The 60,948-nt window shown below is 43.5% G+C and overlaps 4 protein-coding genes across 6 annotated transcripts; 3 read left to right on the top strand and 1 right to left on the bottom strand.

Annotated features, from left to right (window-relative positions):
- The first annotated feature begins 273 nt into the window (after window positions 1–273).
- Window positions 274–5,172, top strand: gpr17 (G protein-coupled receptor 17). The gene is made up of 2 exons (XM_018757119.2): window positions 274–484; window positions 3,796–5,172. The coding sequence occupies exon 2, from the start codon at window positions 3,804–3,806 to the stop codon at window positions 4,818–4,820; it is 1,017 nt and encodes a 338-aa protein (XP_018612635.1). The 5' UTR covers window positions 274–484; window positions 3,796–3,803; the 3' UTR covers window positions 4,821–5,172.
- Window positions 5,173–7,899: 2,727 nt separating this feature from the next.
- Window positions 7,900–29,783, top strand: inpp5d (inositol polyphosphate-5-phosphatase D). Of its 3 annotated transcripts, none has more exons than XM_018757383.2 (27): window positions 7,900–8,220; window positions 10,337–10,400; window positions 14,198–14,333; window positions 14,772–14,937; window positions 15,647–15,787; window positions 17,365–17,455; window positions 17,763–17,840; window positions 18,121–18,198; window positions 19,088–19,211; window positions 19,307–19,413; window positions 19,499–19,601; window positions 19,921–20,117; window positions 20,290–20,407; window positions 21,033–21,129; window positions 21,268–21,406; window positions 23,723–23,831; window positions 24,370–24,458; window positions 25,060–25,141; window positions 25,416–25,505; window positions 25,887–25,997; window positions 26,525–26,604; window positions 26,715–26,802; window positions 27,425–27,571; window positions 27,919–27,985; window positions 28,130–28,321; window positions 28,591–29,027; window positions 29,349–29,783. In XM_018757383.2, exons 1-27 carry the CDS (start codon window positions 8,081–8,083, stop codon window positions 29,396–29,398), a joined length of 3,321 nt encoding a protein of 1,106 aa, XP_018612899.1. In that variant the 5' UTR covers window positions 7,900–8,080; the 3' UTR covers window positions 29,399–29,783. The 3 variants fall into 3 exon arrangements, with proteins under 3 accessions (XP_018612899.1, XP_018612898.1, XP_018612900.1); XM_018757382.2 differs by having other exon boundaries at window positions 28,127–28,321; XM_018757384.2 differs by lacking the exon at window positions 7,900–8,220 and adding an exon at window positions 9,913–9,951 and having other exon boundaries at window positions 28,127–28,321.
- A 1,462-nt stretch (window positions 29,784–31,245) lies between these two features.
- Window positions 31,246–36,696, top strand: smx5. The gene is made up of 5 exons (XM_018757237.1): window positions 31,246–31,303; window positions 31,764–31,831; window positions 33,042–33,072; window positions 33,175–33,234; window positions 35,462–36,696. Exons 1-5 carry the CDS (start codon window positions 31,301–31,303, stop codon window positions 35,585–35,587), a joined length of 288 nt encoding a protein of 95 aa, XP_018612753.1. The 5' UTR covers window positions 31,246–31,300; the 3' UTR covers window positions 35,588–36,696.
- A 2,463-nt stretch (window positions 36,697–39,159) lies between these two features.
- On the bottom strand, window positions 39,160–45,879 carry bcl6aa (BCL6A transcription repressor a). Its single transcript, XM_018757236.2, has 9 exons — window positions 45,838–45,879; window positions 43,002–43,173; window positions 42,584–42,805; window positions 41,503–42,474; window positions 41,079–41,254; window positions 40,495–40,662; window positions 40,265–40,395; window positions 40,002–40,139; window positions 39,160–39,787 (listed from the first exon to the last, which is right to left on the bottom strand). The coding sequence occupies exons 1-9, from the start codon at window positions 45,866–45,868 to the stop codon at window positions 39,644–39,646; spliced, it is 2,154 nt and encodes a 717-aa protein (XP_018612752.1). The 5' UTR covers window positions 45,869–45,879; the 3' UTR covers window positions 39,160–39,643.
- Between the last annotated feature and the right edge of the window lie 15,069 nt (window positions 45,880–60,948).

The raw sequence follows: 60,948 nt of genomic DNA, 5'->3' as shown, positions 1-60,948 counted from the left end.
GGAGTGCGGCCGGGCCTCGTTGCCATGGCGGTACGACTGGCAGCTCATTGCCACCGAGGCACGCCATTCTTCTTCCCAAACTGAAACGAGACCCTTCTCTTGACTCGGCCCATTGTCGGGCGCACAAGCGGTCCTCAGAGTAAAAGAGATGGCCGAAGAATGGGTGGGGTCAGGGTTCAAACAAAAGGCCCCAATTGGAACGTTGTAATCAAATTTGCGCACAGACAAAACGTTCATATCTCCGCAGTTTTTCCCATCACCGTTCGCTCGCAGGGCCGGGGTAAGCAGGGAACGCCTCCTGCCGCCGGGCCGCTGCGACGCACAGCCGCCGTCTGCCCGGCGTTCACTTTGCTCCGCATTCACCCTCGAAGCAACAGCGTAACCCGCTGCTCCGGCACCAGCTGTTGCGAGGTGCGCGCCAGCAGCTGAGGACCTCTCTCCGGCGCCTCCTCCGGCTCCGCACAGCGAGGAGGACTCGAGCCGAGTAAGTCACCTTCCGGGGCCGCTCTCGCACGTGGGCGGTTTGCGACCGTGAATTCTTTCCTCGACCAAGTCATAACCGTTAACTTTCTAACAGCAGTGCTCAGGCGCTTGATTTTTATTTTTCTGCTTCGGTTTCATTTTCTGACCCAATAAGAGTAATTTTGCAAGGGGGGGGGGGGGCGGTTCAGGAGCTGACGACACCGAAGTCAGATTCGATTACAGAATTTCCGTGCGATAATTCAGGGTCGTCGCTGCTTTTTCTTTTGATTATTTTAACTTCAAAACTTATTCGCTGGTTTTCTCTCTGCAAAATTTGTTTGCACTTTGCGGCGACTTTGTAGCAGTTATTTTTAAACTGAACGCGTAAGCAGGAGAAGTGCTCGTATAGCGGGAAGTTAAATGGTGCTGAATAACATTATTTTTTCTTACAGTGCTGGTGCTGTTTTAGATTGTCTGATGGGTCTTATAAAGCAAGAGGATAAGCAAAGTACTGCAAAGAGCTGCAGAGGCAGGAGTTGTAGCTGATGGGACTGTATTGTCACGACTTGCACTGTGGTCTTAATTAACAATGGTTAATATTTAATGTGGAGTGCCAAGAACGGCAGGTTCTCCTTTGTCCGCAGGCATCTTTTAGTTTTCGACGTTTGCATCATTAGTCGCACGTGACGGTGCGTGAACACCTTTTTTCCCAAGGATCGTAATGTGTTACTGTCCACTTCATGTCACACAGGTTCGCGCATCCTTTCGCAAAGGGAATAATTAGAAAACATTCTCCTGCGAAAGACAGGAGGTCCACGCTGCTCAAGGCTGACTTGGGCCAAAAATGTGATCCTAACATCCAAACAACGCAATGGAAAATTGCTCTAACGCTGACTGGACGTCACGAATTTTCCCTCGTCTGCCAGTAAATGTAGCTATCAAATATTTAAAGTAAAATACCTACATTATTTTTTTGAAAATTTTACTGATGCATATATGATGCTGCACGGTGAATCCCAAGCAGGGGTGGCAGAAAGAGGAGGCGAAAAAATCTTGTCGTCGTTGCTTTCGAAATTGTGTGCAGCACTGGAAATATATACGTACCTCCGCAGTATTTTCTTCAAAAGCACCTCTTATATCAGACAGCAACGGACTTTGTTTCACGCCTGAATGGGGTGTTTGTCGAACTGCTCCGCAGGTCTTCGAGAGCATCTCACAGCAAGACATGGTCACAACCCAAGAAGGGTGTACCTCTAATGTAAGGAACAGCGTAGTGGTTAGAGCTACCGCCTCTTAGAGCTGAAGGTCACAGGTTTGATTCCCCAATCTGCAATCAAGTACCCTTGAGCAAAGTACTTACTCTAAATTGCTCCGGTAGAATTCCCCAGCTGGATAAATAACTAGAAGTTGCTTTGGAAGAAAAAGTGTCCTGAATGTAAGATGCTTCTATGTGAGACGGATCCTCATTGCTGAGTTGCGGTACTAACTGCTGTAAAACACTGGTGTCAGACATGCTGCTGTGTCTGACTCTCCCGTTGCGGCGTTAAACAGGCACCCGATACAGCATCAGATGACTGACGTTGTGCTCAACGATTTAAATTTCGCACTTAGTGTTTTGGCAAACTGTCCACCCACTGTGCGGATCCCACTTGTGCCATTTTTATGTAGGAAAATTAATCAAGTATCCTGCCCTGTGTGGTTGGGTTGTTATTCCAATGTAAGTAAGTGCCAAACTCGACTCTAGGGTCAGCCCAAGGATGCATTATGGGATGTCTTAGGCATGCCCCTGCTATGGGGGTAGATTCCGAGAGCCCTTCACTTTACGCAGTATGGGAAATATCACTTGAGTGTAATTAAAGTTGATGATGGGGAATTGAACAGCGGACTGTTTACGGTAGAGCAGGGATTGCGCTAACCGGGACGCTCACATGCGTTTCTTTAAAAGCCGCATCCCTGGCCACTTAATAAAGACATGTGTTCAAGCAGATTATTTATAAAGCGACTGTTATTGGACGAGAGGGATGGAGCTAGCGCCACTTCCAGATACGCCGCGCTGTTCGCCCATCTCAAGCAAGTGGGAAACGCCATCAATTACATGACAAACCAGAGGTCAGTGGACAGCTGAACCGCCTCAATTTATTTAATATTAAAAAAAAAAAAAAAAAAAAGTTTGGAGGGGTATATCCTAACGGGGTGTGGCGGCCCCACACAGTAGCACCACTGACCAATCCGGGGACATGTGCACATTCCCCAGGGACACAGCAATCTCCTGTTACACAGCCCTTTCCGCCGTGCCAACAACACACCCCCTGCAGCAATGCTGGAATCCACAGTATCTGCTGCTGAGGACACTCCCACCTCCACAACGCGGCTACTATCCCAGTCTGTCACAGTGCAGGGTGCAGAACAGTGTGCGGCTCCCCGCCCCCCGAAAAAAACATAAATACACATTTTTACGGTGAAATCAGTGGCCTTTGGAAAGTGCAGCTGGGGAACCGGAGCACAAACAAGATAAATAGTGTCCTCTCTCCGTGCCGAATGTGTGCGCAAGTCTTCGGGGACACATTGAGCTTCTCTTCAGAGAAGGGCGGACTGGTAAACTTTGTGAAGTTATTGAGGGATGAGACCCTTGAGCTCCTCACTCCCATTTCAGGAATTCAAATCCCATCCCCACCCACTATATATTATGAAACACAATGCAGAGTGGTAGCGTTCACTTCGTAGTACAATTATTGTGTGCATAATGAGGGAAGTCAAGAATGCTCTCCCCTTTTCCTGTTTTTTTACCCCATGGATATGTGAGCAAATTCTGCAATTCATATTTTTGAATCAATTTAGATTGACTAATTTAGACTTTTTTTTAATAAAAAAGGCAACCATCCCAATAAGTTGGCTCGGTGGCTTTAGCGTTTAACAAAGAACGATACAAATAAGAGCCATGCAGTGAAAAACAAGTGTGGGATGGAAAGTGGAAGGAGATGGAGGAGAGGAGGAAGTAAAGCTCTTAAGGCTGCAAATTGGGGGACAAAAAAATCACCACACTGCCCGCTTCTCCTGGGCCTGCGGACACCGCACAGTTTAAAAAAAACAAAGAAAATTGTATTCCACGAGGAGATTTTGAGCGTTCGGGTGCACATTGGGACCCGGTCCTATCGGGGTAACAGATAATGTGAAGTAGTGCAGCAAATGATTCCATCCCAACCTCTAACACCAATAAGAAAGTTATTTTTTCTTATCTCTTGTCCTCAATCTTGTCATGATTAATATCCACATATGGATATTGTATCCCTCCTATTACCTCAGTAAATTTCCTTACTTCCTTTCCCTCCGTAGACCTTACAATGGACACCCCAACGATGGAAGTCACCGCTCTCTTTCCCAACCAGTCGTCGGAGAGCTGCGGAGGGGAAAGCAGCACTGAGAACGTGATCTTTGGTGTGTATTACATCCTGGTGTTTCTCTTGGCTTTGAATGGAAACAGCCTTGCCTTGTGGATCTTCTCGCGCCAGCGCGGGATCTCATCCCCGGCGAACGTTTTCCTGTTACACCTAGCTATTGCCGACCTGTCCTATATCATCATCCTGCCGCTGCGAGCCACATACCACCTGACAGGGGGTCACTGGCCTTTCGGGGAAGTGCCGTGCAGAGTGGCAGGGTTCCTCTTCTATGTCAACATGTATGCCAGTATATACTTTCTGGCTTGCGTAGCTGGTGACCGGTACCTTGCTGTGGTCCATGCCGTGAGGTCGCTGAAGGTCCGCCGTCCCCTCTACGCCCACATCGCGAGTTTTTCGCTGTGGGCTTTGGTCACCGTGTCCATGGCACCCCTGTTGGTCAGCCAGCAGACCTCGGAGGTGGACGGGATGACAGTGTGCCGGCAGCTCTACCGTGAGAAGGCCTCCCGCAGCGCTCTTATCTCCTTGGCCGTAGCCTTCACGCCCCCTTTCGTGGCCACCCTGTCCTTCTACCTCTTCATCATCCGCAGCCTTCGCAGAGGCACCCGGCTGGAGCCGGCGCTCAAGCTCAAGGCCCTCTGCACTATTGGCCTGGTGCTCTTCATCTACGTCGTGTGCTTCCTGCCGTACCACGCGAGCCGTGCCACCTACATCTTGGCCTACAGCCACCCAGGCATCTCCTGTCAGAGCAGGCGGCGCCTAATGCTGGCCAACCGTCTCACTTCTTCGCTCACTTGCATGAACGGCGCCCTGGATCCGCTCGTCTACCTGTTTGGGGCGGAAAAGTTTCGGGGCAGCCTGAAGAAGCTCTTCTGCAGGGATAAGGCGGGGGTCTCTGGCGCCACCAGCGGGGAACTGAAGGGAACACACGAGAGCTCTTTGAGCGCCAAGTCTGAGTTCTGAGCAGAAATGCTAAAGCTCGTCCGCTCAGCAGTTTGCTTATGCAGTTTTGCAGTCATTGTCGAGTGTGTGTGTGTGTGTGTGTGTGTGTGTGTGTGTGTGTGCGTGCACGGCCTTCGGTAAAAGACGCTTGTGTTTACCTCGAGCTATTGTGATCAGTAAAACAAACGGACGCGATTCTGTCTTGACGATGCTAGGCAAAAGTTATACTGGCGTTATATTGCAGCTTTGTAGCGACGCATGTTATTATCCTTATGTTTGTGGAAGTGGGGTGATTCTCTAAGACGAGAGGCTTAGCATTTTCTCCTAATAAAATACTTAGGAACGCTTTAGCTACTTTTTATTTATCTCACGTAACAGCTGCTCGGCTATGTCTCTTCTTGTTTATTCGTTGTTTCTTAGAAATTCTTGTTAAAAAAGAAATCTTGGAAGTAGATACCATTTCTTGTATTAGTAATATCAATCATGCACTTAACTCCAGAGTATTTTTTTTTTGTATTTTGCCCCCTTTTCCTCGTAGTTTTGCGCTCAATGATCGCAATGCTGGTATAGGAGGGATATACGCTTTCGGCTGCCCTCTGCATCCCATGCGCTGATGGATGCACACCTTCAGGACGGAGCTCTCCCTCCAGTTACACACACAGCTGCAGGCACCCATCTGACAGTAGATGTCACTGTAGGCAGCAAAGGGGTTCTACCCATCTTACCGTGTTTTCTTTGTGTTACCTAGACTGCCTCACCACAGGTTTCTAGTGGGACACAGGAAGGGCCTGAACCCTAACACAGGTTTGCAGTGATTTACTGAAGGCCCTTTGTGGTCCTGATTTGGCCCTTAGACTCAAAAAATCAGTAGTAAAGAGTGTGATTATTGGTTCACAATTATATCTCATATATATCTATATATATACACACACACATACATATAGATTTTTCAACATTCCCTAAAATATACATATAGATCATAATAAACAATTTGGTGTGACGGTAGTTATGATTTCCTGTTTGTTGTCAGTGTGAAAATAAAGCTTATAGAATATACCAGGTTTCAAATGGCATTCAAATAAAAAAAAAATTGAATGGAAAGACATTTTTTAAAAATTTTGAGTCATTCTGTAGTTTTTGTCGGAGAGACATTATTTGACAGTTCGTAACAACGCAATCAGGTGCTAAGACTCACTTTTAGCAATTGCCATTTTCGTCCCAATTTAATGTTAAAACGTTGCCTTTTTGTACTATTTATTTCACTTTTGTATTTTTGCTTATATACACCAATAAATGCCATTTAATGCTCTGTTTTATCAATAAACGCTGCAAAATGTTTTCTTTCCTGTGGGTTATTTATGTTGCACAATCATAAATATTAATGCAGAAGCTCTTCAGACTGAAGAAATAAGCTTCACTCGAATGGGAACCTCAAATATTTGAGAAATCACACACACACACACACACACCACACACACACACACACACACACACACACACACACACACACACACTCATACACTGTACGTCCCAAGCGGGGTGGCGGCGAACCGGAGCCTAACCTGGCAACACAGGAATGATGGGAGAAAAAAGAAATTACACGAGTTTCAGCACAGTAATGCGAGGCTTAACCTGAGAGATATTGCGGGGAAGATGTGGACCAAAGATAAACCTGCACCGAACACAAAGATATATTGAATAAAGCTGGTGAATATGTGTCTTACAGGTTGAGTATGTATGTGATTTTATATATATATATATATAAATAATGTATGTGTCTGTATGTAGAACAGGGGGGTGTGGTGGCGCAGTGGGTTGGACCACAGTCCTGCTCTCCGGTGGGTCTGGGGTTCAAGTCCCGCTTGGGGTGCCTTGTGACGGACTGGCGTCCTGTCCTGGGTGTGTCCCCTTCCCCCTCCGGCCTTACGCCCTGTGTTACCGGGTAGGCTCCGTGACCCCGTATGGGGCAAGCGGTTCTGAGAATGTGTGTGTGTCTGTATATACTGTACATGTACGTACAATGTATGTGTGCATTATTCTGGTAAAACGGTACCCTGAGCTGTGGCCAGGGATGGAAATCCCCAGGCTCCAGAGTATGTTTCTGAGCTCGGCTTTTCGCTCGAGGTCATGTGACTTGCGTGTGGTTTGTCAGCAGATCTTTTCTTTTTTTTTTTCCCTTCTTTTTTTTTTGCAAGACTTCCTGTCCACTGCCTGAGAGTGGGGCATCCTCTAGTAGTTTCCTCTGCACGCAGCAGGGAGGAGCGAAGAGAGGTCTTCTGTCGTACGGGGGACTCTCGCCTCATTGGGCACGATCTCATATTAACTTACCGTACCCTAATCGACTAGCGGACGTAAAGACGGGCAAACTTTGCACCCGCACGTCCGACAACTCGAAGCACATCCACTCGCGATCGTCGCGTGACATTTTCAAAGCCACGTTCGCACACTTTATCATTATTTTTCGGACAACGCCAGTTGCGGAGCTAGCGCAGAGTTAAAAATCCCAACATCTGCAATTGAAAGCCGACTTGGAAGACGCGCGAGTCAGCCGCCGTGCCTGGGAGGTTCGCGCGGCGGCCTCGCGCCGCATTGTCCGCTCTCGACTCCGAGCTGCACTGCCCACGAGCTTTTATGCGTTCGGAGGTGCAGCGTGACACATCAAAATGTGGAGCCTTTCAACATGTGACTTCCCTTCTGCGCTCGAGCTGTCTGGGAGATTCAAAGATAAAGTGGCCCACTAGACCTATCCCGCCACTTAACGTGTGCTGCGAACGCACTGCCCGTCTCACTTTCTACAGGAAGGGTTATAATGGAAAATTGCAAGATTGTTGATTGTTCTCCCCCCCCCCCCCCACCCTGGCCTTCATTAATTTGCCGTATTTATTAAAGCAGGCCGCTGGGCAGCCGTCTAAAGACAGCCAGCATCCATGCGCTCCAGGATCTTGTCCAGCAGGCGCCTCGCGTCCGTGCAGGCGCTGCACTCCGAACTTTGCCGTTCCCAGGTGGCCCTTTTGCGAGCTTCTTGCTGCAAAATGAGAATGAGGAAGTTGAGAGTTGTGCTCGAGCTGCTTCCTCCTCTTTACAGCTTTCGCCTCTGTAACAGGAAGAGAGCAGAAGGGTGCGCGATAGGGAGTGAGAGAGTGCACACCAATATGAATCTAACCAGCAAGCCGACTTAAATTTCCATTGACGTGCTTCCGTGTGTTTTTGACAGCAGGTTTTCGCTTTAAAAAATTCAGCAGGATTGCGAGAAAGAGCCGTAAGAAGACCCAGTGGCCGGAATGGCAACGTATCAGCCTTGGTACCATGGTAATATCACCCGTTCCAAAGCTGAGGACCTGCTTTCAAAGGCTGCAAAGGATGGAAGTTTCCTTATCCGTGACAGCGAGTCCATACAGGGAGCCTATGCCCTTTGTGTGCTGTAAGTAGCCCGACGCTTTTCCTACTTTTGCTCGGCCACATCGTGGAAGCGCAGAGCACGCTGCACGGAGGCAAAGACGTTTTTCAGCCGAGAGGCTCTTTGCATGTAATCCTTGGCCAGAACCTTCAAGGTGACTCAGAACACCTGCTGCAGGTAAAGGCGGGCAGCGTAGCCAGTCCTGCCCGGTGCCACTTCAACTCGCGTAACGCATTTATTGCAAAAACTGAGCATGCGATGTGACCATGTAGCCTGAACTGCGCAGAATTTTTCCGCAACGTGTTTGGAATATGCAGATTTTAGGCAAAAGTAACAGCTTGCTTTGTAGACATATTCAAATGCAGGTTAGCCGTCGCTAAGCTCACGTCAGACTGCCTTGATGTCAAACGGACACAGTTTTCCGTCAAGTTAGCGCCAGTCCTCCTGGAAGTGCTTTTATACGCTGTCAGCAACCGTCTTCGAATGAGGGAAACGAGCGTGCGATGTGATTTGGCCTCGGAAAGACGGCCATAAACTCAAAGGCGCTACATTCTTTCTGTACATTAGAAATGGGGGGCCGTGCAGCTAAGCTGTAACCAAATGTCATTAACCAAATGAGAGCCCTGTGGTTAGATCTGCAGAGATATGACGGAGCAGCGGTGGCCGTTGTACTTCTGGTCAGCCTTTCGCTGATGGAACAGAGTAGCTGGTAGCTGTAGACGAATTCTGTCTTTGTTGTCGTCTGCTGCGTTGCTCATAATTGGAATCGTGACCGAATCACACGTCCCTACCCACCCACCTTCCTACCTGTCTACTTCTAAAAATTAATATTAACTCCCGTATCATGACGATGCTATCCTGCCATTAATGAAATTAATGAAGTTCAATAATGTGGACAGCATGGTGGCGCAGCAGGTAGTCCCGGCGTCTTACAGCACCCGGGATGTGCAATGTGGAGTTTGGTTTCAAATCTGGTTCAGTTGCTGCGGAGTTTAGATGTTACCTCTGTCTGAGTTCCCTCCGGGTGCTCTGGCGTCCTCCCGCAGTCCAAAGACGTGCTTCGGGTGGACTCGAGGCTCTAAATGGCCGGTGGTCTACGTGTGTGCGATTGAGTGCGTGCGGACGAGGGTATTATGTTGGTCTGCCGTGTACGTGGGTGAATGACTGTAGGGAGATCGGTGTCATGAACGTAGATAGATGATGTGTCACGTTATGTCTAACACTTAAGTCACCTTGGATGAAGGTGTCAGCTAAATACCAGAAAATACTCACCGGACGTCTCGTTGAAGAAAGGCATATGCTAAATGGATAATTTAATTTAATAGCAGTAAATATTTCCAGAAAAATTGTTAAATGCTATTATGTGTGTGTGTATAAAGCTTCTTTCCATAAGTCATCTTTTTCATATTATTAACCATCTTCCCATCGCGACAAATGTAAGAGTTCAAATATGAATGGAAATTTTCTGTGATGCTGTTATCGCAACATATTCTTATTTGAATCATCTTTCTCCCTTCACTTTACAAATGAAACGAAAGGCAGATTAGAGATAATGGTGGTTCAAGGGTCGGACTGGTCTAAACTTGTTTTTAGCCATTCTTAAAAGTACGTGTTGGATGCATGATAACTAACATTGTCTCCTACCGTCATCTTTTTTCTAGGGCTTTCAGAGAGTGAAAAAGTGGCCTATTTCATGTTTTTTGCAGGAAGCGTCACTGGAAATATGGAAATGACAGAGGAAATAGGATGGCAAAGGTTGTTAAAGCACTCTGTGATAAAATATATTTGCCAGGTGATGAAAGTAGGATTTGTGAACCATCCAGAAGGAAGATAAACTTTGCGATCGCAGTGCATAGGTCCGGTAGCCAGAGAAACGCGTGCAGTCATTGTTACGGACATTTTCTTTCTTCCCTTATTTAAAAATTTAATCAGGTATTAAAATATAACCAGATTTTTGGGTAAATGGGTCATTTTGGCGACCCCAGAAGCGTATTTATTTTTTTCCCTCCAAATTTGTTTCGTATTCACATATTCAAATTTCTCGAAATTGTGTTACAATGATGCAAATGTAACATTATGTACTGTTTTTAGCATTATCAAACTGGATATTGTTAATTTTTGGAATATACCTTTTTTCTAGGTATCAGAACTGTGTATATACCTACAGAATTTTGCCAAACGAAGAGAGGAAACTTTCTGTCCAGGTATGGTACGACAGTTACATAGTAATTATTTTGCGATTACCTGAATGCAAAGGAAACACTTTGGTCATTATTTTCTGGACAAATCATGCATCCTCCTTATGGGTGTTGACACTGTAAGGGCACCTCTTGGTTCGACTGTGTCAGCAACATCGTTTAACCTTTGTGTTTAGACCCATGAACAGGTATTTTCAGCTAAACCTTCTGTTCGAAATTAAAACAAAGTTAATTTTCATATTTTATTTTTTGAATATTGGTTTTGGTCACCAAAAATTTGTCTGTACATTCATCGTGTTCCCCCAAGGTTTAAAATAAACTATTGCACCATACCATCTTTATGGTAGACATGTTTTCCTATACCTTTACTCATCACCTTTATTCTATACAACTTAGCGCTCACTTTCGCATTAAAACATAATAAATAAAAGGCACGAACAGAAGCGAACTATAACGTCGTTTATCAAATGAAGTGAATTTATTTTAGCATCTTTGACTTGTATTAATGGCACACTTATCTGATGTAGGCTCCGTATTCGATCCGTTCCCCTTTGTGGCCCTGACTAGAGTTGAGATGTTGTGAAGTTTCGCCGGTTGTTCAAATGGAGTTTTGGCCACGTTCGATGTTCCGTACTTGAGCAGAGCATGTTTTGACCTTCTCAGGCAGCATATTGGTGCCAGTCGTACTGGAAACCCAGTACTTATTCCTTTCTTAATTTCTCAATGTATGCAAAGGTGCATGGATGACCGCCAAATGGGAAATCCTTGTGTTGCAAATACTCTATTTCAATATTTTGAGGCTCTTGAATGGGAAAGGCTCTCTCGGCCCCCATGAGGCACCACGTCTCAGCTAGTGTTAGCGCTGTCAGCTTGGACTTGGGAATCCCAGCTGCGTTGCCAGTTGTAAACCAGCAGTAAAACCCAGTATTTTGCTATGTAAACTTACTCCCTGGACTCGATCCCTTGCAGTTGCACTGGGTCCCACAGTGGGTACAGAATCTTGATTTTCAAGTAGATACAACAAATTTACACTTACATTCATTCATTTAGCTGATGCTTTTCTCCAAAGCGGCGTAGATCTCATAGAATGGTATTATTTCATATATCCCCTAACACTTGATAAAACATTTTTGGGTTTCTTTTACCCAGCCATTTTAAAATGCACAAGATCCCTTTAATTCATTTGCAAACAATCTGCAGGATTTGCAAAATATCTGCTTTTGTGGTTTAGCCTTTGAGGGTTAAATGTCCCCACAATGTTAGAAAAACACACATTTTCCTAACATCACTGCATGTTAACCAACCATTTGCCAAATTAGGGCCGCAGTGGTCAGGAGTCTGTGCCAAGCACATCGCAAATGTGGCAAAATCAATAAACGAATAAAAAGTAATCAGAAACAGGTTAAATGTAACGTCTACACGTAATTAGAATGCAATTACCGTCGTAATTTTTTTGTGATGCAATATTTAAATGTTACTTCCTTTGTTCGTGTTGTATTACTTAAAGAAAATGAACTGCTGGTGACTTCACTGCAGTTGTTTCAGTTCGTGTTGGGAAGCGCCAGTATTATATTCAATATATTAAATACATTTAGGAAAATATCTGGAATGTATAGTTCAGACCACTAACATAAAGAAGAAAACGTCCATTTACTGCGTTTTTATGTTTTTAATTAAATAACGTTAGCTGTGCATTTTTAACTTTGCCGATGGAACCAGATGATTATTTAAGGAGTTCCATGGTGTGTGAGAACCTGCAGTGTTTGCGTGCTTGTAGATCTGCAAAAACTTGTCTCTTCATTATAGAATTTTCATTATAACAGTAGATTAGAGTTTCGCCGTTTGTATATATAGCGGTCATAGTGAGGTAGCTAACTTGGGAGTCCTTTTTCAGTCGGAGTTACTTGATTTCCAAAATTGTGCATGAATCCATTTTACTGAATGTGCCAGAAATGCTCCTGAGGTGCACTTCTCTAGACGAGAAGATCATCCTTCCTCTTGTCGCTGTTGCAGGTCTGCAGTTTTAATTTATCCCTCTGTGTGGGCGTTGAGAGCCACACAGTTCCTCTTATGCTCTGCATTAAATGGAAAGTAACTTTGGTAATACACTTTCATCTCTCGATCATAACTACACTGTTACTGACTATGCTACTACAGTTACTATTATTACAGGCACAAAGATTCCATTGTTGCCCAATACCCAACAAAAGACTATAGTAAAGATGCACAAATTCACACTGAGACAATAATGCATTAAAAAATAAAGTCGCAAATGCTTTATTCCGTTTCCTTTTGAGGTGCTCTTAGGTCGTCGTTCATTTACACCTTCAGTGAACCGCTTCGGTAATGATCTGCACAATAAGTTATCCATTATAGGACTTATAATAAATAAAAATATTCTGAATCACAAAGCGTTCCTATTCTCATATTCTGTCCTGGTGCGATAACTAGCCTTTCCTCTAGAAGTTACAACTGAAACTCATACTGCAGATGTTCATATCTCTTAAGTCATTGCTCTGCAACTTGTCGTTGCAACTGGGTTCCCAGAAGGAGACTCTTCTTCAGCACATTTGATGTTGTCGGCCATTTACCGTGCAGTAGCTGCGATTTGAGGGTGATGATTGTATGCGACGCACGTGTACGAATCATTTACATTTACACTTACATTTATTCATTTAGCAGACGCTTTTGTCCAAAGCGACGTACAACTCGGTAAAAGTACAACTTATCAACCAGCCTCCTTGAACTCCTTTCCCTGTCTGTATTTTGTCCTGAGGAACAGAAGATATCTGCATGAATTCCCATGCGTCTTGGCCATAATGCAGCTGATATGATCTTAGAATTTCCACCGTGCGCACGCTGTCTCGATCGGTCACGTTAGTCCCTCATGTCCATTTACCGTTGTTTTGAGTCCACAACTCACGTTAACTACTTCATGCTGCCTGAATACTTGTTTCATTCGCTTTGAGGTTGTGCTGAATGGAGTAAGTGCTGGAGTGAGAGTATTTTTTTGTCTTGTTTTATGAATAGGTCATTGGATATTTTTTTCTCTTCAAAAACGGTCACTTTTTGTTTAGAAAAGACTGAAATGTTGACATTTACTTTACAATGCAGCGTGGGGCTTTTAAATGTCCTTCATTGTTCGTATTGTGGCTGGGTTCCCTTTAACCCTTTGCCCCCTGTGTTGCTGACAATAGTTAGAAGCAGGCAATGGATGTGTGATAGTGTTAGGATCAGCAGTATGTATATTTACATTTATTCATTAAGCTCATTTATAGAGCTGGTAAATTTTTACTAGAGTAATTCAGGGTAAGTGCCCTGCTCAAGGGTGCTACAACAGCCGTCTGGATTCGAACCTGCGTCCTGCGAGCTAAAAGGCGGCGCCGTTAACCACTACATCGCCTGTTGCCCTAGCCGTACTCAACACAGTTAGAAAAAGACAAATAGAAATAATATATTCATTCTAGTTCATTTTTATGTGATTCTTGCGGAAAAACGCAGAATGCTGAGCACTGCGTGGCATGAATAATAGCAACCGAATAAATAAATGAAGACAGAATGACTTCAGAAGGAGGAATCATGCATGTTTTTCACAAGTTCTGCATAGTTTTTTTTCTTTTTTGTTGAGATGTTTGCACCACTAGATCTTTTCCCCACTTAAATGAGCAATATTGGGTGCTCTCATGAGATCATGTGAACATCAAGCCTGCCAAGAGATGCTGGGCATTTACAAGAATTGTAGACTGTGCTTATCTGTTCCTTACCTCATATGAGGAAGTGTGCGTCTTCTGGTCCCTGTCAAGGCTTCGGAGGGTGTGCCCATACGTTTCTTCTCAGTGCTGAGTGACCTGGTGGACGAGTACTACAAAGAGAACATGGGGCTGGTCACACACCTGCAGTTTCCAGTGCAGAAGGAAGAGGAACCAGAGGAGGAATCAGGTACAGGTCACACACAGATCACTCCCCAACCCTGTTCCAGACTTCCCCAGCCTCTACCCCCACGGCAGAATATTGAGTAATGATCTGCAAGCTGCCAGCAGGTTTTGCTTCCTTCTCAGAGCAATAGCACAAGGTTTCCCTGCTTTAGACTTGGGATCTCTTCGTAGGGGACTGCTCACAAAGACATAGATTTTCTCCACATGAAAAAAGTAGACCTGCAGCTTGCAAATGATAGACATTTTTTTCTGACAACACAGTCAAAGCAAAAATAGCGCTGGCTGAAAAAAACAACCAGCTTGGATGAGCTTTCCATGAACGAGAAGCGGGACCCAAACATTTATTACTGCATATTCGTGCATAATGTGAGGTGCACCTTAGAGAGCTCATCTTATGTCTTTATTTGTGACGTAAGATTTTTAAAAACAATTTCTCCCTCAGAGCCGATTAACGTGCCCCCTCAACTGCCACCAAGGAACTTCACCAGCTCAACATCAGTCAACGATACGAAAGAGCCTCACGGAGAGTCGTTGAAAGGCCCGGAACCTGTCCGGCCATCTCTGTCCGATACACTCTTGCAAAGATTGCAGCATCTTGACACATCCAAGTAAGGTTCTTGCGCTTGTGAGTAGTTAGTGATGCGTTTAAGGTACAGGGTCAACAGAAGGATGTCAATAACACAGACTCCGGTAGCCATAAAGAGGCGCTCGGTGAAAGAAAAAGTTAAACTTGTTAACCACAAATGGATAGTGTCTCCACCTCACAGCACATCTTCGTTTTGGGCGTGGGTTTAAATCTGGCTTAGTGTGTGCAGAGTTTGCATGTTCTTCCTGTGTCTGTGTGGGTTTCTTCCAGTTGCTCTGGTTTCCTCCCACGGTCCAGAGACGTGCGGTTTGGGTGAATTGGCGAGGCTAAATTGCCAGTAGTGTGCGCGCGTGTGTTCTACCGCGTGATGGACTAGACATCCCTTGCGCCCTGTGATGCCAGGATAGGCTCCAGACCAGCACAACCCTGACCAGGACAAGTGGTTTGGGGAAGTAGCCGGACTAAGAGAAGCATTCGATATGACAAAGCCAACAACTTTGCAAAAAAAGGGTCAATGTGGAATTTTATGTTCTTATCATAGAAAGCCAAGTTCTCATTCTATTGTTCTGCAATGGTTTTAATTTGTCGGACCCTGTTTTTCATGTTGCTTTAAAGACGGACAAGCAGCCAGCCTCCGCTCGACTCATCTTTGTCCACAGCAACAACTCCGTGTCAGTGATGCCGAAGTGTTTCCCTTTCACTCGCTCATGCGATGCACTGTATGTGTTCAGTATTCCAGATGATCATTTAAAATCCATCCAGGATTACCTGCGCAACTTGGTGAGCCTCGATGCAGAGCAAGTGCAGACGGGTAACTTCACACTTCCGTACCTGAAACAGGTAACACATGGGATCTGCAAAAATTTACAAAGGTATGTCTTTTCCTTCCTATCTCCCTTCCTTCATTCATTCATTTCATATCCCCACTTTTGTTCCTTGAATTACGAGGACAAAACTTCATTTGAGGCAGTTGGTGCTATGGTAGTTAGAGCTGTCACCTCGCAATCAAAGGACACAAATTTGAAGCCCCGCTTCCGTACCCTTTACCATGAAATGTCTGATTAAAGTGTGTCCTGCTGTGTAAATTGGAAAATCATTCTTAGGAACTTGATATATAGACATGAAATGATACGTTGTTATTAAGTTGTTAATAATGATACCTAGTAGACTGTGGTCCCTAATTTGTTCTGTATTTATCCTGATTAGTCTGCTTGACAATATTTAATTTTTTTTGTGTAGCAGATTTAACTTATGCAAGAGTCTCCTTGGAACTGTGTGTTGCAGTTGCTGACGTTGCTACTGATTCAGAACATTTGAAAGCTTCATTTGAAAGTAACTTCAGCAGAATTTTGACCTTTTTACTTCTACTGAAGTAAATCCTTATGCAGTAGGTGATGACGAGAATATGGGGGATGGTTCTGGATAAATGAACTGCCTGATTATTAAAGTTCATAAGGTTTCTTTTAAGAAGGTTCTGGAGACATGCAAACACGTCCTAATATTTACGTGAATTCGCGGCACTCTTTGTTCTTATTTATTTCCCAGTGCTACAGTATACATGGCCAGTTTTGTGCAGTCACTTTCAGAGATTATGCTATGTCTGAAAACATTTACAGTTAATATAATTTATATGTAGTGTAGTGATTATATATAAAGATTACACCACATTACAAAGGTGATGTGTTCCATTGTTGAATGTTCTTTACATCCTCAGAATTGTCAGTAACTCTGGAGAAACGTGGTTTTAAAATGAATAAATACAAAAGGCTTAACTGAAATACGGTGCAACGAATAAAGCCACTTTTTTTATTCTACTTGTTGCATATCCTTACTAAATGCTCACGGCAATGGTCAGGACTTTTATTTGCAATGACATCTTGGACATATTGTCCAACACATATTGTCATCATAACCAGGATGATATTTAGTCACCTTCCATGACCTCCTCAGTCACTAAATATCATCAAACTTCGACGTGAATTTCAAATTTTTAGGGGAATTCAGAAAATGATGAACATTTCTGCCACCTTTTTCTACATAGAAATATATATGTGAATATTCAGTGCTGCTTGAAAGTGTGTGTATGAACAATGATGGTCATTATTCTTGTATAAAATATTAAACTGATGGAGTCTGAAACGTAACTCTTAAAATAAATTCAGAAAATGAAGAAATGATTATGATTTACACACCTGATTCGACTTACCTGCTTGTTTCAAAAATGCAGCTTGGGGTTCACTTATTTTTGCACCTTCACCACTTCCATTTCTCTACCACACACATGATTTCCTCTAAAACAACATTTGGAATTGGTCATCGCATAGCTACTGTGACAAATGAGAGGGACTAATTCTCATTAAATATCCATTTCGTGCTAAAGCCAAGGGACTTGAGGGGTCACACACTTTCAAGCAGCACTGGATGTAACAAGCTGATATCTTTCTTGCAGTGAAATTTCCCGCACCTTGCCCATACTGGAGGCTTTCCAGAAAGTGCTAGATCAACAAATGTCTCCGGGAATCGGCCGTCTGAGGAGTCAGGTAGAGCAGGATTGACATTCTAGACAAATTAAAAGAAAGAAATGCAGGAAAAAACCATACTGTTATATTATTTGCTCAAACAGTGTTTTCCTTATAATCTCACTGAATGAGTCCTTTAGTCATCTTCGTTTTTAAGCACATTAACAGATTAATTTAGTCATGTTAAGATAAGAACAATTTTTGGCACGATACCCTGCTAAACAATCTGTATCTTAAATGCCACAAATTTAATTTTTACCGTAGAAATGCCACTGACTTATTCGAATGGACGGATCTTGGCTTCATCTTCTTCTACGACCCTTTCTAGGTTTCTTCTGAATCAAGTTTGCCTGTAGCTGTTAGACTGGAGCAAATCACCAGACTCTTATATTCAATAGAAGAGAAGGTAATGCATATCTACATTTTGAACTAGAGAACACAATCAGCTTTCAGCAACGTAGAAAACCACTTTTTAATCGTTTTGTTCAGTCTCATTCATTTCGCACATTTTAAATAGAATTTGCTGTGACTTTTATTTCTTTTATTTCAAGAAATCCCCTTTCTGCTCTGTCATTGCTATGTCTGTGCTATGCCAGTTTTTTCCTTTGCAATTTTTCTTTCCTTGTTATTAATACATATATTTTTGTGCAAACACTCAAACTTGAATACCTGTTATTTTCTTTAAGGCCAAAGTTGCTATGTATGATGGTGTTGGATATGATGGAGGCCACAGAAGGTCATTGATACCACCTGTTACCTTTGAGGTATGACTGAGAATCTGCGTACAGAAATATAGCACAACCTTGTTAGTTACAACGCGCTACGAGCCATGACCTGTCATCTAACGACGGTGACACAGTAACGGAAGTGTGGCAAAAAGTGGCAACGCTGCCAAAAAACTGATTTATGGCTGAACTGGTGCCGCATTGCAGTATACATTTAATATCTTTTTTTTGCATTTCTGTCACAATGCTATACACTTGGTTAAGGCGAAAAAGCATTCTGAAAATGCGTTGTCTTTTAACACATGTATACATGCCCTATTAGAAATATTCCTACAATATCTCATTTCATGAAAAACCGCCTTTCTCCTAAAGGGTTAGGGCTTTGTGATAGTGTGTACAGAAAAAAAAAAGCTTGCTTTTTTGTCTTGTTAAACTTTTTAAATATTAGGGTTTTTATAAAATGCTTGTTTCTTGTGAATTTCTTATTTAATTAACTCAGTAATTGCAATTATCATTATTAACTAGTATTTAACTGACAAGGTAAGATGTACTATACAGAACAACCGTTCACCCATTTATACAAGAGAGCGTATACAATATACAACACACACACACACACACACACACACACACACACCGATCCAAGGGCACAGACACCCACTATGGGTAATTTTGAGTCACCTAACTGCTTGAAACCCGTGTCTGTGGAGTGTGGGAGGAAACCCCCACAAGCTCAGAAACATTATGCAAACTCAAACTCCACAAAGGCTGAGCTGGATTCTCACCCTCACCAGAACCCTTAGCCCGAGAGCTGCGATGCACCAGCGCGCCCCGCCTCACCACGGAGACACCCTGCGCTAAACCCCGGTCGGTCAGATGTGGGCTGATGTTTATGTGCGTCTTCTTCAAACAAATTCAACTCTTACAGGTGAAATCAGATGTTCTGGGGATTTCCACCAAAATGTACATCAAGGTGGATGTGGAAGGTGGCAAGGTGTACTTCAAGAAATCCAAAGATGGGCCAGAGGACAAGTACTATATGCATAACAAAAGTAAGGCTGACTGGTCTCCTCAGCGCTCGTGGAAGGAATCGGTGCAAACTCTGACACTGAGGGTTCTTCGTGCTTGTTGCCACCTGTATGCGCAGTCCTGCAGCTGGTGAAGTCGCAGAAGGTTCACGCCAAGCTGGTGATCATACTGGAGATGGAGAAGGAGAAGACCAGTCGGAAGGAGTTTGCTTTCGAAGACTCTAAGGTAAAGTCTGAGAGCGCAAGAGGGACTTGAGGACAGGTTGACACCGTTGACGTGTACTGAGTGTGTCTACGTCTGCGTTCTCCAGAAGCGAGAAGGGTTCTGCCAGCTCTTGCAGCAGATGAAGAACAAGCACACAGACAAACCTGAGCCAGACATGATCACCATCTTTATAGGCACCTGGAATATGGGTGAACATCTCCACTTCCTAATACGTGATGCAGAAATAATGTTTTACATGTTTTACATTTTGCAGAGATTTCTCTCGATATAGCAATTACATCCCGTAATGGTGTATGTGCTGGTTTTACTTTAGTTGTTCTACTCTGGTAATTTGACTAATGCTGTCTGCCAGAGTATAAGATCCACATTCAAAGGAATATTTTTCCTGTTGAAAACTTGTCTGGAATGTATTACAGCGTGAGAAATGTTAGAAATCTTCGAAAGTACGATATGCTTTATGAGAAAGACGTTTAATTGGTCTACGGCTGACTTGCTTTTCCCCGTTAGGTAACACCGGTCCCCCGCAAAGAATCACTTCTTGGTTCCAGTCCAAGGGACAGGGGAAGACTCTCGATGACACAGCAGACCACATTCCCCATGACATTTACATCATTGGGAGCCAGGAGGATCCTCTGGGTGAGAAAGAATGGACTGACATCCTAAAAAGCACCCTGAGGGGCATCACTAACATCAGCTTCAAGCAAGTAAGAGACCATCGAAGGCGCTTCCGTTTCACCTCCTTTCATTTTTTATGGCCCTGAGGAAAAAAACACCATTAATAAATGTCTTTTGGTGGATGTGTGGCTTTCTTAAATGAAGCCAACCATCGTGAGTTTCAGGCTACGATCTGGACGTCCGACGTGTCCTTTTCCGCAGGTGGCCATCCACACGCTGTGGAACATACGGATCGTGGTGCTGGCAAAACCTGAACACGAAAACCGTATCTCACATGTCTTCTCAGACAGTGTTAAGACAGGCATTGCCAACGCCCTGGGTAAGTCATTCTCCGTAGAGGACTGACACAACAGAGGATCAAATCCCGTTCCGCTTTGCATTCTTCCTTAAGTTAAACACTGCAGGCGGATTAAGGGGCAGCACGGGACTAGTGACAGAGAAAGTGGGTTCGATCCCTACTCAGGCTGTGTGGAGTTAGCATGTTCTCCCCATGTCTGTCTGGGTTTCTTCCGGGTGCTCTGGTTTCCTCCCACAGTCCAAGAACATGCGGGTTAAGGTGAAGTGGTGACTTCGAATTGCCCTTTGTGTGTGTGCGGCTGTCCTGCGATGAACCGGTGGGGTGTAACCCCTTCAGGCTTGCTTCTGGGATAGGCTCTGAATCTCCGCGACCCTGATCTGGACAAGTGCTTATTGAAAATGGGTGGATGGATAGTATTTTAAATATATGATCCTTTATAGCTTGAAATGATCTTAATATCTTGAACAAATGGGTCATTTTGTGGTTATTCGCTAAACCAGTTCAGCCATCTGCAAGACCAGTCATGGCAATCAGCATAAAATATAAACTTTGCTGCATGGACATAACTGCTAGCAATAGGACGCAAGAAGTATTTCAGTTTTTCAATGTATTAATTCTGTCGCTGCTTATTTAACATGCTCAACAGGTAATAAAGGAGCAGTTGGGGTGTCATTCATGTTCAACGATACATCTTTTGGATTTGTCAACAGTCACTTAACATCTGGAAGTGAAAAGAAGATAAGGTATGTCAAAAAGCTGGTCTCCGTGGCAACTGAGATATCGGCGTCTACTGTACTTTGGAGTTGCCCAAGTTTATTGTTATTTCCAGGTATGTTGTACATCAGTTAATTTATATGTTTCAACATTTATTTATTTGACAGACGAAACCAGAACTACATTAACATTCTACGTTTCTTGAATCTTGGGGATAAGAAACTTAATCCATTTGACATCACACATCGATTCACTCATCTTTTCTGGCTCGGTGACTTAAATTATCGGATTGAAATGCCATCATCGGTAAGTTGATAAAAACGTTATGTTTCCAGTTTTTTATAATATATGGTTGCAGCGCTGGTACATGGAGCTTTCGGTGGCCCTGAGCAAGGATCAATGTGTTACCTCTTAGACTTCAGTTTCTAATTTAATACAGGCAGGCAAACACACATGCGCACACATATATATGACAACAGTATTTTTTTATTTTAAACATAAATAGGTACAAATCGTGAAGAAGGGAAAATAAAGCGTGAATGTATAAATAAGTTATTTTTATAAGAAAAAAACAGAAGTCATGCTCAAATTTTGAGATGAATATCCGTAAATTGCCACCATTCACGGATTCATCCTGAGGTCGTGAGCGCTTTCTGTCACGGCACATGATCCTCCTGGAAGAATCCATTTGAAAAGGGTGAACTGTGACCTTGAAGGGTCGCCAGTGGTGATCCACAATGTTCAGGTGTGTTGCGGCATCCCAGCAATGCTCACTTGCTGCTAAAGAGCCCAGAGAAGGTGATTCCCACCCCGTTACATCACACCACCACCACCACCACCACAAGCCTGTAACATTGCCGCCAGGCTGGCAGGATCCATGAATTGCTTTTCCCCATTCAGCAGCTTCATATTGTGGTTTTCAGTTGACACCAGTAGAATCAGACCCTCTTGTGGTGCTGTGGCCGTCCGCCTGAATGAACGGTGTAGTTACCTTGCATTCTGTGCGCATTCTGAGATGCCCTTCAGCTCACCGCTGCTTTAATCAGCTGTTTTTGCTTGCAGAGGCTGGTAGCTTGCTGAGTCATTCCCCTCTGACCTCTTCCCCGAATGAAGCATTTTCACCTAGAGGATTGCTGCTGACTGGATTTTGTGTGTGTGTGTGTGTATCACATCATGGTCTGAACTCTTGACACTACAGTGTGCAAAAACTGGAGTTGCTGGAACCGATGCATGTGGCACTTTGATCATGTGCCTTGCCCATTTTGAAGATCAGTTGAGCGTAGTAACCTGACCTTTCGAGCGTGTCTGTAGCCTTTCTGCGGCGCTTCGTGCCTACGTGACTCGCTCTCTGGAGGCAGCAGCTGTCTGTACGAAAGAGAAGCTGTACCTAATACAGTGGCCAGCGTGTGTAACTCGTATATGAGATGGAGCGGAGTTTATGCATATTTGCAAGCGTATGCATTTTATTCATTTCATATGTTTCAGCTTCACATTTCAACTCTAACTCCAAGCAAAGATTAACATTCATGCAGTTTGACAGCTGGTCTTGGACTGTTAGTCATAATTAAGCTTCGTCATCATTTTAAGAGAAAAATTAGGCAGTTTTGCAACCAGATCTCCTGAAATGTTCTCCCAAAATAATTCAGACACGTTAAAAAAAAAAGCAAGAGAAGCTGCCGTCAGAGTTTGGCAGACAGCTCAGACATGCCACAAGAAAAAAAAGTTGAAGTACGAGCAAGCCAGCGCGGGGAGGGATCTCCGAGGAGCAGCAGCGGTGCACAGAAGCGGTGCGCGCTCCTACGAGAGCTACTCCAAATCGCTCTTAGCTTCGGGGCCTTCTGCGCTCGGTGCCTGCATTATGTCTGTCCGTGCCGAACGTTTCTTTCCCAGAGTAAAAACAATATTGCATCAGCTTTTCACTTGTGGCGCTGCACGCACTCTGAGTTGCCACCCAAGATCGATGATCATTTTTGTAACGTTTGCTGCAAACCCTTTTCTCGGTGCCATGTGCTGTGTTCAAAATACATAATATAAATAGACAGTTATCTATAATATTATTGTTATAATTGTATCATGCTGGGGGGCGCAGCGGGTTTGGCCGGGTCCCGCTCTCTGGCGGGTCTGGGGTTCGAGTTCTGCTCGGGTTGCCTTGCAATGGACTGGCGTCCCGTCCTGGGTGTGTCCCCTCCGGCCCCGCATCCTGTGTTGCCGGGTTAGGCTCCGGTTCGCTGCAACCATGCCAAGGGCAAGCATCATCAGTATGTGTGTGTAGTATCATACTGCTAATATTATTTATTACATAGCTATAGATGTATTACAGTAATAGCATTTAGCTGCTGTTGGAGGACCGCAGGAGGGTTCTTTTTGTGTTTCGAAGCAGAAATTTTCAGCGCACGATTCGTACAGCTTATCGGAATGCGCACTTGTCAGATTAACAAGGACAACCTCTGCCGAGCAGTTTTTTTTGCTTGTCCGTAATTTTTTAAGCGATCCAAATCACATGCTTAGAAGGCAGCTTGAAGCAGAATGCCAGGCTGATTCATTCCGGTGCGGGTTTTACACAATGACTTCTGACATCAGAGCACAGGAAAAGCCACTCTTGTGCATTGTTCGCCCGAACAGGAAGCTGAGAACATTGTGGCGAAAATCAAGCAGCAGCAGTACCAGGAACTCCTCAAGGAAGACCAGCTCAGCCAGGAGAGGGCTGCAGGAAGGGTCTTTTTGCACTACGGTAAGGGACTGCAGCCATTCCGGTGATGTGGAAAACCCAGGGTGGAGGGCTTCAGCTCACATAGCGGGCGATAATACTGCTTGTATAAACTGAAATCATTGTCACAATGAATATTGCAAAATGATTTTTGCTTAGGGGGGTGTGGTGGTGCAGCGGGCTTGGCCAGGGCCTGATCTCCGGTGGGGCTGGGGTTCGAGTCCCGCTTGGGGTACCTTGTGACAGAGTGGTGTCCCGTCCTGGGTGCGTCCCCTCCCCCTCCAGCCTTATGCCCTATGTTGCCGGATTAGGCTCCGGCTTGCCGCGACCCCGCTTGGGAAAAGTAGCTTCAGACAGTCTGTGTGTGTGTGATTTTTGCTTAAAAAAGAAAAAAATAGCAGCAGCGTCAACTTCGAGCAGAAGTTTGTTGGGGGAAAAAAAACGGTTTTATTAAATGCAATTTGATAGCGTCGGGAAATTAATTATCGAGCATTTATGATAATTGTACGCCCGCTACATGTCGACTCTGATGATGAAAAATACGTTTGGTCTTATTCTGCAGAGGAAGAGGAGATTACATTTGCGCCTACCTATCGCTTTGAAAGGGAAACGCGTGAAAAGTATGCATACACAAAAGCCAAAGCCACGGGGGTATGTTTTCTCAGATGTTCTCTCATTTATTTCTATAACATGCTAAGAAATCAGCGCATTCCTAACCCTAGATGAGGGGGATAGATTATTGTTCCACTTCTCCCCCGCCGCTTGCGAGCTTGTTATGCTTCATTTGTTCATATCTGGTTGGCCTTACATTACTTGAAACTGCCTGTGGCACACGTGGTCTCGGTCACGCACGTGCTTGGTAGTTATTTAGAAACACCTATTAAATATTATGCAAAAATATTTGGGGAAAAAAAAATAATGAAAGTGTTTCGCAATATATTAAAAAGACTAAAAAAAAATGTTAAATGATCTCCTTGTTAAATATAGATATATATTTTTAAAGAACCCATTTGGTGCTTAATCAAAATTTGCAAATAAGATGCCACCTTAACATTAAGTGAGCACCTGTCTCTGGACCTGGCAGTGAACGAACGACATGCTTTGCATGGAAGTGATGAAGACATAACTGAGCGTTAAGGACGACCTGTGTAAAAGAAACGCACGAGGCGGCGTTTTTCAAAACGCTTGGCTCATGCAGTGAGCTTACCCTAGGAAGGAAATTCTTTAAAATAAACTGAAATCTTCCTCTCAGACTAAATATAACCTGCCCTCATGGTGTGACCGTGTTCTCCGGAAGTCCTACCCTCTCGCACATGTGGTTTGCCAGTCTTATGGTAAGTTCCACGCTTATTTAACAAAATTCATCAAAAAATTATTTCTATTCTGAATTCCATGTTTAACACTCTTACGGATTCAGTATTTGTACGTTTTTTAGGTGACTTATTACTCAACTGCACACGGTCCATTTTTACTGGACTAGTAGCGTAACATTTACCGCGGAACTGTGTAAAGTGCATCTTTTTCTGCTTGTGGATCGGAAATATAAAATTCTCATTTCCAGCCCGTGGTGCCGTGCGTATTATGCATATCTTGCTGTTTCAATTGCAGGGTGCACCGCTGACATCATGACCAGCGACCACTCTCCCGTGTTCGCAACATTTGAAGTGGGCGTGACGTCACAGTTCGTCTCTAAAAACGGTACGCTGTGTGTGTCCCGAGCGCTTAGACGGTTTCCTGAGCCTCAGCAGCACTCACATGTAGAGAAAAAACTGTGTGAGGTCTATCCTTAGGAAACAAATGATTCAATGTTTTTATACACACACACACCTGTGTGTGTGTGTATAAAATATTGTGCACAATATTGTGTATATTATGCAAGACAACAATGTAATGTTTATTTTTATTATAATGCGAAAATGTTTTTTATTTTCAATTTTTTTTTAAATTATGAAGAGAAGGCCTCCTTCAGACAGGATGCGGTTCAAACACACCGACGGAATAACGCAACGCGACTGCAGCCAGTACCACGTTCGCGTGCCCGCACTTCACCGCGTTCTTTTTCTCCCCCCCCCCCCCCAGATCCAAGCAGCGTTTCTCAGGGCGGAATTAAATTCATGAACTGCATGGCGATTCTCAACACCAAATCGAAAACCAAGTTCTTCATTGAGTGCCACTCCAGCTGCCTGGAGAGTAAGGAACCTCGCTCTTCTAAAAACAATGTGTGAAGCTGCAGAAAATACACTAAGGGCGGGAATTTGATGTATACCTATAAGTATATATATATATACTGTATATACAAGTATTTGATAAATAAAGATTGTCGCCCTTTTGATTGTGATAAGACTGGAGCCAAATTAAAATCTTCTGGAGCGAGGTGTTATATACCTATTAATAATTTTATCTTTTTCTTCTTTTTCTTTATTATTATTATTATTATTATTATTTCAACAGTGAAAAATCAGATGATGCACTTTATTCATAGTAGAATAAGAAACAAAGGGCTTGGGTGCTCCAAAGCCCCTGGCGTATGCCACTCGGAAGATGTTCGGGCAAAAACATTTCCAGAAAGAAATTTAGTGCATAAACAACAATAAGTAAAAATTGACTTTATCGAACTTGAGGCCTCATCCAGTTCTTACCAGGGTAAAACCGCCTGCAGCGTTCCTGCCGTCTTTACTGCTTCGAAATATAATCACCGCATCGATTTTGGGCTCCAGGTTTTGTGAAGAGCCCAGAGGGAGAGAATCAGGAGCACAACGAAGGGTCACTGAAGGTCCGATTTGGATCCCAAATTGAGGTAACGCAGATCACGGTAGTCGCGAAAACCATGACTGTCAACGGGCTTTGATATGATGTTGAATGTAATGTAACAACTACAGCGGTTTCTTTTTCACTTTTTGTCACTAGCTAACTCCTATTATTTCGGACCCGGAGTATTTGCTGGATCAGCACATCCTGATTTGCATCAAGTCCACTGACTGTGAGGAGTCTTACGGTAAGAGGGTGGTGGAACCAAAGCGGACGTGCAGAAGGACACGCGCAACGTCTTTAGAGAGAAGACAGCCATCGGCAAGATGGTCCTTCCGAGCCAGCGTCGTTTTAATTCGTTTAGCAGACGCTTCTCTCCAAAGCAACTTTCACTGGATACTGTGTAGTAATGAGCCCACACACCTTATTTACCGTGGTGAGTTACACTGTGAGATACACAGCTTACACTGACTCACTCATCCATACATCAGTGGAACACACACACTCTCTCCATCACTCAGACACTAGGGGGGAACCTAAACAGTATGTCTTTAGACTGCGGGAGGAAACCAGAGCACCCTTAGGAAACCCATGAAATCACAGGAGAACATGCAAACTCCATACAGAGTGGGGATCGAACCCTTCTCCTCTCGCATCACCCAGCCTTACCTACTCGCTGTGCCACCATACCGCCCAGTAATTTGTTACCAACACAGTGAAGTTTTTAATAAATTACTGCACACAGGAGTAATTTATTAAAAAAGGAACAAGGGTGTCAAAACCGAACCTGTATGTAAGAGCGATGAGTGAAAAGTGACAGTTGTGCCTGGACAAGGGAGTAAGAGAAGTGCTCTCTCCGGTCATCGCAGGGGAAGGATGCGTTGCCTTGCGGGCGGCGGCGACCTGTAAGGCCGACTTCCACATTGTCCTGACGCACCACGGCGAGATCACGGGTTCGCTGACCGGCAGCTTCCAGCTGCAGACCTCCGAGGGCAAGCAGACCGAGAAGCTGTACGGTGAGCATCGCCTCCCCGTCCGGGAAGCACGGCCGAGGGCATCGTATCGCGTTTCGTTGCACTCCACATTCACCCATTACAACACTCAGGGAGAACTCTGTAGCTGAAACTTTTTGGATCTGGAAAGGGGAAAAAAAAACGCAGCTATTTAGGATGATACTGATATGTCAATCTCAGGATCAAGCGTTTGAAAGGCACCGAACGATGCACATCAGGGCATTATGCATCTTATTTTGAGTTTTTTTTTGTTTCATTTTTTGTTTTAGAGAAATCCACACATTCATTCAAATGAACACGGGGCAGCGTTTCACGTTTCTGAGCCTCTTCTGCGTTGTGTTTGCCGTCAGACTTCATCCAGGTCGAGAGAGACGACTCCGGGGCTCCGAAGGGCCGAAACGCAGAACCCTTCGGCAGGTGGGTCTGGTGCCAATAAATCAGCAATAAACTGCGTTCTCGTGAATTACACACCTTTCTTCTTTAGCTTGGGCACTTTTTTCACTCATAGTCCCTGTAATGAAGGTAAGGAAAACGGCTAACGGGTTCCGCTGTGTGCAGCAGGTCTACTCATCACATGCCCACAAATATCAGCAACCCCAGTTACATGGGGGTGGGTTACAAGACCGGAAATCTCTCTGAAATGGGCTGGAGCTACAACATGCCCCCCAAGACGAGTCCACCCGGGAGTCACGTTGGAAAGGACATGGCCCAGGGGAACCTCTCGCCGAAGAAAACTGCTCAAGACTTGCCCGTGTAAGTACCCCTTTGGTACATTTAATAAAAACCGTATTTTCTAAATGGAAGCAATACATGAAAATTCTGTTTGAGAAAATGGTCATTTCACTCCGCCCGCACACCTCTGCAGTCCATCAAAGAGATGGCACAGTATGAAAGGCCACACGATGCCAAATGCTGATGCGCTATGCCTCCTGGGACGCGGCCTCCGCCGCTGCATGTTCCCAGGTTACGGATAAAGCCGTACTTGTCCGACCTCACTCAAGACCGTGTTACGCTGTTCTTAGGGCGGACGACGGGAAGCCTCCCGAAATGTTCGACAATCCCCTGTATGGGTCCAGGACGACGTCCAAGGGGGGCCTCCGCCCCAAGGAGCACCTCTATCTCCCCGAGGCCTTCCCTGCTTCGCCCAAGTCCTGCGAGACTGAGGGCGATCGCATTCCTCCCTTGCCTATGCCCCGGAATCGCTCCTTCACCTGCTCCTCCGAGAGCAAACCGCAGCCCCCCACGACGCTGCAGCTCCCCAATGTTGGGAAGAAGCCCGTCGTGCCCTCGCGCTCTGAGGGCGGCATGCTGCCGGGCAGTCGCCCCCCGCTGCCCATGAAGTCCCGCTCAGGGCAGCCGGAGCCCCAGCCCATAAAACCCAGAGACTACAGAGACAGCTCTGAGTTGCCCAGCAAGGGCAGGCCCCCCCCGAGGTCTGGGCAGCCCCTCCCAAAAGAAGGTACGCACACTGCCTTTAATGACACACCACATGTCACCTTTTCCATGTGTGCACCAGTTTTAAGTGGACTGGGGAAGCTGGTAATGGAACGGTTAGCGCTGTGACCTTTGGACACAAGGGTCGCAGGTTCAAATCTCACCTCCTGCCGCAGTACCATTGAGCATGGTACTTACCTTGAGTTGCTCCAGTGAAATTAGCTGACCATATAGATGGGTAGATAATTGTAAGCAGCTTAACATCGCAGGCTGCTTTGGAGAAAAGTGTCAGCTAAATGAAGTAACGTAAAGTGCCATCAGTGATTGTTTGCTTTGTGTCCCCTAGTGCATCAAGAAGGAGTGCAGCCTGCGAAATCATCGCGCCCTGTGAAATGAACATCGGTGACCCGCTCGACGAAAGAAACGTTTCACTTGTATGGATTTTGTACATAAGAAAGATATTTTGGAAACACGAGTCCTTAACAGTGACAAAATCAGCTGGGCGGGGGGGGTCCTGAATTTCTCTTTAGATTTTTTTTTTCTGTCGGTTCCATCGCATAAAGAAAAGAAAAGCTCGCCTTTGACAGGAAATATGCCAAATGGATGTAATAGCTTATATGGATGTAAAGAATCTGTGTAAAGACTTTAAAAAAGACATATTTCTCACGTGCGGAAAGGTTTTGGTCATTAACCAACACTTTGTATAAAATGGTAAAGAGCCAGAAAAGCCAGGTAATTTAAAAATAACCCAGAAATAAAGTATCGCACATGATATAACAAACTCACCACATTCAAAATTGTTACAGCTGCCGTTCCTCTTTTCGCACAAAATATATTTTAAGGGGAAACATGGTAAATACACATTTTTAGAGTGTCAGAACCACTTTTTTTGCACTTTTCCTCCCTTCATCAGAAGACATCGAAGGATACGCGTTATGCCCTGCGGCTGCAATCTGACAGATCAGTGGAAGCACGGCTCTCCCGGATTTTGATTTTTGTTTCGGTTTGTCTCCTGGAAGTAAAGAAGAGCATTAAAGGTACAAATGACATGTGCATGTGTACATACACAGAAGAGGCTGGCAAAACCAAGGACTCCACCAAGCGAAAAGAACGTCAACTTTGACTAAATCACAGCAGTGACAGCAGCTACACGAAAGAGTTTGTTACGTTCAACGTGCTGTCAGCGTGAGGCAGCAGTAAAGCGGCTCCTACCGTCGACGCTCGAGCATCTCGGTGCGGAAAAGCAATGGAAGAGCTCGCTGTCTGAAAGGCCAAGCTGCAGGTGCATCGATCGCAAAAATGGCAGAATTATTTAAAGTGCTAAGGGGAAGTGCCAGATAATCATGACTGCATGTGTCTGCGAAGGAAAAAAAGGGCATCAGAAAAGGGGAAGAGCTCACTGACAAAAACCCTTTCACAGGGCAGCTGATGAAAACACACACGACCAACCAACCATTGCCAACAGCCGCTTGTCCCGAGCGGGGTCGCTGCCCGCGCACATGCTGGAGCATGCCGGTGTAATACTCCGCAGCAATCACAGCGGACTCCACCAGGGGGCGTAGCGACTAGAGCTGCTGCTGGACTCGAAGGACATGGGTTCGAATCCCACCTCTGACTCACCTGGAAGTGATACAGTAAAACTGATCAACCATGTTAATTATTAATTAATTATTAGACATTTAGTGTACAAACCTAGCATTGTAAGTCGCTAAGCTAAACGAATTAGAAAAAGGCGGGGGGGGGGGCCTGGCCACCCAAACGGTGTCGTGATTCCCGCCTTGTCACCATGTCCGGACAGACAGCGCCACCTGCTGGAGAGCAGTAACATTACTGATGCGTGCCTTTCCCACAACACTGCTTGACAGTTGCATATAAAACTGTAGTGTTTATTGGGGGTTTAACTGCTTATTCGTTCTTATGAATAATTAATAATTAATGCATTTTTCAGGCGCATATGTTCTTATATATATAATTATATGATATTATTATCATTATCGTACTCCAAACAGTACCATCTTCGTGAGGCCGGCAAACTACTTAACCAAAGTGGCAAAGTGTTTGACCGCTGACATACTTTTTCCACGGACACGCAAAAATTGAAGACACACTTTTAAGAAGCGCGCAAAACCATCTGTGAGCGTTCGCCCGCCGCCATGGCGCGCGCCTTCAATTTCACCCAATCGCGTGGAAGCGCGTCCGTTTGTCGCACACATATGACGCAACGAAAAGCTCGCCAATGAACGGCAGCGGATTGCGCGGTTACCACTCGCGGGTGGTGGTGGCGGAGCTTGTGCGAAAATGGTGAGTGTGTCCACTTTCGCGTTATAACGAAGTCCGATGTTTTGGTTAGCTGTTAAAAGCTTTATTATTGTGGAAGTCACCCATATACAACGGGTGACTTTGCCGTAGAAGAAAGTATAACAGTGGCGAACCAGTGCACTTGGGGCGCCTGAGGCGGTATCGTCTCGTCGTCTAGCTACTACTACTAGTACTAACTTACTAGCTCTCTCGGTTACTCACTGTGCGCTGCTCAGTTAAATAAGTGACCCCGGAGTGTGTGAAAGAAGTGGAATAAATTACTAATATTGGTTTTCGTGCCAGTTTTCTCCTCAGAATCTAGAGTGAGACACAAAACACGTCGCCGGCAAATAGCTCCGAAAAGAGTATGACGTCTATCATACGTGTTTGCGCGCGCAGACTGACTGACAGTCAGTGTCGCAATTCTCATCACTCTGCTTGTTTTTCCCCTCCCTCCACACAGTTGTTTTACTCCTTCTTCAAGTCCTTGGTGGGGAAAGACGTGGTCGTGGAGCTAAAAAATGACCTGAGGTGAGGAAAACCCGCTGTATAATGCAGCAATAAAGCTAAGTTGCATCACTGCTCCTACTATGTCTTGATGAACCGCTACACCCCACTAGACTCGGACCCTTAGGCTTTGCTCGTCTACGACTCTGCTCGTTTGGTGGTCCCGCTTTATAAAAAGTAAAGCATAAAGATTCTCGGTTCTGGCTCTGTTGTGGTGGACCAACCCCCCCCCAGAACTGCTGAAACTCTGTTTCCATTCAAGAATGATCTGAACACTCACCTTTTCGGACTCACTTCGCCCAAGATCTCTACATCTCATGTGTAAATGTTCATGCACCGTGACTTTATGATCAAGCCTTTTCACAGCTGCTTCTCCTGCATTGTATGTAAATGTTTGTGTGCCTATTTCTTTTTTTTTTTAAGAAAAATGTATGTAGGAGGATGATCAGGATTTGTTTGTCCTTCTCGTGCAATGAACATTGGGGCATGAAGTGGAAAACCAAACTAGGTTTACTTTAAGAATCGTGTATTTGGAGCTATGTCTCCCTTTCTCCTAATGTAATGTGCAAATTGTATTTCCTCTGAGATGTACGTCACTTTGGGGAAAAGTGTCTGCTAAATGAATAAATGTAAGTTAAGGCAGTTCAGTAGGCGGTGTTCTGGTTAGGAATGTATTATCTTGTCGGCCCCCTGCTGAAGTTGGACTGAGACTTCTCTGTGCTGTTGAAAACAGGGGTGTTGAACTAAGAGACGACTTTGAGAATTGTGTGCACTTGGCTGCTTCCACTTGCATGTACTTCTCCATTGTTATGTGGCTTTGGAGAAAACCTGCTGCTAAATCTGTTAATGTGCTGTTGATGTCAGCAGCTCAGATGTAAAAACACCAGAGCAGCAGGGTGTGTTGCCTTGCAGTCCAGAGGGTGCTGGTTGAAATTTTGCTCCTCCTGTAAAACCCCGATCATGAGTTGACACAGCATGTGTTGCTGTATAAATGGATAAATCACTGAAATGTTGAATGTCTAATGCTCCAAGTCACCTTGGGCAAAGTTCTCAGCTGGGTAAGTGTATGTGTATAATGTATATAAATAATAAAGCAGAGATTTACTGTTTGATAGCACTTTGAGTTGATATTTTAATACATTTTGTTTTTTAGCTTTTATTCAAAATTACATTTGCAAATCTTTAAACTGTTACCGGTGGTAATTTTCTTTTTTTTTATATTTTCTCCCCCTAGCATCTGTGGGACGCTCCATTCAGTTGATCAGGTACAGTGGTTTTACTGTTTGTTCCCATGTGCGCTTGAACTTTTTTGGAGTCGTTTTCAAGAACATTTATTTATTTTTTTTTTTCCCTCCCCTGTACCACAGTACCTGAATATCAAACTTACAGACATAAGCGTGACAGATCCTGAAAAGTATCCACACATGGTGAGTACTGCTATGACGCATACAATATAACCAAATGAACTTGCTTAAATGTGCCCTAGTGAACTGTGGATGAAAAGCAACAGCCTTAAACACTCAACCAAGTTGAAAGTCCCAGGTTCAAATTCCCTTTATCATGACACTCAATGTGAACTGAAACTACAGTTACCCTGCTGTGTAAAAATCCTTTTTAAAAGCTGAATATAACATTGTGTTTTACATTCAACAAAAATGATTTCATTAACAGCAATTTGTATTCACAAGTGTTATCATGATTACTGTGCATGGGACATGACTACTGACATAACGGATGAACTAAGCAAACAAGGGGTGAGAATTTAACGTAGTATCAGTTAAACTATAGCTGAAGTCTGCATAGTTGCTCTGGTCTTGCACCATGTACCTTTTGGGAGGTGTGTGAAATCCTAAATTTGGTCCTTGTTAATCTGAATAAATGCCTCGTAAGACGGACTATTAAATGAAAATCCTTGGCAAGTCGAATGTTCCTAGCCCGAATGAGTGTGTCTTGGGGTATGACTACTGCATAAATGAGCTGACAGGATTAAATGAGAATGAGTGTGCCACTTGAAGGTGGAGCTACCAAAGTGTGGTATGGTGAGCATTATTAAAAATGGACACCATGTTCTCCGTCTTTTTTTTCCCAGGATGTGTGTCCTTAATTCACTTTCGTTTGTGTTCTTATTTGAAAATGTACCAAGGATAAATTACATCTCCGTTGTTAGCATGTGATAGTCTAGGTTGCAGTTTTTCCAGTCCCACAGGGGGCCTGCTCTCTTATTTAACCCGAATTTATCCTGAATTTCTCAATGAAGAATCCAGCATTACGAAAACACAAACTGTTTCTTTGAACAAGTGTTCTATAGTATTATAGTAGTAATAACCACTTTCTGTTTAACTGTAATGCAGATGGTAGCTAAATTCTTTATTCTGAAAGATAACTTTTGTTTCCCTTCATATTCCATTCAGATAAATGCTTCCAAGTCTTAAGTGCAGTACTTGCTGTTGTTGATCTAATGTCGGAAATCATAGTTAAAGACTGAATTTCATAAACTTCTGACGTACGTTGCTTTGGAGAAAAGTGTCTGCTAAATGAATAAATGTAAGCTTCTACTTTAATTTTCTTCCTGCTAGAGTAGACCATTCGTTTGTGAAAATTTCTCACTGAATTTGAAGCGGTGCAGTAGCTCAGAAAAGCTTGAACCAGCAGCATTCCGGTTACATGGTCACATTTATGTAGCAGATGATTTTCTCCAAAACAACTTAGAATACATAGTCTTTTACAAACATCTTCTTGATGGGTAGAGTGGATAGCTTTGTAGTTTTAATGTTATAGCCCCTCTTATTTTCTGATCATGTTACTGAAGTTTCTCAATCATTGTCGAAACTGAAACGTGTTTAAAAAAATCTAAATGCAACCAACTTTCATTCCTGTTGGTGATGGTGTGTTGTGTTTATATAAATGTAGATTAGCAAAGCATACATTTTAAAAAATAATAGGAAAACGTTAGTTGTGTTTTGAGTGAGACTACAAAAAATGAGAGCACTCTGCATAGCTGCAAATGTTGCTGAACTAAGGCACTTCTGAATGGAGCACTGTGCCAGAATTCCAGCACAGGGATGTGACACCATGATCAACACCTTTTGGAAGCATTCAGTTACAGTCATTATAGCTACAGATGGTGCAACCAGTTACTGACTGTGATGGAGTCATTACCTTTTCATACCTATGATTGATTTCTTCCATACTGTGGAAATGAGATAAAATCACTTTTCTCTTTCAGGTGTCATTCGTACACTGCTCAAACTGATGGAAAAAGTCTGATCAGATTTAATGTCAAAATGCTGCAGAAACAGACAAATGGATAGGGGCAAATACTTTTCCACAGCACTTCGTATTTAATCTGTGTGACCGATTTCCTATTCCTGTACTTTAGAGACCTTCTGTACTGTGAAGAAGGCGCGCTCTGCTACTTGGTGAAATTGTCTTGTCCGTATGATGCGGGAGACCTTTCCTGTATGAAGAAGTAGATGTATAGCTTTCCTTGGTCTTAAAATTAAAGCAGGTGTCCATTTATTTTGTGTAATTTGGGACATAACTCATTTTTTGTAATTTTCTGCCATCTGTGAGTGACCCTAAAACTTTGTGTGAGGGACAGTGATGTTTTAGGTCTATTTATTCTCAAGCTGTCCTGGCATTTGTTCTCTGTAGTTGTCTGTGAAGAACTGCTTCATCCGTGGGTCGGTGGTGCGGTACGTCCAACTTCCTGCTGATGAGGTGGATACACAGCTGCTGCAAGATGCTGCGCGCAAGGAGGCCATGCAGCAGAAGCAATGATTCTTCTTGGGCTCGGATGGTCCTGGGTTATTGTCACCGTTTGAAGGCCACGGATCGTAAAATGGGTCTATTACACGCTTAATTTGTTATTTTGTTATTGTAATCGGTGGTGTTATATTGGATTTAATTTCCCACTTTCTGTAGTCTCGAAATTCTTTCCAGATGGCTGCAGTCTCAAAATATTCATCCTGTTAGGTTTGTGTACTGGCAAATTAGGTTTGAATTTTAATACCTTTACTTTGTCTGGCAAGATGGAAGCCTAAAAGCTACCTCCAAACATGAAGCTGGATGGGTCAGCATTTCATACATTTATCATGTACTTATTCTTGTCTTACATTGAATAGTGTCCCCTATTTTGGTATCAAGTGTCAACTGTGGGTTTAATTTGTAATTTTTTTTTTTTAAAACCTTTAAATGAGAAATAAACTTGGATATCTTTATTTGGCATCAGCATTTTGAGGATAAACCATGGTATAAAACACCAGTACGAACAGATTCTTTATCAATATGGGGAGCTATAATTAGAAGCTTAAAACGGGCCACCATCTCAGTACAGAAAATCAACACGCAAATTTGCTCAAAGGCACGAAAAAATTGGCCTGAATAATGCAAATCGAAGTGCAAAAGAAACCAGGGAGTTCTTTTCAACTGTAATATTTATGTTGTGACTATTTTCTCTAATGTGGAGCAGGCAGAGTTACTTGGTTTTGGAAAATATTTTCATACTATTGATGATGTAACTCTTCTTCTTTACTTCCAGTCTTTCCCAGGCAGTTTCTTTCAGCTTACTTTTCGCTCCACAACCTGTACATACACAAGGTGCAATCCGTTCTTCCTAAAACATTTGCATATGGAATAGGGCATCCTTTAAAAATATGAATTAGCCATGTACAATTTTGTGGACTCTTTAGATAAACAAGATGTGTGCTTTCAAAAGGTTTTATTTATCATAAAATATACTTATGTTTTTGTTATTTTGATATAATGGTAGTTTTGTTGTAGTTAGAATTTAAAAGATGTTTTGTAAACCCCCTTCTCACATTTCACGGATGCAGAAAGAGCAGTTCACAATTTCTCAAATTGGGATGGCTCATAAAATGTTAAACTCATCACTGGGACTTGTGTGGTCATTTTATTTTGGATTCTCTTTTGATTGACTAATAATATACCTAGTATCATATACAATTATAGGTGAGGATTTAGTCAACCATGATTAACCTTTCTTAAACTTCGAACTTTATCATAGATGCACACAACCATTATAGCTTCTAACCTTACTCAAGATACTTACAAACATGCCCTATTTCACTTGCCCTTATTACTACCTATGCCAGTCTTTAATTCTTAAATGCTTGCAGTATTTTAGTGTCTTTTTCTTGTTTGAAGTCATATTTAGGGATATTTTCTAGTTCTAAAGGTACATACACTGTAGTATAAGCAGCGCTGAAATTTTCAACAAACTTTATTATAAGAACTTCTCTTTTACAGAACTTGTTGCTATCACAACACTGACAGAAACTTTAAAATTATTCATACATTTAGTCATACATTTGTTCTTTTTTCATGAAATTAATGGAAAGTCATGCGTAAATGTACAAAAACGTTTATCTCCCTGAACAGTGCTCTTTTTACAGATATAGTTGAAAATCTATATTTAAAAAAAGGGGGAAAAACTTAGAAAAAGGGCAGTTTAAATGTAACTACAATGTACAGGATAATTGGCATTAGACATTCTGCACAATATCGGCACAACATCTGAGCAAACCGATGCTCCACAACACGAGGGGCATAGTGGGACAGGTGCATTTTTTTTTTTTCCACTTTCACAGATATTATATACAAACACAGTTAAAATACCAACATAGAAAAAGAGTAAAATAATGTGGAAGTAATAAAATGATTGCCATAGGGGTTATTTCTTGCAATAGTTTCAGAGTTGCATCACTTTTGCGTTGAACGATACCGAAGCGTTAATCTTAGACGCTCGCTCAGTGGAGCCGATCTATTTATAAAAGCCACTTGTTTTCTGGTTTCTTTAATAGCCTTTGTAAGTCAAACTATTTGCTCACAGGTCACTGAATAGTGTAAGGTACTAGACTTGCATTAATACAAATTTTAGAAAGCAGCATGCAAGCCAGCTTTATACATGAACAAACATATTACAGAATAGATTTGAGGATATGATTTTTATAGTAAATTTAATCTGAAGCAGGGTAGAACAGAAGAAATGTAGCCTCTTGAAAGTGAGGCAAGAATACTGGGACCAAAAAGTTAAATATTGTGATAGATTGCTACATGTAGCACATACCTACACAGACAGATGTTTTGTGGTGACATCACCTTTGTTTGCTCAGTTTGAAGAGGTAACAGTTGAGGTACAGAAAGAAATTTGATCCATATCGCTATTAACATATGTGATGTACAAAAACAGTCACTATGGGTGATTTGACATAAATATACCATTGGAGGCAAGAAGACCTGAGCAATGTAGACTTGCATTTTTAAGAAATCAGAACGTTTTTGATTTTACCAGACCCTCTCATCAAATAATATCCTTTGGGAAGTCCTTGTGTAAAATGTTACACACAAACAAGCTCTTTCTCTTTCGATGTTAATGTAGCTTTTTAATGTGAAATGTACAGGTTAAATTATCACTTTATGGAGTCTGCTTTCGTTTGCCTGGACAACATTATTAAAGTATAAAGTTGGGTTTCTGTATTAATACACAAGACTTATTAACTGGCTGCCTGCAAAATGTGCCAAAGACAAAGGAAAGTACTTTAAGCAGCCAGTTAGGATATCAATTTATATCCTTGAGGGAGGGGAAAGTGCGGTAGGAAACACTTATTTTGAGATCACACCATTGCATTTCCACTCCCGGCTGCAGACTTCTTGACAGCATTTACTAAATACGTGCAGCTATTAGTAAATGTATAAAGATATTATAGTTGCTATGGGAAATTTAAAATTCCCATAGGAGTGGAGGCAACACTGTGTATTCGTATCATACATATGAACTGTCATTGCCCAGCTCTTCTCTCCAGCAAAATGAAAATACTTTTACATTCATACATCTATACTTTACAATATAAACTTAATGCAGTTCTGTTAGGAATATTGAAGCTTTAGAGCACAAGCACTGATAAGTTTGCATTTTGAATGTTCTGAGCAAAACAAATTTCATAGAAACAGGGGTGGGGGGGAGGGATCAGGAGCCCTAGCACTGTACCTTCATTTAACTGGGCTGAATGGGCAAAGAATTCAGTCGCCACAGAGAAAGGCACATTGAGGACACAGTGTATGTACAGACATTGGAACAATATCAACCTTCTAGCAGAGCTAATACAAGGACAACTGTAAACCTTCACTTGCCAGAGACAAATCACATTTCTGTACAAAGATTTGAAGCAAAATATCTGCTTTGTCAAACTGAAGGAGTACCTTAAAGTACATGTTTTCATATTTTCAGATTGGCTCTGCCAGCAGAGATCAGTCTGACATATCATTGTCACGATATTTAAGCAACTGTCCATCTCAAGATTAGCACTGGCAACAGTCACTGGCCTCAAGCATGTTTTCCACTTTGTTTCTTCAGTAAGCAGCACTCATTCCCATTCCAAATTAAAAACAAAAAAAGACAGCAAAATGTTTCAGGAGCCTGTCACTTTCACTTCCACACAAGAAGCAGTTCTATATGGTATATCTATATAGAAAATTTATAGATAAATTTTAGACACCCTTGCCAGAAATACCATTATCTTAAAATATACCACCCTTCAAAGTTGCCTAAATACTTTCAGAAAAGTATGTTCTTTGATATAAAATACCATATTTTCAAAAATTGGATTTACATTCCATCTGTTTTCTCCTCAAGAAAATAAAGCATTATATACTTCAAAGCTTATAAATACAACTACATAAAGTGACTGATTGACCGCATGTGGTTCAACTTTCACATGTAAAGGAAACCCGTTTAGAACGGCATAGACTGCCCCAGTTTCTCTTGCTCAGTGTGTCGCTACACTTGTGGACAACCGTACGATGTCAGGCTCCTCCTCAACAGGCCTTTGTCACATCAGCAGGTCGCTCTGTAGCGGACACACGGTACTGAACCTTGGTGTTGGTGATGGCGCCGTGCTTTTGCCGAAGGTGCAGTCTCAACTGACTCTTGTGGCGAAAGTGCAAATTGCATTTCTCACACTGAAACCAAACAAATTCATTTTTAGAAGAGGTCTGATTCAACGCTGACCTTCACTTTCATTTACAACAGTTGTTCCATGAAGTATAGCAGCCTCCTTGGAGCTGAGCAGCACATGACTTCACTGAAATACCCGTTTTCCTTTGTTCAACCAAAGCATACAAATACGATGACAACTGAACCACGTATTAGTTACTCTTGCATGCCTTTACTTACATGATAGGGCTTTTCTCCTGTGTGTATGCGCAGATGGCTCTTGAGAGTCTGCAAGTGACGAAAGCGTGTCCCACAAATCTCGCAGGGGTATGGTTTCTCTCCCGTATGGATCAACACGTGAGCACGGAGGTGGGCCACCTGCACAACACCAATATTCATTGGGTCTTCAAGAGCAGAGCCTCGTGTTTGCCAGACTCGCCAGTACAAATACGTTTAAAGCAGCGGGGCAAAGGTGTGTGGTGTTGGGTCTCGGTCCTCCTCACCTGTACAAAGCGGGCACCACACGTCTCACACTTGTATGGCTTTTCTCCTGAGTGAATGCGGGTGTGTGTCTTGAGGTTAGCAGGCCTGTTGAACTGAGCACCACAGATGTTACAGCGATACGGCTTCTCTCCTGGAAATGTGAGATGCGAAAAGACCCTCAGCGAGACCCTCAGAACACTCCAGATACCAGGACACAAACCGACCCAGATGGGCAGCCAGCTCAGTTTACCTGTGTGAACCGTTTTGTGGCTGGCGAGGTTCCCCTTGTAACGGAATGCTGCCTGGCAGCGGTCACACTTGTATGGCTTGTCACTGTGGACCTGAAGCATGTGTCGTTTCAGAGCATCATCTTCCGCAAACTTTGAGTCGCATTCGTTACAGAAAAAGGTACCGTTTTCTGCAAGTAAAGCCACAAGACATGTCAGTTTGGCATGTATGCAACCCTTGTACGGTCTTTCAATTATACAACTCGGCGTTCTGCAGTTATTAGATATGGTTGCAGGAGTGTAACATCAACCTTTCTGACGAACAATTAACGCTTTCCTCAAAGGAAGGGGTGAGAAATAAAACGAATGCGTGAACCCTCCGTGCGAGCGTGCTACAAGGCGAGAGCGCTACACGAGCCACCCATACCTCCCCAACATTCTTAATACCCTTGCCATGTCACAAGGAAGGGGCAGTCCCTTTAATCGCAGAATCTTTTCCACATCTACAACCCAACATCTTAAAAATAAACTCCCACGATTACATGTGTCACACCTTCAATAATGCATACTCCTTAGCACCCAACATGTAAAAGCCATCTGCCCTTACCACAGCTGAAGTCGGAGTACTCAGAATTGGGTTCCGGCATTTCCTCCCCCAGCTGCGAGCTGGGAGTGTTGGAGCACATCGAGTGCTGCGGGGACTGGGAGCCACAAGATGAGCACTTCAGGTGGTTGATGTATTGAGACGCTTGGCCGCCGTCATTTGATGTTCTTTCCATGGCTCTGAGGACACAAGGCAGACGCTGTTGAAAGGCCACACTGCAAGAATCGCGTAAAATACGCCACACTTCTGTCCTTTAGGTGCACAGCCATTCAAGAATATAGTCATGGTAAAGGTCTGCATAGGCCTTTATCACACACTACTCGATTTTAAAGGGGGAGGAAAAAGTTATACTTTTATGGAGCAGTCAAGGGCTATCCTGATTCATAGATGGAGTCACACGACAGTGCTTTTGTATACTTGAGTTTACCTGTTGATGATGGTGTTAAGACGGCTGGCCTGTGGTACAGGAAGGTCCTCCCCTTGCTCGCTGATTTTGGGGGCTGCGTGAACATCAGGGTGTTCCGAATCACCAGGCTGGAGGTAGGCCGGTGATCCGAGGGACTGCGGAGAGCGCGTGCCAGGGCCGCGAGAGCCCCCTTCTCCCTCTTTGGGCGCTTGGTTGGCAGAGTTGAGCACAATGAACTTGTACTTTTTCCAGTTGCGGGCCTTGGGGTCCTGCGTGCCCTGGGAGGACAGGGGCGGCGAGGGCGCTGTCTGGGACAAGGCGGCATTCTTGCTGCTGCTGGACTCTGTGGGCGAGTTGGGCTGGCAGTCAGACTTGAGGGGGCTCTGCGGACTGCTCATCAGGCTCTTGCGGCCACTGGAGGAGATCCCCAGGGAGTAGTGCTGGTGGCCCAGGTCCTCCATCCCCAATGGGGGGTGCTCCTTGCCACCCTCCCTCTGCTCTTGACCCAGCCCTGGGAAACAGTGCTTCCGGAAGCCAGGCCCCACAGAGTGGTGGATGCCGCTGAGGTTCTCCTTCCTAACCTCATCTTCTGCTGCGGCCGCTGCCGCCGCCTCCCTGGGAGGGTAGGATGCCATGTGGCACATAGTAGCACTAGCCCTGACGTGCTCCGTCAGAGCAGTGTCATCGGATGCGAAACACAATTTGTGGTGCATTGCTCCGCCTTTAGAGAAGTCCGTCAAAGGGCTTTTGGCGTCCGTCAGCTTTCCGAGTGGAAAAGGGAATCCGTGGACTGGGAATTGGCCGTAGAGATAAGAACTGCTGGGAGGACTAACGCCGTTGAACACGCTAGAACTGTAGGCCCTCCCATCCCTGAAAGAGGATGTTCGCGAGGGCAGACTCTCCATTTCATGGGTTCTGTATGCATGGGCATCCTGAGTTAACAGCAAAGGGCTGACCAAAAACTCTTCTCTCGTGAGCTTGGCTGAGGAGTCACTGTGGGGCAAAAGAACAAAGACAGATATGCTTGGGTTTAAAGAACTCAGATTATTTTCCTCACTAAGAGGGGAAACAAAGGGATTGTCCCCTTCTCTTCTCTTCTTACCTGGACTTTATGAACCTGTTGCAAGTGTCAACAACATGGTCCATCTGCAAGTAAATGGCTGTATTCATGACCGCCACGATAAGATTTTCTTTCAGAGTCAGCCGAGAGGTGTACATGAACTCCAGCAGAATGGCAAAACCTTCAGGATCCATCTTAGGGTCTAGGCTAATGGCATTCAGGTTGCATTTGTGGGAGTCAGTAAATATGGTGTAAAAAAGCCCACTGCGAGAGGAGAAAAAAAAAGTCACATTAAGCACTGAGTTTACAGCAGCGGTCTGTAACTAGCAGCAAGTATTTTATCTTGGACTTTTATCATTAGATTGCTGTCATGCAACTTTGTAAGCACTTTTGTGCTATGCAAGCAATGCTGTGAATCACTGAGGATTGCAGCGTTGTCCCTAGACGATTACTACATTACCTGCAAGCCATTAAGACTGTTTTGTGAGCTCGAAACTGCTGTCTGTTCACCAGAATGGTGACATCAGTTAAGATATCCCTGCTCCGCAGTCGGTTCAAGTTGAGCAGAACATCACTTGCATGGCGTGTAAACTGAATGCAGCTGTCTGCTGCACATGCCATTTTGTTGAGACCTAAAAAAAGAAACAATACTACAATTTACATAACTCTTTGGTTGGGGCTGGAGAAAAACAAAGACTTATAAAAAAAAAAAAAAAAAAAAAAAAAAGAGAGAAAAGCTTAATGCAGCTGCACTTATTTCCTCTTCAAATAGTGAACTTCCAGAGCAGTTATTCTCCCCTCATCCTCCCCATTTGCTTTATTTCCAGTCTGATTTGTTTTACTCTACCAGTTACAATGTCATGCAGTGCAAGTAACAGTCCACATTTGATGTATTTAGTGGGATTTCCAGGCATCTACTGTAAGTTCTCCTTACAGGAGTTATTCGATAAACGTCACGAAAGCGCTTTTCAGTACGAGAGTGAGCTCCGACAGGGCTTGTGCAACACTCTCCGAATAAGTTCCATGTCGCTACGCGTCTCCCTTTTAACGTTCTTCCCAAGTCCGCCGACATATTTAACCCAGATGAACTTTCCGTTGCCTTTCGCTCTGGCCTCTAGGGGGCGCTACACGACTGGAAATAGCGCACGCCGCAAGTCCAGCGCTACTTCTAGGCTCGTCTGCCCCCGATACCTCGGGGAAATAACACTCAGCCAAACACAGAGTCCATAAGTGACACCGAGCCCTATACATATGGGGAGACGCATTTGATTTAACTCGCACTAGAGCGCACCTTCTGCGCCCGCAAAATAACGGGCGGAATCACCAACTGGCGCCGGAACACGGAGCGGCACGAACGAGCGCTCGGGAGGACGGTGGTTCGTGCGGGACTCAGTCTGCGGGTACGAAAAAGCGTCTCGTAGCGGCACGCGCACAGGCTGCGCGACTTGACCGTGTGAAAAAAAAACGGCGCACTTATTTTTCCGTGCCGTGTGTTCAGCACAGAGTCGCGCACGTTTCTGCGTGCATGACGTTGGCCGCGCTCCGCTCTAGTCCTGCACTCATTGTGGGTGCGCGTACACATACACACATACATACGAACAGCGAGCGTTTCTGCATTTACTGCGATGATTTGCCTCGCTCTTTTCTGCTGCCCCACTAGCGGAGCCCACGCCTCTCGGCCCGTCGCGCATTTCTCGCATATCGTACATTCTGTTTCCTCGGCGCGCAGCACTCGGAGTCGGGTTTCACAGAGCGCACACGCTCCGCACACGCTCTTCCCTTTCTCGCCATGGCAGAAAAACGGGTCGATCGCTCGCTCGAGGCTCACTCGGACGAGTGGGCTGACCCGTGCTGTTTCCACACACGCACAGCGTAACGCGACGCCGGCTGCAACAGAACACCAACTATTCGAATGTAGGGTTTGAAGAGGCGGAGGGCACGCAAAAAAAGCGCCCGCGCTAGGGGACATCGCGCCTTGCCGATCAAAAGTACTTGCTCCATTATTTACCCTGGTACTTAGGGTAGAGGCAGAACTGAACGCCCCAGACATAAATCGCAAAGCAAGGTATCCAAAAAAATTAGTTCAAAAACTAAACACCGCCGGCTCTCGCGAACTTGCCGACGCCACAAGTCAAGTAACTGTCAAGGTATCAAAGGGAACCCAGTCGTTATTTTAGGTTTATTCGCATAAGCACTTCCACCACATCATTGAATTTTGTTTTGTCCCCCCCCCCAACCATGGTAAACAGTGCAAGACGATAAGGTGTGTGGAGATTTCCCTGCGTCCAGCTAATGCTCGCGCCTCGGCCAAGAAACGCTAAAACCATTATTTACTCAGACAGTATTATACAACTGTCCTCCAAATATCGCGCGCGCACACGCAGCGAGCTTCTCGGCGTGCAACGCAACTACAAACGAGGTTTTTATAGAACGAAGTTCACATGTTCGCAGTCGGTGCTTTGATAACCGGCGACGGCAGATAAAAATGGAAACCGCATTTCGAACACCAGAAGTTCCGAACAAAGAGACAAAACGCGGACAAGTGCGCCACTTTATACTATAGCCATTTTATATATATTTAGAAGCTATTAAGCAGGTGATGACGACTGGGTGTTGCAAAGTTACATCTAATTCTAACAGTCACAGCGTACATTTCCACGAAATACGCAGCGCTCGCAGTCGTGTTTATGGAGGTGACAGAAAAACAGTTGCGCTCATGACAGCGGTGAAAGAACGAGCCATCGAAAGCGAGTAATAATAAAATATAATTTTTAAGGAAAAAAAAAAAAAAAGGCTCTCATGACAGCGCAAGAGAACACGTAATCATGTTGTGGAGGCTCCACGACATGCAGGCACGCGGAGCCCGACACACCAACCAGCCCAGTGCAGTGTGTGTGCCCGGAGTACCGGCCACGCACAGGTGGCCCCACAACAACTTCCACGGCCCTTTTCGGAGACACGGCGAGCAGTGACTCCGCACGGCCGCGTGCAGAGCTCTCCGGTGGCTCAGCTCGCAGAGCGATTACATTCGGAGAGTCGTGGCGAGCTGCTGCCGCACACCGTGTGCGCAGCTGAGCAGCCGCAGCCGCAGCTCCACTGTCACCAGCCCGGACACTTCGCGTTCGCACTGCGCAGTCAGCTGCCCCAAAAGACCCATAAAACCCATACGTCCACTTTTACAACAGACAGAACAGCCAGAAAACAGCCACATTCTAGCTAAACCGTCCGCCGGCCGAAAAAAAGCACACATTCGCGCCAAACAATTGGTTGAAAAAGAAATAGTAAAAAAAAATCACCTGGTAGGGCTTTCCTAGAAACTTCTTGCATCACCACTTCTAAGAACCCCAGTTCTAAGAATCAGGAGAGCTCAATTCTCGGAATTTGAGCTCCGGACTGTACCATTTCCGTAGACCAGGGGTGAGAGCTCTTTCTGTGTGCCGCTTCTTTGCCGATTTACAGAAGAAACCTTTTTCGAGATTTCGGTACGACTTGATTTGTACATGTAACGTTACTAAAAATCGCAACTCTTTGTCATGTGAAAACTAGACGTTTTGCGAATATTTGAAGAAAAATACTGGCGACTTGCGGGCCAATGTCCCCTTACGCAGTGGACTCCTCCGGACGCAGACGGTCACGTGGTCGGGCTGCCTGCTGTACGCAGCCACGCGCCCGAGAGGCCGGCCTCGCATTTTTCTCAGAAGTGATTAGCTATACGGTGACATAAAGCGCGCGCGCACGCGCTGCGCGTCCGATGCTTCGTGCTGTCGCGAAGGTGGCAGGGCGCGGGCGCGCGGTCACACGGACAAGCGGAACGCATCCGTCTCGAAATCTGTTTCTATTTTTGTTGTTATTATTTTTGCTTTTTCAGTGTATGTGTACATTTTGTCCTTTTTTTTCTTATTTTTTTTTCCTCTGCATTGCTCTGGATCTGTGGGCCGCCGTCGACTGGGTTTGTTCGGAGTTTGCGCAGAAAAATTGTAGAGGCTGGTGCGTTAATTGTCATATTATAATATTCAGTTCATGCTTCGGTTCATTCTGCTGCCCCTCTGGGCTTTTAGTTGTATCTGAAAAGCTGCATGTGATGTGATCGCTCACTCACTTCTGAGTGTGGGCTAAAATGGTAAACGCGTTTCATTGCTGACACCCGAATGATAAATCTAATAGTAATAGCTGTGTATTATTTGACGTTGCTCGGTTTTTCTGCATTTTTGCTACGGAGACTACGACGCTAACTGAAGTGTTAGTGTTCATCTTTTTACTTTATATTATACAGACATTAGATTAGCGGAGAACTTTAATATAGCTTAAAAGTATTGATAGGACCAGTCCAGTGAGTTCATTTTTAATGCGTAGTAGTTATATCGGGGGACATATCTCGTGGAGTGTGTGTGTGTACTGTGTGTGTGAATTTCAAAACGTTACCTTGTACTTTCATTATGCTGTGTGTGTTTTCTTGCTTGTCCCGGGTAATAAAATTGCTTATTACCGCACTGATGCCTTAATGTAGAGGGTGTGTTATTTTCACAATTTTTATGTTAAGTTTGCAATGTTTCTATAAACCCGAAACCCGTGAAACAGTCAGTCACACACACAGCCTTAAAGTTTAAGGCACGTAATCGGGGGGGTGGAGGGACGAAAAGGCGCTCAAGGGAAGTGAGGAACAAGTCGGTGACATGATGTCAGCCGCGAGCTCTTCTGTTCAGTCACCCCGTGTCCAAGGTGCGCGCGCTCTGGCCGCACTGGGTCCCACCTCACCTGCACTCGGACTTTGTTTTCCCTGAAAAGGTGTCTTTTACTCTGTGCGTGAGCTCTTTACACAGGGGCCACGAAGTAGCGCAGTCGAACGAAGCGATGAAAAGTAGTACATCATCATGTTACTAATCGCGGATGAAATGAAAATCGAGGCCAGATTTGAAACAATGTGACACTTGACCTTCCCGCGATTGCCACAGACAGCGCTCAGTGACACGGACACTTTAGTAATTGGAGTTTACGGACCATCTGTGTGTGTGTGTGTGTGTTTTATAAAACTGTCTTGCGAAACGTATATTCACATGTTTGTGTTCAGCAGGTGTTCACATTTAAAGACACTTTGTGTAAAATGCACACGCGGCGACAAGTTTTTCTCGTTTTTGTCACTGCAGTTCAACTAGTCTGTTTGCCATCAGTGACATGAAGGAGAAAATTTAAAATACAGTCTTTGAGCAAGAAGAGAACGCTGTAGGATGGTCCCTCAAATTCTTCTTCTTCTTATTATTATAGCCACAATGTTCTGTAGCAGAGACACAGCATCTCATGAATTTTAAAATCAAATAATTAGTAATGCTATTTTTATTGAAATAAGATATACTTTTTTAGTTACACCGAAAGTTCACTGATTGCTCACAGTCCTGCTTCAGACTGTTATTTCGTTTTCAGTGTATCTGCATCTTACGATATAAAACAATCATTTACTAATATATAGATAAAAAAGTCATGTTTTTTTAAACCATTTGGCATAGTGCTTTAGTAACGCTGATTGTTCCACATTAATATATGTGTTAGTTTTAATGTGCAGTAATCTTTCTTTTTGGATATTTCATGTAAGCATGCCTAAACAATGACTGTAAGTTTCCTGGCCTTGCTGTAATTAAGCTGTTAAACTTTAAATGCATAGATGTGTTTTTGCACCTTCTCAAATCCTGGACTTATTTTTATTATACGCTCAGGCAGCGTGGAAGCTTTTTGTATTTGACATACTTTTAAATTTTACAAAGCTGAGAATGACTCAGATCTGTATGTGACCGTCTTACAGCCCAAAATGACAGTTATTTCTGAATATCCTAGACTTTTCTGTAGCACAGACGACAGTATTTTGCTCAATTTTTAAAAATAATATTAAATAATTTTCACATCGCTTTTTTGCAGTTTTATGAATGTTTGCAAACAGTACTGTGTAGTTGCATCTAAAATAAATCTTGACATTCAAACAATCAAAACTGTTTTTGTGTTTGTGGTTCTGATGTACTTTATATACTTATGGTTATTTTTTTCACATTTCTGTCTATTAAAAAACACTTAGAGCTTGGATAAATTAATTTATTACTACTAATAATAATATTTCTGCAAATTCTTTTGTAAAAAAAAAACGTGTGATTAGAGGTCTGCAATACAGTAGCAAGAACAGTGAGAGTCGTTTCAATATTGGGAGACTCCATTAATCCTGTAATATGTACAGATTAATATGTTATTCATGCTGTACAGATTTATAAATTGCATTGCAAAGGGGTGTTGGTTTAGACCCTAAGAGGGAACTTCCTGTCATACGTGAAAAAGATTCTCAAGTTGTTTAATTAAACAAGTACATACTTGCGAAGAGTTTCGTCTGTGATTTACCTTTGCTTAAAGAATCTGATTGGATAAAGCATATAATTACGTTTATAGCTAATGCAGCTTTGGATTTGTTGCATTCAGTTACTCCTGTTGGCTTTATTTGCACAGACTGTCATATGCAACTTTGCGCTGTAGTTGAATAAATGCATTTATCTTAAAAATAAGTGATTTTTTTTGTGGTGTGACTGTTTTTCGTTATGCTCAGGTTTCAAAGGATCATCCATGATCTCAGACAACTTGTCTTGACGCACATTAAGCTGCAGAGAGATAACAGACGGCTGTCCCGAGTGTTCTTTAGTCATATGGTCTGGATATCATTTGATTATGCAGAAAAAATTAGCATAACGAATAACTCCCACTCCCAATGGTACATTTTTCATATGGTACTTCCCCCTTCATCCTTGCCTCCTTCTGTTGTCCAGCAAACCATGTACCATTTTTTTATAACCTAATGCTTTGGTTATAGTTTGGATTGTACACCAAGATGCTTTTTCTGTGGTAAACAACAGGTTGTTAGTAGTGATCTTACCAGACAAGTGCTGATGTCGGTTTGATAAATTGAAGTAGAAACTGTCAACCATTGGTGAAATGGGCAGGAGGCAAAGGTAACTGAGTCATAAGTTAAAAAAAAAAAACATGGTAGCTTGGTTGCAAAAGGTACCTGCAAACAGTGAATGGAAGGCCTGAAACAGTGAACATATTGGAGTATTTCTAGTTCTGCCGAGTATTTCATTTCGTTCTTTATACTGTGGAACATACTGAATCATTTTTCACAATATTAATGTCGTTTTCAGGTGATGTTTCTGTTGTGGTCAAAAATATAAGAGCTTTGAGATACTCCCAGGGCATCAGCTAGTGTTGTGCTTAAGGCTGTAGCCCTGTTCTCTGAAGGCTGCTAGCTGACATCCTGCTCCTGCTGCAGTGCCCTTTTGTACAGTAGTCACCATGAATTGATATGGTAAGAATACCCTGCTGTAGAAATGGGCATGTCACTTATAAGTTACTTTGGATCAAAGTATCAGCCAAATGAAATATATTAATAAAGCTTCACTGTTCAGCTTAGCAATGAATTCATTTAGTCTGTCATATAGTCCTTTAAACTGTTTTATGTAGTATATTTACAAACTAAGGTGAAGTGTCACATTTGGTAACACAAACTGCTCATGAAATATTTACGTTTACATTTAGAATATTTTTAAAGTACATTTAAGTTTAGAGTGTGTAAATACCAGTGTTCTGTAAATATCCCAAAAGTCAAATTTAGAAAATAATAATGAATTCCACAGCATGTCGTGCACATGAACCATTGAACTAGATCGCTGCACTCGGAGGATGACCACACCAACATGATGTACTGTTCAGAGCTTACTTGGAGGCACAGTGATGCTCAGCAGTCATACAGTATTCGAGCAGCACTGTGTATTCATCATGAAAATACAGTCAGAGTCTGTAGTGCCCTGTAATTATGATGATTCTGAGGTCAACGTGTGGCATTCCTAAAGCACCCCAGAGCCAGGTCAAAACACACGTGAGATTATTTGCGCATGAGTGAGGGGCACCAGCTCCAATTCGTGTGTAAAGTTCATATCCTCCAGGGGACTTGCGATTCCCCGAGCACCACTTGGACTGCAATTAATTCTCCACTTGGCAAGGGAGAAGATGTCAGTCACTAAGTAAGTTCTTGGATATCTCCCGTCCAGCAATGGAGCAACCAGATTACATACAGCTGTGACACACACGAAAGGGTCTGCCTTTAGGTAGACCCTAAACATGTGGAAACACTAGGCAATTCATCAGCTGAATGAACGTCTCATTCACATCTTTCTCAGATGACCCCCGACGTACAATTTAGATCAGCTGGCTGCTAGTGTGAGCTGGGCAATTAGGGTATTCAGAATGGCATAAAGGGGTTTGACACACTGTACATCAGCAAAGTCAACATGCTCAAGTGGCTGGAATTAGTCAGAGTGACGCAGAAACGCTGTGACCTCAGCTATACTCGGCCTCTGAAAGGGGACCGCCCCCGCTGAGTGTCTGCCATACTGTAAAGGGGCATGGTCTTCAACATAGAGGACCCATCATAACTGCAAGATCATATAGTTGCGGTGAAAGGACAAAGTTATGTCACCTCGTGGACACCCAAGTAGAGGTATTTTGTGGCTGAGTGTTCAAGCATCTGGACTTTCATTAACTGTGCGCTCAGGTTCAACATTTAAATAGCTTTCTAACGCTTAAGAAATGGCAGACTGCAGAAACATAACGTCGTTCATGTGCAATTCCAGTATGTATGTCATCCCAACAGCTGAAGATGTAAGTCATCTAAACAGTGGATTTTTGGATTTTATAATGACTTTATCCCGACGACTGGAACTAAAAATTTAGATAATCTTGATGAAAATTAGAATTTTGCTTTATTCATTGAATGTCCTTATTTCCATGAAGCCATGTATGCTGCGCAGATGCATGCGGTCATTCAAGCGCATCCCTGATTAGAGGGAAAATTTTTTGGCTTTTTCCCCCGTCATCTGGAACCATGTGTCGTGCACTTAGTTGTTAGCAAGGCACAAATAGACAAGGATCTCCCTATAGCTACGTTATGTCAAATAAGATGCGCAGCTTCCTCATTGGATGTGAGCATCTAATGATAACATTTATCTTTCTTCCCCAGAACTACCCTAGAGCATCCCCCGAAGCAGTTCTCCGGGAGAAACAGGTCTTTTCGAAAACTCGGTTCTAAAAATGCAATGCACAAGTGAAATCTGATGAACCGATCAATCTCCTGGTTAGGGGAGCGCTGGCCAGGTTCTGGAGAGCAGCTCTCCAAGTGCTCATGATGCACAATTACCAGCACTTACACCATGCCAGGTGGCAAGACCGCCTTCAGGTATGGCTACCTTGTAGAAGTTTATGCCAGCAGCAGTGCAACACCTTGAAATTAGTGTTATGGCCAAACTCAGATCATTTAATGTTCAGGGAATTAGTATAAAATACATTGATTTTAAACGATCACAAGTGCAACATGTGAGCCAGTTCAAGTGTCAAGAACGTAATTTCTGCCATATCGCTGAACAAGGTACTTAACCCAGTGTGGTCCATCGATATAGAATATATGCAAGTGCACAAAAAAAAAAAAATATATATAGTGCTTTATAATGCCTTCTGTGGTCCATAGCACTTGCTTCAGAGAGAGCACCTGGTTATAATTTTTACAGAGTTCAAACCACACTGATGTGAATGACACTTCAGGAGCAGAACAGTGCGGAGAAAATCAGGTGATTCACCAAACTGCCTAAACTGTTTGACACGGTACTTTTCCCATCCTGCACAAAACAGGGTAACAATTTACAGCATGAGGCAGCAGCATGGAAACAGGGAGTCACGGGTCATGCTTCCATGACACTATCCTGACAGCAGCAGGATGACAATGGTGGCAATAGAGCACCACGTGGTAGGAAGGAGGGCGTCATACGGAGTGACCTGCACGAAGCGTTGGACGGGTCCTCGCCACGTGTCTCTTGATCTTAATGATCCATCCTCTAAACAACTGCGCTACACAGTATCTGGATTAAGTAAAGTAAAAACCAGCACCTCTGATCTCAGTCACCTCTTAAATGCCAACTGTTTACCACAATTTCGAACGGTTAAAGCTGCATGGGCCTTCCCACCTATTTTATTGTTTGAGAAAATGTATAACATTAGGATGACTATTGTACCTTGTTTCCTTGACTTAGTTAAAAATGTGCATTGCTGTTTGTCCGCTGATATTTTTTGTAATAAGGCACTTTGACATCTATATTTCTCTGTAACAATAGAACATCCAGATTGAAACTTTCCAAGCCTTCCGAATCAAGAGGGATGGGCTGGGCTTCCTTACAGAATATGAGGTTCTATTATTAGGCTGCACAAATTAAGCAGAGGACTATCCGGTCGTAGGTTAGGATGCCTTCTTTGTGGGTCGGCTTGGAGTCGTCTTCACGATACCAAAAGTTGCTAAGGTCTTCACCTTTTATGCAGAAATTCCATAAGGTTCCATCTCCACGTGAGAATGTAGTGGAATTCCACACTCTTGCAGCCTGGAGAGATGACTGGGAGATATCTGGGGATCTGACCTGGACTCTCATTATGGTCACCTATTGCCATTAAGCTGTACCTCTGTGAATGGATGTCAAGGTGAGTGGTGGATATGTCATGTTTAGTTGCAGATCAGATGGTGGTGTTATTGCTGTGGTTCACACCAGAATCTCTCTCTTACAAATGTATGATTTGCTCAAGCGTCTAACTTTCTGACATTTGAACCGCATAGTAATTTGAAGAGATTCTAGAATATCTGGAATTTGTCAGACTACGCCACGGGCAGCTCTACTAAATGCTGTAACATTTAGTCCATGTTCAGTATTCAGTTCTGTATCCCTGTGTATTTTGATATTCTCAGAATGCTATTTCTGTCTGAAACCCAGTTCTGGTCTGTTGTTAATTAATTTAAAGAAGTAAGAGGAAAAAAAAGTGCTGGGGAGTAAAGTTCTGCACATTGGTCAAGAATTAGTCCGCAGCAGGCCGTTGTAGTTACACATTAACAGACAGGACGGAAAACTGGTGGCGATAATGCATGCTCCACTGGGGTACAGGTAAATCAACAGACAGACACAAGAGCGCTTGCCTGACTATTTATGCATATCGGCGTTAGAGCTAAAACAACGCCTGGTCAATTTTTTAAAATCACTCTGACGGATCAGCGCCATTATGAAAATGCCTTTTAACACTTGCAGCAAATATCCCAGAGTGTGACTTGCTCCAAGCCAGTAAAATGGTTTTATGGCAGACTCGCAGCTCACATCTTCTTTTCGTGATAGCTTCCTGTGTCCAAACCTTGTTCCCAGCGTTTCGGGATCTGTTCCGTGCAGCTCGGAGGGAGAGGACACACGCTGCTCCTGCAATTACATGGCTAGGGCTTGTGCGTCTTAGGTGGGCGGAAAACACTTAGCAACTGTGAAGTAAACAAGGATTTTCACACTTCATATTGTGACATTTGTATAACAGGCATGTACTGCAGCAGCATGTTCCAAAAGGAAACAAATACTGGAATAAAAGAAAACGAAAGACCTGTCGTAGTGCGCCGAGAATTAAATCTCTTTAAAATAAGCAAATGGTATGTGCATCACATACACACATACACACACATACAATACCTTTATTATGGTGTTAGCTGTTAATTTCTATTTTAAAAAATATTTTCTCTTGTACGTTTCCTACTGCACAAACGGCAGGTACTTAAAAAAGTAAACAATAGTCTGATCACGTGTTGTCCACTTCGCAAACGTAACCACTTAAAACCTGAAAAAAGACTAACAAGGACCTTGTGGCATACATCCTAAAGCCTGTGTGCGGCTTATATGCATTGAGTGCTGCATATAACATATAATGCATAACATTATATGCATCGAGTGGCGCAGCGGGTTTGGCCTATGCCTGCTTTCTGGTGGGTCTGGGGTTCGAGCCCCGCTTGGGGTGCCTTGCGATGGACTGGCGTCCTGGGTGTGTCCCCTCCTCCTCCTCCAGCCTTATGCCCTGTGTTGTTGGGTTTGCCGCAACCCCGCTTGGGGTAAATGGTTTCAGTCAGTGTGTGTGAGATTGATTTTTTTTTTTTTTTTAAACCAGTAAAAGATCCATGTTGTATTAATTGAAGTACAATCACCCTCACCCATGGCCTAAAACAGAAAACAACATTCAGTGGCATAGAAATTTTACCTATTGTCACCCACATTCATTTGGATCCAGGCTTTAAAACTATTCTTAAGATTATTTTTAAATGTTGTTAGTAATGATATACTGTATTGCTACATATAAGGTGTTCACAAGTTCTCATTGTAGTTATAGTCTCTCTCTCTCACACACACACACACACACACACACAGAGAACCACATGCCACCACATATATAATTTATCAAAATCTGTGCACCTGTAAAAAAGTTGGTATTTGCCATCTAACTAGAGTCGAAAGAGATGATTTAAATTCCATTATTTATTTCTGCCATTAAGAGCCAATTAACATCCATTCCAGGAGTCCTAAGAAAAAGTCTGTACCGGTGGGAAACAAAGCTTTGTTGAGACCATTGGTTAGCAAATGTAACAACTGTGACTAAAAAGAAAAGATGCATAGGCACATTATGCGGCTTTGTGGTGCCGGTGGAGTACAGCGCAATAATGAACAATCAGCTGACCAGATGCAACCTGCACTGTGTTGCTGATGTTCCATTTCAATTTCAGAGCTATAATTAGAACACGTATTATATACACCATCACAGGACATGTGTCAGTGTACTTGTGAGAGTAACTGCAGTGTTTCACAGTGAATGAATATTTGGTAACAGATGAGCTCAAATGAATGAATGAAGAGCCCACAAGCCCTTCCTTTGCGGTATCCCAGTCCGTTAAGTAACAGTGTTTTAGTTAAGTAAGCGCCGAAACCTTCACGACCAAAGTACTGTTGTAATGTAACCTTACTGTAAATAAACTCTTCAGTTTATTCATCCTCAGACCGTATTAAGTATAAAGTCCACCTGGTGTGAGTCCAATAAAACAACACATTACAGCCATCCAGTAAACACTGTATTGGTTTTGTCTAGGCTACCTCACCAAACAAGAGCGCTCTCCTTTCTGAATTTAGCCATTTTAGTATCATTTTGTGATTTTAAAAGAGTAATATGTGTCCTTTTACAGCAGGCCTTTGCCAGGCCTAAAGATGCAATAATGGGCATTTTATGCTCTAAAAGATGTGCAAGGAATGTTGTCTGACCTTCTACATTTGGGATGTCATCCTTTTTAAAAAATATTTTCGTTTTTGTACATAAGGTAATTTTCACATATTTAGCACATTTCTGTTGGGCACATAGTCACTTTGTATCAGATGGTAGATTCGGTAGGTGTTTGTATAATGATTGTTTTCTTTTCTCTCACATCTTTTTTAAATGCCCTTCATAATTCATACAAACGGATCTGCGACATTTCTTTTTGTTTCATGTATCGTGCAAAAGTCCACGTTAATTGTGCTCTGTTTATAGTTACAGGAAAGTATGCACCAAACCGGTCAGTGTCTTTCAACTGACAGACAGTTATGGAATTATTGTTTGAATTCCTCTGATGTCACATTCCATTAATGGTATGTTTTTGCTGAACCTCAAGCTGCATTTTGGAATATTCCCAGCTCTCCACAAAGGAGAAGAAGTGTTGGACGTTCGCATTTGAGCATTTTCTAACTTTTTAGTATTGGCTGCAGCTGTTTTTGTATTTCTGTTGCATTGGGTGTGTTTTGAGAAGCGCAGACTGAGATGTGCTCGGTGTTATAGAATCTGTGCACCAGTGGGCTGGTGTGCCGGAGAAGCTTTACATTTAACAGACAAATAAACAAACCTTTCGACCTTCTCGTATGGGTCATGAAATCTTATTCTTTATCGTCAGAAATATGAAAGATCTTGGCAAAGAGTTGTTGGAACATCACTGCAGTGGCTGAGTTTACAGTTAGTACTTCAGTGGTCATGCGGACGTCACCGGTGTCTGTAATTCCATACTTGTCGTGTGTTTATTTTGGGAGGGGCTGAAGGTTTACCAAATTTGGAGGATTACACATTCACATATTTATTCATGAAAGATTTAAGAAAAAAGATTTTCTTTGTTCATTATTCATTTATTTATTTAAGAAACTGAGAAATGTTACTCCTTGACCTCTTTTCATCCATTTTTGTGGGATTTACCCGTGACACCACAGATACCGTCGCGTAGCAGGTCCTTGTACTCAGTGATCATTCCACCTGCTGCTATGAATATTCAGATATTTAAATAAAAATTTTTTAATAGTTACAAGTTGACTTGTTTCGTGATGGAATTGATTTGCTTTGCCTCTTCAAAACGTTCTGTCAACAAAACTGTCTGATATATCGAATTCATACAAAGTCGACCTGATGTTCTTGAGAAACGCTAGCTTTGTCATATGTCATCTGCTTTACTTTTTAAATTTGGATAAATCATTACATTGCTCACTGGAAATACAAGTACAGTTTCTCCCAGTCATCACATCCCCCATCTGTAGGGTCAAGCCTTTATTTCTTGAGGCCCAAGGCTTTATTTCTTGAGGCTTTCCCAAGAGTGTCTTAACTAGTGCAGTAGAATAACGTGGAGACAGTCAAACAACATGGGGCTGTTATGTATAATTTCTTGTAATTTTGCTTTTGTGACAAATTTTTCCATGTGGTAGTTTTCAATGAAACAAAACATGGACACATAGTGCAGTAAATGCAATATATGAATATTTTGTTAGTCTTTGGGGGAAATTATATGGGGCATCTGGTTAGAATGGTTAGTGGCTAGAGTTGCTGCTTTTGGACCTAACGGTTGCAGGTTCGAATCCCTCTCGTGGTGCCAGAAGTGAAACCCGTGAAGGAAGGGATCCCCTAAAACTGTACCGCGCGCACAGAAACTATGAGATGAGACACTGAGACAAAATGACCTCAGTGACTTACATGCTTATGGACCAAGAGGCATTGATTTAATAATTGAGTTTTCCTTTCTCATTTAATCATTGATCAAAGTTAGAAATTTGTCTGAAAGGAGCAGTAATGGAGGAGCAACGAAATCTGGAGGAAACCAAACACACTTAGAGAATGAATGTTCCGGGCTGAAGACAGATTCCATGAAGACAAAGGGACACCCTTTTGTCTCTTGCCCATCATCCCAGAAAAGAAGGACATCCCCGAGAAGGCTATTTCTGAATGTTAGTTTTACATGAAATAAAAATAAAGCTCCTTGAGCCTGTACTGAAAAACATTTTTTTAATCTCTGCATGAAAGCTTTGCCTGTTTGTGCAAAGGAAGACTGGATCACTCTCACATCCGCCCATCTGGATTTGGCGTTCTGTTAAAAACACCCCAGGTGTTTAATAACCAAAGAGGAAAGCCTCAAAAATAATTAAAATCCGATTCAGCACTGCCAGATGAAGACTATATCGAGCGCCAAACAAAAAGCAGAGTCAACTTTATTTTAATTCACTTGAGGGTTATTTAAGATGCTCAGTCTTGGTTATGCATAATGTAGGGCCATAAAGCATCAACGTATTTTGAGAGAAATGTGTAATTTGCCACTGTCCCCTGCTGAGTTCAACCACACAAGTGTGAGATAATTACTGCAGGATCTTGGCAAACTTTTCCTCAACCTTGCTCTCTCTCTCCCTCAAAAACTGCACACTGAAATAAATGACCCAGTTAGAGAAGACGGGGAAACATTCAATCAATACCTAATTCTTTTTAGTCCATTATGCGAGTGGTTAATGAAAGCTACAACATAAGTGACATCTCCCAGCGCTGTCATATCATGGTGTCCCTTGAGACGCAACAAATGAGCCCAGCGATGCAATAAGGAAGCAACATAAAATTAGGTGTCTCGATAGTCTATTTACACGAGACACCTGACAAGCGGCTCGGAGACGCTCATCTAGAGCAATGCCGGTTTGGTCAATGAGAAATTTTGATCTTTTCCTCATCAATTTGTGAGAGGGAAAAAAAACAGACCTTGATTCCAGTTTCATGGCCATCTGACTTTCCCCAACTTTCCCTCTGTCATCAGAACTCTGATACCTTCAAAAGTTTGTCTGGAGTGCATCATTTACATCGGCCTGCCAAGCGGAAACATCAAGTAGTTTACCCCAGAATTTGCTGTGATTAATCATTATTCATTTTATTTTTGAGTGGCGTACAATATTTACAGATTATTATGAAAAGGTAAAATAAAATGTTACAAAAAATTCTAAAAAACATTATTGCATGATTCAGTGCACATATTAAACTGGGAATTTACCAACTGTTTTTGGTATACAGTTCAGTGTGGAAAAGTGATATTTTCTTTATTAACCTGCTGAAGTAACCAAGTAAACCGAAGTAAATTAGAGCCAAGGCTAAATGTGGAACAGACAAATTTGTGTGTCCTGTCCGATACTGATCAGGACAAATAATAATAATAATAATAATAATAATACACTCATTTTGAGAGGTATGGCTATTGCTGGAGACAACATTCTTGCACACCCTGCCATTAAGGTGTTTTTTTTTTTTTTTTTGTTGCAATATCTACAAACTCAAGAAACAAACATTTGCTTGGAGGCCATGAGTGTCCTTGCTCCATGAGCCCTGGAGCAGAAGCTGACTGAATTAGTCAGCGAATAAACCACGGAGCAGCCTCTGCTGTAATGAAGAGGGGTATTCATGGACACTTGGTCCAGTTATCAAATAGTTATTCAAATAATGACATTCATGTGTGGTGGATCTGGGTTCTATGGGAGAAAAATAAACAGACAAGTAATTCAGCAATTAAGTTCACATTAGGTGAACTAATTTTGGTCCGCAGCGGCACTGTGGTACCCTTTACTACGGGCTCGTTTGGGGGTCCGAATGGGGATCGGTCTGTGCGGAGTTCACATGTTCTCCCCGCGTCTGCCTGTCTTTCCTCCAGGTGCTCTGGTTTCCCTCCACAGCCCAAACACTGGTGGTTTGGTGACTCTGAATCTCTTGATATGTTTGACTGGGGGTGTGTCTGTGATTGTTGTGCTGAACTGGCGTCCCATTCAGAACGTACCGTACCTCGCTCCTATGCTTCTGGGATAGACTCCATACCACCATGATCCTGCGCTGGTCAAGGGGTTGTTGATAAGTTTGATGGCTTTTCAGATGAACCAGATCAGGAGGCAACCAAGTGTGGGGGCTCTCTCCTTCTCTCACAATGTTAGTTATAATTGTCATCATCATCATCATCATCACGGCTGGGTTGAGGTTCACAGAGCTCCAACATGACCAACAGACCTGCCGAACCTGGACTTTATGTTTTTAATTCTTTGCCTCCTCCTGAAAACGGATGACTCACGACCCCCACCTCATGCGTTTATGCCGTTGCCTTGGCACGCCGCAGCCGCTCTGAAGATGACCCCTGGTGCTGCTCTCGTCCCCGAGCCCACAAGCCACAAGCACATGAAGATGAGCAGGAGCCTGCTGAGCGCTGAAGGAAATGAGTATATTTGCAGCTATCAATAAAGATGCAATAGGCACTTTTATCGCAGCACCGTGTACTTCAGGCACGATTCCAACACCCCACAAGTCCATTAAGTTAGAGCTATGCACGCTGACCTTTAAGTGAGAAATGTGATGGGGCATAGACATGTCGTTTTTTTTTTCCCTCCCCCATATTGCCATGGCCTTTCGACAGCCTTGCTCAAAGTGCATTCTATTTCAGGTGGTGTTTGCAGTTTTTTTGTTTTCACGTCACAGGATTTAAAACTTAAAAAGCAGCCAAGGAGACCAGGGAATAGCGATCGTGGCCTCATTAAGCCATCCTTCATTCCGCAGTTAGCCCCCAACGGCGCAGCCAGAGCTTTCAAGCGAGCAGTGACAAGAAGGGGAACTTTAAGGTGCACTTGTTTGAGAAAGTGTGTCAGTCTTTGGAGAGGCACGAGACAGTTATAGGGCACCTGGCAGAGTAAATAGCTCCAGCCCAAACTTGTCAGCGAACGAACAGGGACACGCAAACTGCCGGACTGTCATCGATGGCATATGGGGTCAGCTCCACGTTCAGCTTCCCTCGAATAAGGGTAAGTGCATTTTACACGTTATTTTCATCGGATACGAATGATCAGCTGTAGCACGTGTAGGTAACCGGAATGGATCTGCATTTTTAATGTACATTTCAAATTCTGTAGCGTATGTGACCCGTGTAATCAGACCGTCTCGTGGCACGAAGCAATACCGGCAACCGCGTCGGCACCTGGTCAAATGATAGCAAGGACTGTGGACCACAGCTGGAACACTGGGAGCACTCAAACTTGCAAAGCAGAGCAAATTACCCCAAATAATTAAAATGCTCATTGTCCTTGAAGTTAGGCTAAGGAAATGTTGGAGGTGTAAGGTTTTTTGAGGCATGATGCAACTGGGCTGTAACACCGCACAGATACGCTGTTAGCAACTGTGATGAAGTCTCCTCAGTTCTTCGGTTAAAAAAGATT

This window comes from Scleropages formosus, chromosome 8, assembly GCF_900964775.1.
Source record: "Scleropages formosus chromosome 8, fSclFor1.1, whole genome shotgun sequence".
Lineage (NCBI taxonomy): Eukaryota > Metazoa > Chordata > Actinopteri > Osteoglossiformes > Osteoglossidae > Scleropages > Scleropages formosus.
Note: the sequence above shows the minus strand (reverse complement) of the source record. Positions and strands in the feature narration are given on the sequence as shown.

Excerpts from the sequence above, each read along its gene's own strand:
- gpr17 (XM_018757119.2), top strand. The coding sequence starts at position 3,804 with ATGGACACCCCAACGATGGAAGTCACCGCTCTCTTTCCCAACCAGTCG.
- bcl6aa (XM_018757236.2), bottom strand. The coding sequence starts at position 45,868 with ATGCAAGAAGTTTCTAGGAAAGCCCTACCAG. Across the intron at positions 42,475-42,583 it reads AACAGGTTCATAAAGTCCAG|TGACTCCTCAGCCAAGCTCA; the intron begins GTAAGAAGAGAA and ends TTTGCCCCACAG. Across the intron at positions 40,663-41,078 it reads GTACTCCGACTTCAGCTGTG|AAAACGGTACCTTTTTCTGT; the intron begins GTAAGGGCAGAT and ends CTTTACTTGCAG.
- inpp5d (XM_018757382.2), top strand. The coding sequence starts at position 8,081 with ATGGCAACGTATCAGCCTTGGTACCATGGTAATATCACCCGTTCCAAA. Across the intron at positions 14,938-15,646 it reads CAGCATCTTGACACATCCAA|TATTCCAGATGATCATTTAA; the intron begins GTAAGGTTCTTG and ends GTATGTGTTCAG. Across the intron at positions 20,118-20,289 it reads CTAACATCAGCTTCAAGCAA|GTGGCCATCCACACGCTGTG; the intron begins GTAAGAGACCAT and ends CCTTTTCCGCAG.
- smx5 (XM_018757237.1), top strand. Across the intron at positions 31,832-33,041 it reads GAGCTAAAAAATGACCTGAG|CATCTGTGGGACGCTCCATT; the intron begins GTGAGGAAAACC and ends TTCTCCCCCTAG. Across the intron at positions 33,073-33,174 it reads CGCTCCATTCAGTTGATCAG|TACCTGAATATCAAACTTAC; the intron begins GTACAGTGGTTT and ends CCTGTACCACAG.